At 38.8% G+C, this 72,089-nt stretch overlaps 1 pseudogene; it reads right to left on the bottom strand.

The window, feature by feature from the left end:
• Nucleotides 1-41,639: 41,639 nt before the first annotated feature.
• LOC110006566 (putative pectinesterase 8) lies at nt 41,640-64,768 on the bottom strand (annotated as a pseudogene).
• Between the last annotated feature and the right edge of the window lie 7,321 nt (nt 64,769-72,089).

The following is a 72,089-nucleotide window of genomic DNA, read 5'->3' as shown; positions in this document are numbered from 1 at the left end:
GTCAATGGTATGAATAGTAGCATAAGTGATGGACATTTATGCCCACTGTTATTTTCCAGCAATATAACTGGCATTTGCATGACTACAATGAGCATCAAATCTATCGTTTTCTTCATGAAAAGTCTGTAATTTGGTGTTACTAAGTATATATTTGAAAGTGGAAGGTTTATGTTAAGAATTAGCACAATTAGAGGCAATTTGGGTAGCATATTAAGTAGAAGTGTGACTATGCTGTAAATTCCCAGAAAGGTTTCATGTTCTTGCAATCCACTTTTGGGCTATCAAACGAGGTCCAATTGACCTCAAAAAATAGCCATTGGAAATATATCTGAGTCTCTTGCAATGTTTATGTCCATATCTTGCTCAATTTATTTATGCATATAGAGTTATGCTTCAAAACATGCCAGTAGGTCACTGTGGACAGTTTTAGTAAAATATATAACTGATGTCCCTGATGTCAAGGGTTTTGAAAAACCAAATGAGATACGTTTTCTTCCAAATTACCACCATTTGAAAGATTTATGAGTAAGATTGAAATCACATGTTAACAACATTTCAAAATTCCTTCTTGATTGGAAGATATAGAATTAGTTTTAAAGACATGTCACTGCTTTTACTGTATAACAAATTTCTGATGGAATGCCCCCATTCCTTGAACCTTTGAGGGGCTAAACAAAGTCCAATTGCTTTCAAACCACACCCGTTTGAAAGATAGGTATGTCTAGTGTAAATGTATTTTGTAACTGTCTTAAATTCCAAACGAATTGAAAGTTATGACCTTATTTAAAATTTGATGTCACTGGATGAAATTGCAGGAAATGTGATCTTGATACTAACATTCTGTAATATTGATAATGTTATCAAGTGATACTGATACTGTTATTTTTGGATTCTGATATGGAAATTTTGTGATACTGATAATGTTAACAAGTGATACTGATACTGTTATTTTGGGATATGTATTCTGACATTCGATATTACAGATAATGTTATCAAGTGATAGTGATACTGTTATTTTGGGATACTGATACTGACATTTTATGATATTGATAATGTTATCAAGTGATACTGATACTGTTATTTTGGGATTTTGATACTGACATTCTGTGATGCTAATAATGTTATTAAGTGATACTAATACTGTCATTCTGGGAATATGACACTAGAATTCTATTATATGAATAATGAATATTGCGATATGTGCAATGAACACTACGCAATGGGTCCTCCATTGGTAGTGTACTATTTGATTCTAATATAAGAATACTGCCATATGAGCAATGAACACTACGCAATAGTTCCTCCATTGGTAGTGTATTGGTTGATTCTATTATTTGAATATCTGTGATATGTATAATGAACGCTACATAATGGGTCCGTCATTGGTAGTGAATATTCTGATTCTGTTTTATGAACACGGATATCTGTGATATGACCACTACGCAATGGGTCCTCCATTGGTAGTTGGGTACACTATAACTCGACTCTTATGACAGAAGTGGAGTCGAGAGGTGACTGTAAGTAATAGGGAGGGTCGTGCCCCCCATGTTTTCATGGGTACTACGCATTGATTCCTCCAATGGTAGTGTAATGCCCTCTCGCCTAAGGGCGTAAGGAGAGGGTCGTGTCTTGCAAGGCCACAGCCTATCGAAAATCCTAAAGCACGCTAGGGATGTGTGGGTGAGTGAGAATATTACTAAGTGGGATCTCCACATGTCATTATCCTGCCTCTTGAATGAGGGTAGAAGTTTCATGTTACAGGATTGGCTTAGCCTGATCGATGTGGGTTCTACTTCGGGAGTAAATAATCTGCTGTCTGTCTAAATTAAGTGTTCAGTATGAACATCTGACTGTATCTGTGATAGGCATAAATGTAAATGCCATCTTGAGAACAAGTACTGCACTGCTAATTGAATCTTACACTCTCTATATAGCATTTTTATATGTACTCTTATGCATGACCTTGCTCTGTGAGGTCAGTGTGACTCGTGATGAACCATAGGCCATGTTATTATGCACTTGCATATAGACATGAATGTAAGAGTAGTGATTTACTTGTTGGGCTTAGAGCTCATTCCAATATTTTTTCTATGTAGAGTGATAGTGTCTGGCTACGTGTGGCCAGTAGCAGATTGGTGATAGAAGTCGTTTGGAGTCCAGATTTGTCTGGGTTTTCTTCCCCCATAGTAGGTGTTTTGTGGCAAGGCCACGATGTTTTGATGTAATGAGATGAATGTCAGGCTTATAAGCCTTAATCTTTATTGTAAAGACTTTGGAGTTGAATGAAATATTAAATGGTTTTAGATTATTCAGTCTTTTGTGCTTGTTGGCTGAGTTTTATTTATTTCTCGTGCTTTTTTTTTATTTTGCATTTATATCACATGTTGATGCCACCCCCAACTGAGTGACGTAGGTGACCTCCGGTCATGATTCCGCAGTCTATCACCCTCCGGTATGGGACGACAAGGGTCAAGGGTCGGGGTAGTGATAGGATCTAGGCCTGACCACACGTGACAAAGTGTATCAGTCAATCAATATACTACCCAAACTGGGTAGCTTTTGAGGTCCTCACTCGTATCTGACTCAAAGAGGCTTTTAACTTCTTTACTCTCACTAGTCGTAGTTGAGGATCGTTTTTCTTAATGTCTTATACTCATTACTGGCAGTTCTCAAAAGCACCCCTCAACGGTCCATTCAGGGTAAAAAAAAACCCTCAACGGTTCTTTTGAGATTGATGACTTGACGGCCCTATTCTTGGGCCATTCATTATCTGGACCACTGGATGGCGAATGTGTGAGTGATGAGAAAGCCATTGAGTTCGCCAATGCTGCTCGTTTAGAGGATACAAATATGACCGAGGTGCTAACTTCTTTAACATCAGACATCAAGTCTCGATCAGAGCCCTATCTTACCATTGACACTAATCTCGCCATCATGGCATCCGAGCTAGCTAAGACCATGGTGGTCACCCCATTAGAAGAGGCTAGCTCTGACCAGGGCCTTTTGACATCAGATAGCCCACCGAATGAGAGATCTGATATGATGCTTGATTTTCTATGCGCTGGTCGTCAAGAAACAAAATGGGCCCAAGAAAAGTAATTTGAGGTATTTTTTTGGTAAAAGCATAAATTGAGGTACTTTTTTATAATAAAAAAAGTATTTTTTCATAAGATGAGGTATATTTTGGTAAAAAAATAAATTGCATTTTTCACACTAAAAATAAATTGAGGTATTCTTTAGTATAAAAATCAATTTAGGCAGTTTTTTGTAAGTAAAATAAATTGAAGTAACTTTTTGTTCGAAAAATAAATCCAAGTGTTTCTAATAATTTTACGAGAATCGTTTGTCTGTAACCATTCAAAATCATTATGAAATATCAATCACATCAGAGCGTTTCTGGGGGCGAATGCACTTTGAGTTCGATAAACGCATTTCTTGTGAAGTATGTGCTCGTGTATGCCCTATAGATCTCCCCATTGTTGATTGGAGATTCCAAACAGCTATTACAAGAAAACGATTGCTTAATTATAGTATTGATTTTGGAATCTATGTATTTTGTTGTATCTACGTCAAATATTGCCCCACAAACTGTTTATCAATGGTTATGTGCCTCGATCTCGCCCTCCGGATCTAGAAGATCGGGCAGCACACGTCTCGGGTTTTAGGAGAATTCAAGACTTTGAGATCGCTCTCTCAGGAAGCTCACTCAAGAGCTAGGGCAGGTATACCAATCGATGAGAAAGGAATTTAAGGTGGGTTCGGGGCTGACTCGGGCTGGCTCGCATGGGCGCCCTCGTAGATCATGAAGAAAGCCCCCCAGTTGTAGAATTGGTTCGAAATCACGTCCCTTGGCTTGTATTTTCCTGTTTCTGGAATCACACACACATGGTTAATTTTACAAGACAAGTGAGCCGAAACAGACCCCACCTTGTCTTTGAGAGAATGTACACGACTGTGCACATCCAAAAGAAGAAAGGGTATGAGCATAAGTGAAAGAAGAAGAAAGAGGTAGATAAGGGGAATTTTGACTTGGTGGCGAGACTAACACAACAGCTAAATCAGCAAGTGATTGACCCCGTGTGGTAGCAAGATGGGCACGGTAACTAAATTGACACAACAGAAATGCTACTAGATGTAAGAACAATCATCGGCCAACCTGGCACAATGGTTAAACTATTGTGGCAGTAAGGTGGACTGGCCCAACAGCAATACTGCTAGACAACGAGACCATCATGGCAATATTTGTCTCGGCCTCTCTTAGTCAAATGAGAGAGAAGAAAGAAGAGAGAGAAAGAGAGACATTCACAGTACTACATATATCTTGCATGTGAGAAGAAGACAAGATGAGCAATGAGAGAGAAAATAAAAAGAAGGGGAGGAAAGAGAGAAGGAAAAAAATGAAGAAGAAAGAGAGAGAAGTGAGCAAAGGAACATGGACGGTGATATGAGAGAAGAAAGGAAAGAACATGGACGGCGATGAAAGAGAAGGTAGGAAATAACATAGACGGCATTGAGCTTCTACCGTCCATGACAGAGGAGAGAGGATAGAGAAAACATAGACGACGATGAGCTCCCATTGTTCATGACAGAAGGGTAAAAAGAGAGAGAAAACATGGGCAGCGATGACCTCCCACTGTCCATGATAGAGGCATAAAAAGAGAGAGAAAACAAGGGCAGCGATGAGCTTCCACTGTCCATGATAGGGGAATGAAAGAAGAGAGAGAAGACATGGATGGCGATAAGCTTCCATCGTCCATGACAGAGGAATAAGAAGAGGGAGAAGACATGGACGGCGATGAGCTTCCGCCATCCATGATAGAAGAATGTGAGAAGAGAGAAGACATGGATGGTGATGGGCTTCTACCATCCATGACACACAATAGAGACGAAGAGAGAGAAAGCATGGATGACAATGTGCTTCTATCATTCATGACAGATGATTAAGAAGAGAGAGAAAACATGGATGGCAATGTGCTTCCACCGTCCATGACAGAGAGGAAGACAAGAGAGAGAGCACATGGACAACGATGAGTATCTGCCGCCGTCCATGATAGGGGACTGAGAGGGGAGAGGAAATGTGGGCGACGATGAGCATCCACCGCGCATAACAAAGGATTAAGAAAAGAGAGAAAACATGGATGGCATGAGCATCCACCGCTCGTGACAGAAAGGAAGACAAGGACACTTTGACAAGGACCCGGGCAGCCACTCAGGTTAAGGACCGGCTCACTGTTCATGTCCCTGAAGCAAGAAGACATCATGCTATGCAATAGACTCCACCATGCATGAATAGAGAGGAAGGAGAGAGGACAGAGAGAGTACGAAAGAAAAGAAAGAGAAAGGAAAGATAAAGAAAAAAAGGGAAAGTGGATAAAGAAGATCAAAGAAGAAATAGGAAAGAAAGATATAGACGAGAAGAGAGAGAAAGATAAAGATGAGAGGAGGAGAGAGAAAGAGAGAGATGAGAGGATGAGAGAGAAGGAGAGAGATGAGAGAAGAGAGAAAGAGAGAGATTTGAGGAGGAGAGAGGAGAGAGATGAGAGGAGTAGAAAGAAAGATAGATGAGAGGAGGAGAGAGAAAGTTACCTTCATCAAAGGGTACCGAACCTTTTCTTCTCTCTCCTCTCTCTCTCTCCAATACGTGCTCACAATTACAATGTAAAAGCTCTCAAACTTTATTGATTAGTATTGAAAAATCAAGGGTTTCATGACAATTGTGTTTAACATGTATGTATAAAATTGGGCCCAAACATGAGCGTATGCCCAAAAACTATCTAAATTGATGATAATTACAATTTAATTGCATTAAAAGAAATTCTAAAATTGGGTGAAAAATGGTTGTTTTGCCTCTGCCCAACAATAGATAGAATTTCAAAATAATCCCTGCTGCTGCCGTAGAACTTGCATGAACTTTCGTGGATGATTCGGGGTTACATTATTGTCCATTTGACTGAAAGATGATTGTTTTCTTGTTGGGCTTGGCATGACGATCGATTTGATACTAATTTCGAGGCACGGATCATGTTTTTAGGCCATGATCATCTGACTTGAAATTTGAATGAATCTTGAAAACTTTGGATCAATAGTGTGCTCGTTGCTTGATGTTTATTCATGGTTTCTTCACTGGATCACACAAATCATGCCGTCACAAAAGCGTGGCAGCAAATGCTGCTTGATTTTGTGCCCGAATGAAGATTTCACAACTTTGGAGTTTTGGCCAGAATCTGGAATTTCAGTACAGGAATTTTTCGTCACTTTATTGGTTTCATGTGCATAATCCGACCATTCATCATGTATGGAGTTCGAACCAGAGAGAGCCCTAGACCTTACACACACGACGGAACTAGTCTCATGTCAGTCTGATGCAGGAGCGTTGTGATTTGGCCCCTCGATCTAGGCATCTCCCTATTGATATTTCTGTAATATTCTTCATGAATCGGCAACTTCTTTCTAGCTTTTCTCCCTGGTCAATCATCGTTACGGGGCATGCCACATATTGAAATGCTCGTCTTGACGAGACGAACGCGCTTACAAAATTTAATCACTCTCCGACTCAGGAGGAATGAGATATGGGCCTCCAAAGTCACTATCCAAAACTGAGAAAAAGGTCACCATTATGGTGATTTGGTGTAGAGAGGACACACGAAAATAGTGTGTGGCCTACCCTTTTTTGGTATGTTACCCATAACTTTGTTCTGGAGTGCCCGATTAAGCAAAAACTTGACCCATAGGGGTTTTCAATTATATCAAATCCAATAGTAGCAGTCCCACAGCAATTTGACGCACCAAAAAATAGTTTTAGTTACGGGGTCTATTTCAGGATGTTAGCGATTGATTGTTTTTTAAATTACTTATTTGTTTGCACTACCTTAGACATGTCAAATTGCAATGAAACTTGGCAGGTGGCCTTTTTTAGTGCTTAGGAATATTGTAACCCATTCTGGGGCAATTTTTAGACTATCAAGAATTCCATTGTATATTAAGCTTTATTGATTGGCTTCCTCTGTATTCCGTATCAGGGACCAAGAAGCTAAAAAATGTCTTCAAAGAGATTGCCTTGCTGAGTGTTGTGCTTCATCAGAAGCGAGATTAACAACATTCGAAAAGTTTCCTTCACCTTTATTACTTTTTTCTTCCTAGCCACAGGACCACGTGAATGCCAAGGAGATCCACATAGTGTTGTAACCAGGATGCTCAGACGTGTGAATGTAATGTACTGGTCCATCCATGGAGACTTTAGGGCGAGAAGAGACTGTTTTAAGGGATCCTATCAAAGTCTTCACCCTCGCGTGAACTATTTGTGATTTTGACAGTTGAGGATTTTGTACGGACCTCGTTGGTCAGAATTAGGCCCATCTGATTACCAAGTGCCATGTTCAAGGGAATTTTTCCCATTTAGTCTGGGTTTTGTATCTTCAGGTGTCGATCCATGTTTTGAGGATTTTATTTTGTTTGTTCTGAATGGTCTGCTAAAGGGCCTTCTGTCGGCGTCATCTGCAATGTGCATCAGATATTCCTTGGCAGGTAAGGTACCTCAGTTTATCGATGTGACTGGCTTTGGGTATAACCCCTGCCCACTGCTTTGCAGTTTCAACAATCAAGAAACCTCTCTTCTTCTTTTGAGGTGAACCCTGAGGATTCAATCCAAAATGTTGCATCATAGGTCCAAAGTCATGGCTGACTTATCCTTCTTTAGGAACCTTTAGCATTTTGAAGTGTCTTAGTGACCTCCTGGGAACAATGCTCTTCTTCATGAGATTTGCCTTGCCTTCTTGGAGATTTTTCTGTTCTTCGAGTCCTTTTTGCAAATGGACTCAAGCTGTCAGAATCTATTCCTTGAAGCTCGTATTTTTTAGGTCCTGGTATTATGACACCACGGATTTTTCTCTTTGAGTGTGGGCTAAAGCTGCCTATTGAGGTGAACGCTACATCAACCTGTTTATAAGTCCAAGCATCCATTATAGATTTTCAGTTGAATTTGGAAAGCATTGTCGTAGAGACGATTTTACCAACTTCCTTTTATTTGGGTCTCCTTTACCCATGACCTTCTGGCCATGTCCATCCTTATTTTCCATTTTTTACTCACGATGCCTTTTGGTATTTTCATCGTGCTCGAGTTTTTATTCATAGAACTCTCTTACTCAAGGTTTCGTGACCATGCCCGTCCGTCATTTTTACTCATGGCATTCCCTTATCCAGGTATACACCAAGCCCGTTAATTTTTTTTTTTTTCATTTTTTCTTTTTTTGTGAAAGCGTGTTTAAGGTCCTCCGGGACGTGTGTGAAGCCTTTTAACATCATGCAGCCAAGATGTGCACTACAATTTAGGGTCATATAGCTGGACTATGGTGAAGATGGATGGCAGTCTGCGGAGGCCATGGAGTGAGTATGGTGGTGGTTTTAGCTCACTTTGGGGAGATGACACGATGCGACCTATGAAAGATGGATGATATATGATTGGAAGGTGAAAGAGTGGTGACCCACTAGCTTACGACAAGTATGGATGGCGGGATGGCTAGCCGTTTTGTGAGAATGAGTGAGACTCATTTGGAAATGATGAATGGTAATGAACGGATATGGATTTACTGGGGAATTATGAAGATGGTGTGCGCACATGTAAGGGTCGGTTTGGGAAGACGTGTGTTAAGATACATGTAATGGGCGTGTGCGCGTGTGTGGGGGCAAGTTTAAGGTCATGCCTCCTGGACCTATGAACGTCATGCGGCGAGGATGTGCACTATGGTTTAAGGTCTTATAGCTTGAACCATGGTTATGCAGTTTAGAGTCATGCAACTAGGACTATGCAGTTTTAAGGCCGTGCAACTAGACCTCCGCTACAGTTTTAAGGTCATAAAGTTTGGACCATGGTGCTATGCCTTTTATCATCATGCAGCTAGGATGTGAATTATGGTTTAAGGTCCTAGAGCTTGGACCGGGGCTGTGCAGTTTAAAGTCATGTAACTAGGACCACACAGTTTAAGGTCATGCAATTAGACCTCTGCTATAGTTTAAGGTCATATATTTTGGGCCATGCAATTTAGGGTCGTGCACCTAGACCAAGGCTGTGCAGTTTAAAGTCATGCAACTAGACCTCCGCTATAGTTTAAGGTCATATAGTTTGGACCATGCAATTTAAGGTCGTGCACCTAGACCAAGGTTGTGCAGTTTAAGGTCATTCAGCATAGACCGTGGCTGTGCAGTTTAGGTTCATGCAGAATGGACCATGGTTGTGCAGTTTAGGGTCATGCAACACGAACCATTGTGTGGGTTGCCTAGTAGGTGAGGCTCCATGGAGAATAGGTTTGTGGATAGTAATTTCACTCCCTAGGGATAAAATGATTAAGGTCAGCATGGGTTTTAAATGAAAAGAAGACTTCACTAAGGATTAGGGGACAAGTATGACTCTCTAAGGTGAAAGATGGTACTCTGTGGGGAATAAGCTTATAGAAGGATGGCAAGTCGTGGCCTGGGTGCAACTCCACTTGGTAACATGAGTCACGGTCTGGGTGCAACTCCACTAGGGATAATGATAGGACACACATAACAGTGACCAGATTCTAGCACATGCAGCGCTAGCACATACATAGCGCTAGCAAGAGGAGAGTAACACAAGCGACAATAGGCTTCAAAAGTAGAAGTATTGACACGTACGATGTTCAGCATGTTGGGAGGCAACACACCCGACGTTAGCATGCGTAGTGGCAACACACTATTTGAACGCATTTTTCTGCATCTTGGTCCCTAGTAGGAAGCAGGTCAATAAAGCCTATAAAAGAGTGGAAATTCCTGAAAGTCTCATAATGGCCCCAGAAATGGTCAAGATCTTCGTCAGCACTTCAAAAGACTACCTGCCAAGTTTCATCACGATCTGACATGTCTAAGGCAGTGAACACAAAGAAACAATTTCAGCAAAGAAGGTCTCTAACACCTTGAAACGGACCCCACAACTGGAAATACATTTTTGATATCTCAAATCACTGTGGGATCACTGCCATTGATTCTGGCACAGTCAAAAACCCCAATAGGTCAGGTTTTCTGCTTAATCGGACACTCTTAAACAAAGATATGAACAAAACATTGAAACAAGAGGGGTTGTGCACTATTCCTGTGTGGCCTCACTGCACCAAAACACCATTAAAGGTGGTTGTTTTTACAGTCATGGACAGTCACTTTCGAGGCCCATAACTCACTCGTTCTAAGTCGGATCGCTCCCAAATTTGGTGAGCATATTTGTCTCATCAAGAAGAACAATTCGATATGTGGCACGTTCCGAGACAATGTTCGAGCAAGGAGAAAAGTAAGAGAGAAGTTGCCAATCCGTTAAGAAGTTGTAGAAAATTCAGCAGCGACAAGCCTCACTCAATGGACCAAATCACGATGCTCGTACAATGAATCAATGTGATTTCTATTGTGTGCGTAAAGTCTAGGACTATCATTGGTCTAAACCCCATACATGATCGACGGTCATATTTCATGCACGAAGCCAAAGAAGTAACTGAAATTCTGGCTGTCGGATTCTAGAATTCGACCAAAACTTAATGTTACGAAATCTTCATTTGGGCTCCAAATCGTATCTCATTTGTTGCCACGAAATTGTGGCGGCATGCTTAGTGCGCTACGATAAAGAAAATCACACAAAAACATCAAGGAATGAGTGCATCATCGATCCATAGTTTTCAAGATTCAAGTAAATTTCAAGTCTCGTGATCGTGGTTCAAAACACGATCCATGGCTTGAAATTAGTATCAAATCGATCGCCATGTTGAGCCCTACAAGAAAATATTCATCTTTCGATCAAATAGGCATCAGAACACCTCGGGTCAGCCTTGGAAGATCATACAAGATCTCGAGCAACAACAAGGACTATTCTATAATTCTACACATTGTTAGGCAGGGGTAAAACAGTCCTTTTGCACCTTTTTTTAGAATTTCTTTTAATTCAATTAAAACTTAATTTTCAGCAATTAGGTCTAATTTTGATCAATCCACCCATGTTTTGGAACAATTCTAAATAAACAGGCACTGCCTCATTGTAAAAAGGAGGGGGGGAGAAAAACAAAACAGTCGATTCATTCTTTGAAGATTCCATAAAATTTCCATTCTTGCTTGAGCCTGTGAGTACGTCTTGGAGAGAGAGAGAGGACTGAGAAGGAAAGGGTCAGTACCCTTCAGGCAGGCAACTTTCTCTCTCCTCCCCTCTCTCTTCTCTCTTCTCTCTCTTCTCCCTCTTCTCTCTCTTCTCTCTTTCTCTCTTCTCTCTCTTCCTCTCTTCTCCCTTTCTCTCTCTCTTCTATCGCTCTTTTCTCTCTCTTTCACTCTCTCTCTTCTCTCTCTCTCTTTCTCTTCTCTCTTTCTCTCTCTTATCTCTCTCTTTTCTCTTTCTTCTCTATCTTCTCTCTCTTCTCTTTATTTTTCTCCTCTCTATTTCTCTCTTCTCTCTCTTTCTCTCTCTTATCTCTCTTTGTCTTTATCTCTTTCTCTCTCGTATTCCCATCTCTATCTCTCTCTCTCATCTTCTCTTCTCGTCTCTATCTTTATTTGTCCCCTTCTAATTCAACTGGCAAGACTTAACATCAATTGGTCTTCTCTATCTTCTTTTGTCAACTGGCGAGACCTAGCGTCGGTTGGTCTTCTCTATCTTCTTCTATCAACTGGTGAGACCTAGCGCTTGTTGGTCTTTTCTATCTTCTTCTGTCAACTAGTGAGATCTAGCACCGGTTGGTCTTCTCTTTCTTCTTCTGTCAACTGGCGAACACTGGTTGGTCTTCTCTATCTCCTTCTATCCACTGGCGAGACCTAGAGTCTGTTGGTCTTCTCTATCTTCTTTTGTCCACTGACGAGACCTAGCACCAGTTGGTCTTCTCTCTTCTTCTATCAGTCGGTGAGGCTTAGCACCAATTGGTCTTCTCTCTCTTCTTCTATCAGTCGGTGAGGCCTGGTGTCGATTGGTCTTCTCTGTCTTCTTCTATTAGTCGGTAAGACCTAGCCCCGGTTGGTCTTCTCCCTCTTCTTTTATCAGTTGACAAAACCTGGTGCCGATTGGTCTTCTCTCTCTTCTTCTGTCAGTCGACGAGACTTAGCTCCGACTGGTTTTTCCTCTCTTCTTTTGTTAGTTGGTGAGACTTAGCACCAACTGGTTCTCTTCCTCTCTTCTCATCTAACACATTCAGCGAAGCTTAACATCGACTGCTGCCTCTCTTCCATCTCCTGAAACAATCGGCAATGTCTAGCGCCTACTACATCTCCTCTTCCTTCTTCTCCCCCCTCTCTTTCTTCTTCTCTTTAACCATTCCTCTGTTACTCTTTCATTTGACCAAGAGGGTTGAGGTTAGCATCTGATGGTAGTCCTGTCATCTAGCCGTAATGTTGTTGCGTTAGGTTCGCTTGGCCCGCTTTACTGCCATGAATATCCAACCATTATGCTTAGCTAATCGATATTGACAATAACGTCTAATAGTGATCCCATGAGGTGGCCTCAGTTACCGAGCCCGTTTCGCTACCATGTTATGTCAATTATCCACCACCCTAGTCACTGCTTTGATCTTCTCACTTGGTCGAATTCTTCTCTCCCCTCGTCTTTCTTTCTTCTTTTTTAATACGTATGCTTGCGGATGTTCATCAAAGAGGAAAAGTGTGAGGCCTGACCCACTTGTCCCGTAACCTTTGCCATATATGTGTGTGATTACAAGAAAGCAGAAAATAAGAAGAATACAAACCAAGGGAGGCGATTCCGAACTAGTTTCATTACTGGGGAGCTTTTCTCGTGATCTAAGAGGGCATCCACGCGCGTTAGCACGAGTAAGTCTCGAATCCACCTTTAAATTCCTCTCTCACCAGTAGGTAACACCTGCCCCCATTTTCGAACAAGGTTCTCGACGATCTCAGAAACGTCCTGGGTCTTTGTCACACCCCAAGAATTTACAATACAGATATTCCTGAGATGTGACAGTCAAAACATATATACATCTCTTGATAGGACAAATTTACAGTGGCGAATTCTTACAAGTTAACAAAAGAAAGTTAAGCTAGCACAATAATAATATCTTCCAGAGTTGATCCCCGACGAGCACTCAAAATGAAACTGCAGTTATCCTGAAAAATGTTTACTATAGTTTGATGAGTTTGGCTACTCAGTAAGTGATCATCATAATCCTGAAAATAATCATGGTTGAAAGGTATCAATATTTTCAAAAAGGAGATCTATCAACAGAAATGCATCAACAGTTTCTCTTTCAATAAATGCATAATTAAATATAATTCGAATAATTGAAATACATATAACACTTTAACGGCAGTGCATAATTCAAAGGATTTCACAAAATACCCTACTGGCATCTCAAGTAGGTCACCTATATACCCCATCAGCGTCCTGATGGGTCCACTTAATCTCTATCGGCATCCCAGATAGGTCCACTTAATCCCTGCAGGTCCACTTATACCTCACCGGCGTACCGGATGAGTCCACTTAATCCCTACTGGCGTCCCAGATAGGTCTACTTATACCTCACCGGTGAACCGGATGAGTCCAGTTGCATACTTAAAATATTTCTAAAACAGCAATATCATGTACTCAACATATCACTGAAATCACTAATATGAAATTTACAGAAACCATTAATAATAGTTGCTTTTAATAACATTTCAAAAATAACCAATCAAATATTTTGGGCTCAAATTTAGAAAGGTAGCAGTTCATAAAGACATTCTAGCATAATTGCCAATGTATAGAAAAACTCTTATAGAAATTCAAGAATACGGAGTTATCACAATTTATAGGATGTCAATTCGCAAATAAACATTTCACAGACAATGCTATAATCAATTGCAAAAATATCCAATTTCAGATAATAAGGCAGTCATTTACACATGAATTTTACAATGTCTAAATATAAAAAAAGCACTAGAAAAAAATCTCATTATTTTAGTAAAAGCAGAATTATCACATTTATTTTTAATAATTTTACAGTATCTAAAATTTTCTAACAATAAACAAGAAAAATAAATAAATTTATTTCTAACAATTTACAACATTTTAAATTTCTAACATAGATAAAATATCACAATTTTATTCAAAAGATTATTTTTCAAAATAGTGAGGTCGCGTGCGCATAAAATTTATTGCGCCTAAAATTCATGATAATGAGCAGAAATAATTATTTCATTTCATTTTTTAAAAGAACGGATTATTTTTCAAGATAATGAAGTGACTTACACACAAAACTTATAAAATAAAGATCCTAGACGAAAATATCACTATTTATTAAAAACAGACTATATTTCAGGAAGATGATGTCCCTTACACACAAATATTTGAGAGGGAGCTTCCGATAAAAATTCGGCTAGAGAGAGGAGTTCACTGTGTTTCGATCAGAGAGAAAAATCTCATAAGTTTTCTAAGGTAGGAGTCCTCACCTCTCTGAATTTAAATTCTACTAATATATTATTTTATTCTTTTATTACGTTACAAGTGTGAGCGTTAGCTTACGCTTTAAACGCCTAAAGCCCACATCCTTTAGTGGACGTGGCAAGAGCAAGGAAGCAAGAAAGCTTTTAAACCAAAAGCTTTTAAAAGTAACGATGGTCCCTAAGGACCATCATATTCAAACGAATTGTCATGTATTAAAAGTTTCTTCTTTTTTTTTTCTTTTTTTTTTGAAAGTTTAAGATTGTTGCAGTCTTCCCTCGAAACCCGAGATGCGTGCCACCCAATCATCCAGATCCGAAGGGCAAGAAGGAAGCTAACAAGCTTGATGACTCCACTAGGGACTTACTACCCCTTAGTCTAATCGTTCTTGTTTGGCTAGTTTCTTCTATATCTGCTTTCATTCTCTTTTCACATTCTCTTATGGCTGCTTTTTTTTTAAACCCATTTATCCGAGTTAGGGATTTTCTTATCCCCATATTCGAGAGTGTCCCTAGGGAACAAGGTCCTTCGACTTTGTTCTGGACCATCCTCTTAAGCAAACACCTCTTGTCTGGCTCCCAGGTCTTAACTTGGACAGGTGTGAGGAGGGACTTGAAGGTCCGTCACTCCCCATCTCTTCACTCTGATGGAAACTCCACCAAGGTGCCTTGTAGGGGCGGCACTTATGTTGCCCCACACAGCAGGCACCCAGCCACCGGCAAGTCACTTACCAGTGTTCTAAAGGTATGTCAGAAGGCCTCTCGGTCCCTTTCTGTGAATGGCAAGCAAGCTGCCATTTCTTCTACGGGTCGCCATAAGTCCACCACTCGTATGCCTACACCGTTGGTATCTATCCCTAAAGGCTCAACACATCGAGGCGAAATCCCCACGGTCTTCACCCCTCACACACACCACAAGGCTCGTGTGTCACCCACTCGAGTCACACCTCGGGGCAACCCTTTTGTTGCCTCGAGACCATGTTCAAGATCGAACCTTTCAAGGTCAAATCCTACGCATGTCACTCTTGTGTATCTCACTGCTCGAGGCAACGCCATTATTGTGCCAACCCGAGTGCACATGAGATGACCTTCTCGTCCTCCTCCTATGCACACACAAGCGCACCCTGTAAGGAACCAGCCTGCACCTATTCTCTTACAGAAATCTGCTCGTAGTTCTCAGTCTCTTAAGGCAAGATCACCTGCACGAGCTCTGGTGGACCCCCAGGTCCCCCGTGATTCTTCATCAAGGGGCGCACATGCGTCACCATCTCAGACGTCCCCTCATCCTCAACTCAAGCCTCCTCATGAGTCGACCCTGCTCCTCCTTCATCGAGCAAGTACCTTCAACCTTGGTACTCGAAGGTTTTCCCCAAGAGTACCATCCAAAACCAGCTCCAACACTTTGGTCATGTCTCTGGAGCTCATAAGAGAGCTCGGGGCATAGACCTCACAGAAGATCGAGTCCTTCATCCTCCCCGGCCCAAGATGACTCCAGTTCCTGGCCCTCATCCATTGCCACACCTGATGGAAATAGCTCTCTCCTATGCAGGAAGAGTTGACCAGCTACAACCTAGATCACAGTTTTGGTGCGAGGTCCATCAAAACCTTAAGGCTAAATGCGATTGAGGTCTGCGAATTTTGACTAGGGAGGTGACCAAGGCAGTCAAAACAGCTAATTTTAATGACCCTCTTCACCTGAATCCCTTCTACCCCCTTCAGACAATGAATCCTAAAGAAGAGCTTAATGAGCCTTGTGTTGTGGTTACTGTCGCAGAAGAAGACCTAGCCACTCAATAGCCATGGTCCCAAGACCGTCGTGAACCGGCTCCTCAGCCATGATCCCAAGAGCGTCGTGAACCGGCTCCTCAGCCATGGTTCTAAGACCGTCGAGAACCAGTCCAAACATGATCTGCATACAAAAGTCGAGTTTAGTCAGGGCATGCTGACCCCTTACTGACTGACCTACCAACGTCAAGCTCACAAACCCTCTATTGCCTCTAACGTTGACCCCCATAATGAAATAGTCAGCGTAATGATCGTAAGCAAGCCCAGCGATGCGCAAGAGGTTGCATGAACAAGTTTGAGGATATGGTGCATGCAATGATGGAAGGATCGATCGTATTGATGCTGCACGCCAGTCAGCTAACCAAGAGGCCAATTCCCATTAGTTTGATGGTGTACCTCCACTTTCCAAGGACAATGGTTCACCTCCAGCAACTGTTTCCTCCACAACGGTTCACCTCCTGTAGCCGTACGGCCCACCTCCTACAATTGTTCGTGTTCAGCTGGAATTGCTCCCACACGGCAGAAAACTCACAAGAAAACATTCTCGCCTACGTCTTTTGGTCTGGACCTCACCAAGAAACCTCTGCGACACCACTAATAGTGTCGAAAAGTGGAGATAACCGCGGTAAACCTCTTGAAAGTGCCCGAAAACTTCTACAACACCACGAGTGGTGTCAGAATACTACCACAACCGCCGGGACACCCCTTAAAAATTCCCTACCATAAAGTAAAACAACAGCTGAAATTCCTTCCCTTTTATAGAAAACTTCCCGAAGGACTCTCCTTTCCCTGCTACTCTCGCTGCAACTTCCCCAAATTCTGGGCAAAGTCCGCACGCCGAAGGTCTTCTCTACAAAACCCTTGCCAGGATCTTGCTGTCGGACGAAGAACCTTCCCTGCAGAGACTGTTGCTGAAGTCCCACTGCTCGCTAGAAACTTCAATCGAGGTCTCTCTCCTCACATTTAAAGAAAACTTACATTTAAGTTTTTTTTACCCTTGGTGAAAAATAAGGGAAAATGAGGTTTTAACCCCTTATATAGACTACACTGCCCTCAAAAGCCCTTTCACAAACTCAGAATTCTAGTTGCATCCAAGGGAAGCCAAGCAAAAATGAGCCGGGTTGAGCTTCGACACAAGGCACAAGGTAAATATCATCGATCCATACCCAGCGCCGGTTGACGTAGTGCCGGGTGAATTTTCAAGCAACTCTAGTGCTGGTCGACTTTGCGCCAGGTGTATTTCTAAATAAAACCTTAATGCTGATTGACTTAGCACCGGGTATGTCTCTAAAATGACCCTAGTGCAGATTAACTCAGCCTCGGCTGGCTTCAGATAATACCACGGGTCATTCACAATGACAGCTGAATAGCGCCGGTTGTGTTTTGAGCACTCAGTTCCGGTTGAATATTCGCAATAAACCATCAGCGCTACACATGGCGCCGACCGTATTTCAAGCAGTGTATGCCTTACCACTATCTCTAGTGGAGTTGTACCCAAGCCAGGATGTGTCATCTCTAATGGACTTGCACTTAGGCTGTTGAACCTAAACTGTGACTTCCCCAATGGAGCCAGGAGCTGTCCCTCATCCCCCATTACGAGTCACACTCATACTACAGCCCATCATCCCCAGTGAAGTCAGGTTCATTCTTACTTCCCCAATCCTCAGTGGGTCAGCTTCACACTAAGCTACCTTAACCCCATGGAGTCAGATTACCTATTATAGAGTCTCATCTTTCACCTAGAGAGTACCCTTACCTCCTTAAAAACCACAACGAGGTCCACTTTTGCTGATCATTCTTCATCAGGCCACCATTTTCATCTGAGCCCTCAGTTTTTTATTGGTCTTAGCCATTTTATTCCTAGGGAGTTCGATTACCATCCAAAGACATGTTCCCTGTGAAGCTCCACCTACATGGTGACCTACACAATGGTCAAGATGCACGACCCTAAACTGCATAGCCGTGGTCTAGATGCACGACCCTAAACTAAACAGCCAGGGTCTCATTGTACGACCCTAAACTTCTCAGCGTTGGTTTATATGCATGACCCAAAATTGCTCAGCCTCGGTCCGTACTGTGTGACCCTAAATTGCTTAGCTTTGGTCCATACTGCATGACCCTAAACTGTTCAGCCTCCGTCCATATTGTACGACCCTAAATTGCTCAGTCTCGGTCCATACTGTGTGACCCTAAACTGCTCAGCCTTGGTCAATACTGCATGACCCCAAACTGCTCAGCCTCAGCCCATATTGCATGATCCTAAACTCTTGGCCTCGGTCCATATTATATAACCCTAAACTACTCAGCCTCAATCCATACTGCATGACCTTAAACTTCTCACCCTCGGTCCATACTGCATGACCCAAAACTACTCAGCACCTTGGTCTGAACTATATGACCTTAAACCGTAGCGGAGGTCTAGTTGCATGACCATAAATTGCATGGTCCTAGTTGTATGACATTATACTGCATAACCATGGTCCAGCTGTATGACATTAAACCATAGTACATGTCCTAATCGCATCACAATAAAAGGCTCTGCACAATGGTCCAAACTATATGACCTTAAACTATAGCAGAGGTCTAGTTGCACGACCTTAAACTGCATGGTGCTAGTTGTACGATTTTAAACTACATAACCACGGTCTAGATGCATGACCTTGAACTATAGTGCACGTCTTGGCCGCATGATGATAAACTGCTTTGCCCAGGTCACGGAGGCATGACCGTAAACTTGCCCCCACGTACACGCACAAGCCTTTACGTGCACTTTCACGTGCATCTTCCCTAACCTACTAGTTAGTGTGTGCACACCTCCTTCATTACCTCCCCAGTAAGTTCATTCATTTCATCACTATACATCGTTCCTAAGTGAGTCTCACCCATGCTCACAAAAAGATGAACCAATCTACCATCCATACTCATTGTAAGTTAGTGGGTCACCATCATCCACCCTCATTTCATACATCTTCCATCTCTCATAGGTAACCTCAAGCCATCTGCCCAAGTGAGTCAAACCACCACCATACTCACTCCATGGCCTTCATAGACTGCCATCCATCACCATTACGGTCCAGTTGTATGACCTTAAACCGTACTGCACGTTCAAGCCACATGACGTTAAATTGTTTCGCACCGATTCTCACAAAAAACATAAAAAAAGAAAAAAAAAAAAGAATAATGGGCTTGGTGTATACCTGAACAAGGGAACGCTGTGAGTAAAAATGACATATGAAACCATGAGTAAAAGAGTTCCGTGAATAAAAACTGGGCACGGTAAAAACCCGAAAGGGTGAGTAAAAATGGACGAAAAGGGTGGACATGGTCGAAAGGTCATGAGTAAAAGAGCCCCAAATAAAAAGAAGTTATTGAAAACCATCTCCACGGTGCCGCTTCCTAAGTTCAAGTGAAAATCTGCAAAGGATGCTTAGACCAATAAACAGGTTGATGCAGCACTTGTCTCAATAGATAGCTTCAACCCTCACTCAAAGGAAGAAAATCCTTGGTGGCATAAAATCAGGAATCCAAAAATATAAGCTTCAAGGAAAAGATTTCGACAGTCTGAGTCCAATTGCAAAAAGGACTTGAAAGACAGAAGACTCGCCAAGACGGAAAGACAAGTCTCATGAGGAAGAACATTATTCTCACGAGGTCACAAAACACACTCTACAAACAAACACTACAAAGGCAAGAAACTGACAAAGTAAGGAGAGAACCTGTTAGAGACTTCTGCTCACCTAGTCGACAGGCCTAGACCTTCGGGACCGGCTAATAAAACATCCCCGACTGAACCCCATAGACGAGACCCAAAGTGGTACTCTGAACGTTAAAAGAAAACTTGGTGTAGGAGCAACCAGCACCTACTAAAGCAAACCAATGAACCCATACCAAATGGGAACAATGCCCTCCACCATTGCACTCAATTGTCAGATGGGCCCGCTTTTGACTGACGAGGTCCGTACATAATCCTGAGATTCAGAATCACAAATAGTCTGCATGAGGTTGAGGACTTCGACAAGATCCCTCAAAAAAGTAACTTCTCCCCTTAAAGTCTCCATGGACAGACCCACGAACAATGCATCCCTACGTTTGAGCAACCTAGTTACACCATTACATGAATCTCCTCGACGTTCATGTGGTCTTGTGGCTATGAAGGAAAAATGTAAAATCTAAAGGAAACATTCCGAATGATTGTCCTTTTCACTTCTCTTCAAGCACAACATTTGGCGGGGCAAGCTATTTGAACGTATTTTTCAGCATCTTGGTCCCTAATAAGAAGCAAGACAATAAAGCCTATAAAATAGTTGAAATTCCCAAAAGTCTCAGAATGGCCTTAGAATTGGTCAAGATCATAGTCACATGCCAAGTTTCATAGCAATCAAACATGTCGTAATGAACACAAAGAAAAAATTTCAGAAAAATTGGTCTCTAACACCCTGAAACGGACCCTACAACTGGAACTACAATTTCAGTGTCTCAAATCACTGTGGGACCACCGTCATTGGATCCAGCATGGTCAAAACTATGGGCAATTTTTGGCTTAATTGGATGCTTCAGAACAAATATATGAGCAAAATATTGAAATAGGAACAGTTCGCATAGTATTCCAGTGTGGCCTCACTGCACCAAAACACCACTAAAGGTAGCTATTTTTACAGTCACTAGCAGTCACGTTTGAGGCCCATAACTCACTCGTTCCAAGTTAGAATGCTCCCAAGTTTGGTGAGCATATTCGTCTCATCAAGACGAACAATTCGATATATGGTATGCCCCAAGAAGATGTTCGAACAGGGAGAAAAGCTAGAGAGAAGTTGCCAATTCATGAAGAAGTTGCAGAAAATTCAACGGCAACATGCCTCGCTCGATGGACCAAACCACGATGCTCGTGAACCGGATCAATGTGCAACCAATTCCATTGTGTGCGTAAGGTCTAGGATTATCAGTGTTCCGAGCCCCGTACATGATGGATGGTCAGATTTCATGCACGATGTCGACGAAGTAACTAAAATTCCAGCCTTCGGATTCTTGATTTCGGTAAAAACTCAAAAGTTGTGAAATCTTCGTTCGGGCTTGAAATCGCATCCTATTTGTTGCCACACAATCGTGATGACATGCTTAATGCACTACGATAAAAAAATTACAAAAAAAATCAAAGAACGAGTGCATCATCAATCCAAAGTTTTCAAGATTCAAGCAAATTTCAAGTCTCGTGATCATGGTTTGAAACACAATCCATGGCTTGAAATTGGTATCAAATCAATCGTCATGCTGAGCCCTACAAGAAAATATTCATCTTTCGATAAAATGGGCATCAAAACACCCTCAGGTCAGCAATGGAAGATCATACAAGATCTCAGGCAACAACATGGACTGTTTTGAAATTCCACACATTGTTAGACAGGGGCAAAACAATCATTTTACACCCTTTTTCATAATTTCTTTTAATTCAATTAAAACTTAATTTTAAGTAATTAGGTCTAATTTTGATCAATCCACCCATGTTTGGGCACAATTCTATATAAACTAGCACTGCCTCATTATAAAACGGGGGGGGAGAAAAACACAATAGTCAATTCGTTCTTCAAGGATTCAATAAAATTTTCATTCTTTCTTGAGCCTATAAGTACATCTTGGAGAGAGAGAGGAAAGGGAAGGAAAGGGTCGGTACCCTTCAGGTAGGTAACTTTCTCACTCCTCCCCTCTCTTCTCTCTCTTCTCTCTCTCTTCTCTCTCTTCTCTCCCTTTTCTCTCTCTCTTCTCTCTCCTTCTCTCTCTTTCTCTCTCTTCTCTCTCTTTCTCTCTCTTCTCTCTCTTTCTCTCTCTTCTCTCTCTTTTTTCTATCTCTTTCCTCTCACTCTTCTCCCTCTCTCTTTTCTCTCTCTTTCTCTCTTCTCTCTCTTTCTCTCTCATCTCTCTTTTTCTCTCTTCATCTTTATCTCTTTATTTCTCCTCTTCCCATCTCTATCTCTTTCTCTCTCATCTTCTCTTCTCGTCTCTATCTCCGTGTGTCCCCTTCTAACGCAACTGGCAAGACCTAGCGCTGATTGGTCTTCTCTATCTTCTTCTGTCAACTGGTGAGACCTAGCATCGGTTAGTCTTCTCTATCTTCTTTTGTCAATTGGCGAGACATAGCACAAGTTGGTCTTCTTTATCTTCTTCTGTCAACTGGGGAGACCTGACGCCGGCTGGTCTTCTCTATCTCCTTATGTCAACTGGCTAGACCTAATGTCGGTTGGTCTTCTCTATCTTCTTTTGTCAACTGGCGAGACCTAGCACCAGTTTGTCTTCTCTCTTCTTGTGTCAGTTGGTGAGGCCTAGCATCTGTTGGTCTTCTCTCTCTTCTTCTATCAGTCGACGAGGCCTAACTCCAGTTGGTCTTCTCTATCTTCTTCTATCAGTCGACGAGACCTAGCGTAAATTGATCTTCTCTCTCTTCTTCTATCAGTCGACAAGACCTGGCACTAGTTGGTCTTTTCTGTCTTCTTCTATCAGTCGATGACATCTGGCACCAATTTTCTCTCCCTTATTCTATTAGTTGGTGACACTTAGTGCTAGTTGTTTCTCTTCCTCTATTCTCATCTGACACAAGCCTAGAACCGACTGCTTCCTCTCTATCCCATCTCCTGAAACAGTCGGCAATGTTGAGCGTCGACTGCATCTCCTCTTCCTTCTTCTCCCTCCTCTCTTCCTTCTTCTCTTTGCTTCTGTCTATTCCCTTCTTCTCTTTAACCATTTCTATGCTACTCTTTCGTTTGATCAAGAGGGGTTAAGGTTAGCATCTCAAGCCAATTCTGTCGTCTAGCCATAATGTTGCTGGGCCAGGTTCGCTTGGCTCGTTTTGCTGCTACGACAGACTGACCATTGGGCTTAGCTAATGGATATTGGCAATAATATCTAGTAGCGATCCTGTGGGTCGGTCTCAGTTACTAAGCCCGTTTTGCTACCACGTTATGCAAATTATCCCCAGCTTAGTCACTGCTCTGATCTTCTTGCTTGGTCGAATTCTTCTCTCCCTCACTCTTTCTTTATTTTTTTTTAATACACATGCTTGTGTATGTTCATCAAATACGAAAAGGGTGAGGCCTGACCCACCTATCCCATAACCTTTGTCATATATGTGTGTGATTATAGGAAGGTAGAAAATAAGAAGAATACGAGCCAAGGGAGGCGATTTCGAGCTAGTTTCATTATTGGGGGGACTTTCTTCATGATCTAAGAGGGCACCCACGTGGGTCAACTCAAGTAAGTCTCGAACCCACCATTAAATTCCTCTCTCACCGGTTGATAACACCTGCCCCTTTTTTTGAATGAGGTTTCCAAGAGAGCGATCTCAAAAACATCCTGGTTCTTCCCTTGAAACCCGAGACGCGTGTCGCCCGATCATCGAGATTCGAAGGACGAGATCGAGGCATCTAACTACACACATGGCGATAAACTTGAGAACGCAATCGGCGCAGTTTCTGAGGACACAGTTAGTGCTAGGTCATTTAAAGCACAGTCAGTGCTGTGTCAATGAGAACACTAGCGGCGGTGGGTCATTGAGGACACAGCTGGCGTTGGGACGTTGAGAATACAATCGGCGTTGAGTCATTGAGAACACAGCCGACACAGGGTCGTTGAGGACACAGGTGGCAATGGGCCGTTGAGAACACAGTCGATGCTGGATCATATAGAACACACCTGGCGTTGGGTATGGGTTAATGCTCAGGCCTCCGACCTATGCTCGACCCGATCCTGGTTTATGTTTGCTTGAGTTTTCATGGTTCCGAGCCCAACTCGATCTGGCCCATCGTCGTTTGGCCTTCTAGGACGTGACTGGCCTTCCTGATCTGTGGGGAGCATTTCAAGGAAGCTTTGCCTATATAAGGGGTAAACCCCATTTTCACTATTTTTCAACGAAGGTCAAAATGGTAAGTTTCATAGTGAGAGAGAAAGAAGAAACTTCAACACAAATTTTCGACGAGCATGCAGGGTCTTTAGTGAAGTTTGCAGGAATTTGTCGGGAAGAAGGAGAGGACTCTTGGTAGAAGAGAGAATATCGATAGAGGTACACAAGGAGCACAGGGATTTTTTGTGCCGGGGTTTGAAGTAGGGAAGCAATTTTTTCGCTAGCCAAGGTTTTGGCAGTGGTTCAAGAATTACTGAAAAGAGAAAAAGAGTCCAAGTCACTATTGTCGATGATCTTCAGCTGGTTTTCCAGTAGTTTTCAATAGTGGGAAGGAGAAAAAGAGTGTCACAGTCTGTTTCCAGCAGTGGTAGTGGAAGTTTTCAGTGGGAAACCGAGAGGTTACAAGGTAGTGACCAATCGCTTGAAGGTGAACCGTCGCTAAGAGACAAAGGTTTGTCAGACAACTCGTGCGAGGATGTCACAGTCGTCAGTTGTCAGGCGGCGCACTGGACCTCGAGGTGACACATGAGCCATCTGTGGCATGTGTGGGAGATTTGAACACGAGCGGTGATAGTCCTTCGAAAACATAGCTGGTGCTACACATTGGTGAAGATAGTCAATGCTAGGCATTGGCGGACACATCTGATGTTAGGCATTTAGAACACAGCCGGCACTAGGCATTGGCGAACACAACCGGCACTAGGCATTAGTGAACACAGCCGGTGCTAGCCATTGGTGAACATAGTCAGCGTTAGGCATTAGCAAACACAGCTAGTGTTAAGCATCTGAGAACGCAGCCAGCGGTGGGTTTTGGCAAACACAGCCGACACTAACCTGCGCATTAGTAATTTGCACACAAGAGTGAGTCCTTGAGCTTTATAAGACCAAACACAGCCGACACTAACCTGCGCATTAGTAATTTGCACACAAGAGTGAGTCCTTGAGCTTTATAAGATGGTCGAGCCTTCTCACAGGATCCCTAATGTGAAGAACCTTCTGAGGGGACGAGAGGTCAGCACCGGTGAATTATTGGTGAGAGTCTAGTAAGGGGCAAGCCCATTTGGCTCATTGATGCATTGTGCAGGTTAGAGTGTCCTTTCAGCATCACCTTTGTTACTAACCCCATTCGTTTTGAAGTTCGGGAGGATGATGACGAAAATGTTCATATCAAAGAAGGAGTGGTCCTTCTTCATTGCATGCATAGAAATGTGGCCTCCAATGCCAATTTACCCACTTTGGGGAAGATAATGGTGAAGACCAAAGGGATGATGTGGTCCTCTCCTAGTCTCCATGTGCAGGGGGAGCATCAATATTTACCTTCCTAGACCATTCAGGTGCTAGGGTCACACAGAAACATTCTTGAGCGCGCTTCTTTCCTAGTAGCAGTTCAATGCTCAGCTAGCTATTATGATTGGTGTTCTAATATTGTTAAAGTATTGTTGGAGACAAGGAGCCATGTTAGCAACACATGGCTCCTTGGGCACGGGGAGGCAGGAATCTCCTTGTTGGATCTTCATTTCATTGGCAGCCTTCTGCTCATTCGGGCAATGTATGGCGAGTTTTTGCCTCAGAATTCGGTCATTTTTTGTAGTGCTCGGCTAGGGGTAGAGGAATCGCCTGCCAATCTTCAGAGAATTTTTTAGATAGACCAGTTGCTTCATTCCAAGTCTAGCAACAGTCAGGTAACCTTCACCGAATGGGTGAAATTCTTTTGCAGGGATTACCCTAAAGATGGTCGAGCTACTTCAAGAAAGAAGGGGAAGGCAGTTGTAAAGGGGATGCTTCCCATCTATGAATCAGAGACTAGTGATGATTCTATCTTCTTGGCCACTTAGATGGCCTTATTCTTATGAAAAATCGTTTCTTGGAGGGGCAGATGACATCTGACCAGCACTCTCTATGTAGCTTGCGATATGGCGAGGGGACGCCAGTACGCGCTAGCTCGACCTGTCCTATGCAACATCTACCACGGACTGCGAGCCATCTGTAGGGGGAAATCCTACAAAGGGAAAGAGAGGGGCAATGACATTGTCGAGGAGATGTCTTTATTATAGATTTTAAGACTCCCTTCCCCATCCATTATGTGTATGGATGGCTAGGGGCCTATTTCCCTTCCACCTATGTCAGGAGTCATAGCTCAGGAGAGAACATGTGCCCCTTCTCGATAAGAATTGTTGGTCAAAAGGTTATCTTTCATAGCCCAAGGGAGGCTAGAAGATTGTTTGGGAATGACTCCTCAAATATGCGACGGTTCCCATTTCCAGTAGGGAGCTTTACCGACCATGCTTTTATTGATGAACTGGGAAAGGAGTTGAACGACACTCTAACGACTATCAGGGGGCTCATGTTCATGTTGAGCGTTAGAGGGGGCTTTCCCTTATTGGACCCCGAACTGTGCCAAATTGGAAGGGTATTTCCCTCATCGCTTCGCCCGTCAGCATGGGCTTGATCAGAGCTGCCCTTTCTCTGTGTTTTTCGAAAAGCGCCACGGCAGAGTAAACACCGAGAAAAAGGAAAAGCTTGTGACTCTTCGAGAATGCTAGTTACCAGAACATGTACGAACCATCGTACACATGTTTGGAGGCGACAAAGATTAGTAAGTATGTGCTACCCCACTTTGATTAAAGGGTCCGGGTAACCGAGGCCTATGCACGCTGTTGGAGGCTTACCAGCTCAGGGTACTGAGAAGCTGATCACCTCTGGAAAGGGGAAAACAACAATTGGTGTCAAGAGGTTAAGCAGAGGAGGATCGTCAATGCTCCCACTCTTGGCGAGGTTTTCGACTTGGGGTATCCATGGAATTGGCAGACTCTTGGGATCCCTTGAGGGATAGCGGCTGATGACACTTCATCGCAATTTCTTGCCATGAAGAAAAAGACTGGGAGCATCATTGATAAACTCAACTCTGTCTTTGAATGGAAGGAGGACCGAAAGGTCTCAGGTCATGAGGGGAGTCCAGTCCAGGACTTGAACGCATTGATTCAGAGTGGTCCTCACAGTAGACTTACTGCGGGCCCTTCTCAAGGAAGGAGTTTTGAAGCAACTACTCCTCCTCCAGCAGGAGGAAAGCAAAGGAAAAGCTCTACCCCTACTGGTACTCGTGCGGCTCAGGCTGGTAGACCTGCTCGAAGACATAGGTGCCAAACTTCTTGTGATTTTGTAATTCGAAGATAGCTCTTCCTCCTCTAATTCATTAGCTGCTCCCTCAATGTCACCTTCTGCACTTTCTCGATCATCTTCTGCTTCTCCTGAACTATTTTCTTCTTCTTTAGAGACCGAAGTGGATGCATTTGGCCCCTGCGACCCGATTATTATCACTTTTGATCGAGAGGTGACTCCAGTACTTGGGGTGGTGTCTCCAGGTCCAAGGGATGTTCCAAAATCAGATCTGATTCCAATGGAGGTCAATGAGGCTAAAGGCCCTGCAATCATTGCCCAAGGGGAGGAACCTAACACTAACATGGCCTTTGGCCCTCAAGAACTTACTGCTCCGATTGAGATAGGGGCTGCGATAATGGATGATGAGGGGCTTACGCTTTTTGTTGTAGATGTTTTGATTGTAGAGGATGCAGGCCAGGTGGAAGAGGCCATGGCTGAGCCTGTAGCGGTAGTCTTAGAAGATAAAGGCCAAAGGGAAGAGGTAGCTCCTGAACTTGCCAATGTTGACGTGACAGTTCAGGAGGGTGAGAAACAAGGGGGAAATACTAGCCTTGAACTTGTTGAGGCCATGGCTGAGGGTGAGAGACAATGGGAAGAGGATTCTTTGGAGCATTCTGAGACAGAAGTGGTGGCCCCAATAAGCGAGGTTCAAGGTGACGAGGCTGGTATTGAGGAATCTAGGTAGGTTGAGGTAGGGGATGCCTCTAGATCTAAGATGCACGAAGCTCTGGACTTCACAATTGCTTCAGAAGAGCCAGTGACTCAAATAGCTATCACCTCTATGAGCCCGGTCCTTGAAACCGAAGCCTCTTCAGCTATGGTACACCCAATAGTAACATCCAGGCCCATTTTCAGCGGGGTTTCTGCTATAATTTCATACGTGATTCGTGCTGGCCTTCATAGTTTAAGGGAGCTTCCTATCAATGAGCTGGGCTAGGCCTTGGCCAAACTCAGGGAATTTGCTGCTGTGACCATTGTTTTTTGGAGTGCGCTAAATGTCCTTTCTCATTTTGATGCTACTTTAAATGAGTTGGAGAGCTGGTGGTCGGGAAGACTGCATCATGAGGCAGAAACCATTAGAGTGGTTTCCTTAGAGGCATCAATCTCACGTCGTCATGATGGAATAGATTCCTGTGCTGAGAAGAAGGCCACTATGGTTGCTCATCAGCTCGACCTCAAGATGGAGGGGAGAACTTGCTTCAACAGGATGATTGGACTAAGCGAGGAGATGAGAAAATTAAGAAAGGAATTTGATGATCTTCGTAAGGAGATGATTCAGAGAAGGGCTTTGGATATTTCTTTGGCTGAGGATCTATCAGAACACACTTGCAACATCGAATAAGAAACGGCCTCCATGGAGCAGGAAACGCAAATGGTGGGCGAGCTGAAGGCGCGTATCCAACATGCCGAGGCTTCTTTTGCCAAATCTAGAGCAGAGATCAATAAGATCATTTATCATTTTTAAGAGTGTCCTTTCTTTGTCAGCACTTGTAAAAATTTTGAATTTATGAATGAAATGCTTCTTTTTCTTTTATGGTTGATTTTACTGCATGATTTCATGCTTCTTGTACTTTGCTGCACCTCATATGCTCTTTTTGCGCTTTAACGCCTCATGAAATGTTTATTGTCTCAAGCAGCTAATACCCTAGGCCTTATTTAGTGTTTTGACGAGTTCTTGTGGCATCAATGACTTCGAATGGGGGAGTAATTGCTTTTTCTCCCCTTAACGTTTGATTTGCCAAGGGCTCATAATTTATTTTCCTCATCATTTGATGAGCCTGCTCACTATAAATAGTCCAATCAGAAGGGGCTTTAGCCTCCATTTGAGGTGCATTCACTTCAAGCCCGTTATAGCTCTTGGTCTTAGGTAGGAACTCCTTCAGCTGTTTTGGATCGATACGTATAACCTCCAATTGGCTCTGGAGACTGCGAACTTCGCTTCTTAACTTTATTAGGAGATCATGTCCCTAAGGGTAAGAAGGTTGTCGTTTCTCAAACTGCTCTACTCCCATCAAACTAGGGAAGTGCATGACTTGTGGTTGACTACTGGCCTGAATTGGTTCTACGGTGGGATGAGGAGCATCCTCTATGCTTATAGCAACCGAGTTTTGAAAAATCTTCCGCGGTGGATGGTGTGTCGCTTTTGCTTTCAAGAGTGCAATAGGGACATGCAGAACGTTTTGAAGGTCCGACATATAGGTGACCTTTGGAGCCAGGAATTTTATCCCCATGACTGACTCAATCTCAAGAGTGATCTCTGGTTCATCTTCTGGCAAAGGTGGCTCTAGACTAGAAGAAGAGGGGGAAGCTTCATCCTTAGGCGAAGATGGAGCTTCTTCAGGGGTAGTGAATAGCATGCTAGGATGAAGGGGAGTTAGAGGGAGAATTTTTCCTTGTCTTTCCTCTTCTTTGAACATGTAAACCAGTGTTAGCTCGATGTCCTCAACATCTTCATGTGACGAAGGTTCTGTCTTTCTTACAGACTTGTAGTCACCATCATTTGGCTTTTGGGATGACACCTCTGTGAAGTGATATTTAACATCAGCATAGTGAGCTTCATCTACAGGAAATGGTCTTCTGTCAGCATAGACTGTATGTTGTCTCCCATCTCGACTATACTTGAAGCACTGCTGCAATGTGAAAGGAGCCACCCCCTGATCATGGAGCCATGGGTGGCCGAGAAGGATGTTGTAGGAGGTATCTGTGTCGCTTACATGAAATTGAGAGTAGTCGTTTAATTCACCAATCTTGAGACGAAGGAAGATAGTGTCAGCCGGCTTCTCTCTTGACTGGTTGAATCCCTGAACTGTGCTATGTGTAGGAGCAAGATCTTTAGAACCTAATCCGAATCAAGTGAGGATTGTCTTGGGGATAAGGTTGATCGATGACCCTCCATCCAACATAATTCGGTTGACGGGGTATGCATGTAATTCACCAGTGACAAAGATAGGGACGTTGTGAAATTTTTCTCCCAATTGCAAATCATCCTCTGAAAAGGTGATCTCCATAGATTTCCTCAAGATCGATGGGTCCACCTCAATGCGTTCCACTTCAGTCTCATACACCTCTGGCTCGGAAAGAGCCTAGTACGATAGTCCCTTGAAAGCATGAGAGCATCGTAGATGCTAAGAAGGGCCGGAAGTTTCCTTAAGTGCCCCATCACATCATATTTCACCTTTTCCTTGTCAGCCTTTTGCATTCATGACCCTGCCATTGGTTTGAGTTGAGGAACAAGTTTAGGTGGAGGAGGTGGCTGGGTGTATAGCACCAATGGCATCCCAATGAATTGGAGGATATGTGAATTCTCTCAGGTACTTGGGCTAGGAAGGAGCCCAGGGAGGTGGATGATGGGTGTATTGTTTGAAGCACTCGGGTAAGGGAGAATTGGCAGACCAAGAAAGTTCAAAATGCCTGGCTTTTGAGGTAGAGGTTGGAGCATTTTCCCCGATCTCAAGCTCATTTGCCCCGTGCTAGGTGATGCTTCAGATATCTGCACCATGTGACAGACTTTTTGAGAATAGAAGCTCTACCCTCTTGATTATCTCTGCCTCTACTCAAAGTCAGGCTCAGGGGGCCACTGAGGTTTCTTTAGTTTGGACTTCTTGTGCTTCTCAGTGGAGCAAGATGGTTCTGCCTTGGCTCGAGCCGCTAGGGCATCAGCAACTATTAAGAATCTAGCTGCCTGGGCCATCATCTTTTTCAACCGCCTCCATTGTGTCCTGCTTATAATGGTTCCTTCAAGTTCTCTTTCTAGAGAGTCGAAGTCTGGAGATTTCAAGGTTGTACTTACAGGAGACATAGAAGAGGAAGGATGAGAAGCAGACGAAGAAGAAGGAGAAGTGTCAGTAAGTGAGGGACTTTTAAGGTCTTTCCCCTCATCACAATGATCTGGGTAGCTTTTTACGTCATCACCAGAGTTGGACGTGTGCAGTGAATCTTTTAGGTCTTTCCCCTGCTTAGACTGTTAGGGAGTGCTTTTAACGTCGTTAGCCTCATTGGACGTTGTATGAGGAGAAGATGGCTTGGGGACTTCCTCTTGATGTGATGAGAAAGGAAGGATGATCACGTTAGGGATGAAATCTAGTAAAGTTGGCAATGGGGGAAGAGGCATGAGAAATTCTTGCTCGACTGGAGGTTGAGCAGTCATGTTTCTCCAGCGAGCAGCCCTTAGTGCCTGTCTTCTCTTAGTTTTCATTGGAAGTGCTTGATTCGTGTCGCTAGGCTTGTGAACAGCCCTAGCTTGGCATATTTCTTCTTGCGTTAAGGACTTGAGTGTTCTTCACCCGTGGTAGACTCTCCATGGTTGGGAAGTTAAGGGTTCAGCAAGATCTAAATCATCATTACCGGGGTTTAGTGTTGGGAGGCCCTCTCACACCTGTGGAGCAATGACTTAGGGATCACTTTCTGACACATTACAAGGTTTTTGGCATCCTTATATTTTCTTTGCGATTATATCATGGAAACTGAAGCATTCGCACAGGTCGTGGCCTCATTTCTGGTGGTACGGGCATCAATGGTCCTCAGTCCCCTAAGTAAGGCGTCAGAGCTAGCTTGTCGGTTTTGGTGCGATAAGACCTTCTTGAAGCATCATAATGAACAAGGTACGAAGAAGATTAGGCGCTTTGTCTTCCTCTTGGACTGCCACTGCGTGGGACGTTTGTACCACGCCGAATGCCTTCTTTAACACTTCAAGCTTTATCTAACCCTTCTGGATCAGAGCTTCAATAATTTCTTTTAACGTGTAGCAGTCCTCTGTGGGGTGGTTGATCCTTCGATGTTAAGCACAGTAATTTGCCTGGGTGTCGAGTCAAGCTTGATTAGAGAACTTGGTCTCTGAGGGCTTGATCATATTATGTTCTAGCAATAATTAGAGTAGTGCAGGGACCCATTCCTTCTCGAAGGGGTAGACTTTATTCTTATGCCTAGTCCAATAATCATCCCGATTAAAGTTCGCAGGTGGGGGTACTCAGTTGTACAATTGTGTTTTACCCTTTAGAGAGGTCTAAAGTTTGGGAGGGAGCCTTCTTGGATCGCTTATGGTGACGGCCGCACTGAGCACTCCTTTTGTTGGTTGCCCCGAGTATTAGTCCAAGAGCTACCATTGCCCCGGTTATTCCTGAGCTTGCATATTGTTGTGGTGACCCACTGTGGTGGCATGATAGGCTTTCTATGTGGACTGATTTAGAGATCAGCTTTGACATGGAAGTAGGATTGGAGGCCTCAACATGTAGAGCAATCTCTGGTCGCATGTTCTACATACAGGTTTGAACCACTTCCTTCTCAAGCATAAGATTAGGATGGCAAGCAGCCAAATCTCTTCATCTTGCTATCAATTGATCAATGGGCTCATCGAGATCTTGGGTCAAGGTGAGAAGCTGGATGGTTTGAACCTCTCTCTCAACCTCATAGAAACGTTGGTTGAACAGTTTCTCCATTTCCTCCCATATGTATTGAGTTTGGGGGAAGTCGAGCATACGACTAATAAGTCGGCCAATCAAGTATTTCAACAAACTGATGGAGATATGCTTGGAAGTGGGCGATATGCTGGTTCGGGGATGTGGTTCCATTGAACAGGGGAAACTTCCCTTTCTTGTAATCTGAGGGAAACGACACCTGGTCAATGTATGAAGGGTACGGCTTTTGATAAGGCGTTGCACCCTGTATTCTTGAGATTTGTCTGTTCTTCAAGCTATGCGTTACCATAGAATCAATGTCTGCCTGTGAGATGGGGTGAGGGAAAGAATTGTCCTGTGAGGCAGAGGGAAGGGGCTGCCTTGGAGGTGCATCATCTGAGTGATGGGAATTGACATCATGGTTAGCCGATTTTTGTGTGGCATCTATGCGATCAATCTTCTCCATCATTACGCACATCATGTCTTCCAACTTATTCATGTGCTCTTCATGAGAGTCGTCAGCCTCGTTTACAACCATTACACTGACTGTTTCTTTAGGGAAATCAGCCGTAGCTGCAGTTGAGGGTTTTCGAGCTTGACGGGTAGCACGCGGTAGATCGGTCAGCAAGGGATCAGCATGCCCTGAATGGACTCGAGTATTGTATGTCGATCGCATGAGGACCGGTTCTTGACGGTCTTGGGACTATGGCTGCTAAGTGGTTGGGTTATCTACTACAACACTAACCCTAGTGCAGGGTTCATAGACTTCTTCTTCAGGCTTTGTCATCTGAAGAGGGTAAAAGGGGTTCAGGTGAAGAGGATCATCAGATTTGGTTTCCCCGACCATCTTGGTTGCTTCGCTAGTTAGAATTTGCAGACACCTATCGCATTTCTCTTTGAGGTTTTGATGGACCTCATGTCAGAACTGCGATGGAGATTGCGCTGGTCAGCCTTTCTTGCAAGAAAGAGTTGTTTCTATTTAGTGAAGCGATGGGTGTGGGCTAAGAACTGGGGTCATCTTGAGCTAGGGAGGATATAGGACTTGATCTCCCATCAAATCTACGCCTCGAGCTCTCTTATGAGCTCTAGAGACATGACTGAGATGACAGGGTTAGTTCAAGATGGTACTCTTAGGGAAGGTTTTCGAGTACCAAGGCTGGGGGTGCTTACCCAAAAGAGGAGGGGCAAGCAGGATAAGGGTTGACTCATAAGGGTGCCAGAGTCAAGAGCGAAGGGTTGTCTGTGACGGGGACTCGTGTACGCCCCTTGAAGAAGGATAACGGGTGACTTGGTGGTCAGCTAGAGTTCAAGCAAGGGGTCTGGCCTTAGGAGGTCGAGAACTATGAGCAGGTGTCTGTAAAAGAGTAGGTGGAAGCTTTCCCCTTAGAGGGTGCGTTAGTGTGTGCTGAGTAGGAGGACAAGGAGGTCATCTTTTGTGTACTCGGATTGGTGCAACGACAGTGTTTCCCCGAGTGGTGGGATGCATACACACAACGTGTGCAGTACCTGGCCTTAAGAGGCCTGATCTTGGACTTTGACTCGAGGTAACATAAGGGTTGCCTGAGGTGTGGCTCTAGTGGATGACCCACGAGCCTTATGGTGTGTATGAGAGGTGGAGGCCCCAGGGTCTCTGCCTCGATGTGTCGAGCCTCAAAGCATAAAGACGCATGGTGGTGCAAGAATGTGGGGGGTAGCCTTGCGGCGACCCACTGAAGCAATGACCACTTGCTTTCCTTTTGCAAAAGGGGACTGGGCAACCTTTCGGCATACCTCAGCAATACAACCGAGAAGTGACTTGTCGATGACAGGGTGCATGTTGTGAGTGATGGCGTTTGAGCCACCAATGCAGGGTGTCATGGCGAAAGTTCTATCAGAGCTTGGATATAGGAGGTTAGGGACCTTTAAGTCCCTCCTCACACCAATCCAGGTTAAGACCTGAGAGCTAGACACTGGGTCTTTACTCAAACGGAAGGTTGGAAAAGAAGTTCGAGGAACTTGTTCCTGGGGAACACTCGCAAATGCGGGGATCAGAAAATCCCCGATTCGGATAAACGAGTTAAGAAACCCAACAGCCATGTGGTGTGTGAGATAAACAAAGGAAAAACTAGCCAAATAAGAACGACCCTACGAAGGGCTAGTAACCTCAGTAGATTCGCCAAGATGGTTAGATGCCTCCATCTCGCCCTCTGAATCTGGATGATTGGTCGGCATATGTTTAGGGCTTCAGGGGAACCCAGGAAATTGAGATCGCTCTCTCGAAAACCTCGCTCAGGAGCGAAAGCAGGAATACCAACGGATGAGAGAGGAATTTAAGGTGGGTTCGGGACTTACTTGGGCTGGCTCATGTTGACGCCCTCTTAAATCACGAAGAAAGCCCACTAGTCAGAACAGGTTCGGAATCGCCTCCTTGGCCTATATTTTCTTTTTTCTGCAATACACACACATGGTTAATTTTACAAGACAAGTAGGCCGAAAGAGACCCCATCTTGTCTTTGAGCGAATGTATACAGGTGTGCACATCCAAAAAAAGAAAGGGTATGAGGATAAGTGAAAGAAAAAAAAAGAGGTAGATCAGAGGAATTTTGACTACGTGACGAGACTAACACAGTAGCCAGATCAGCAAGTGATTGACTTGAAGTGGTAGCAAGACTGGCACGGTAAGTAGACCAGCACAACAGAAATACTACTAGGCCCCAGAACAATCATCGGCCAGCCTGACACAATGGCTAACTTATGGTGGCAGTAAGGCGGGCACGATAACTAAGACCGACCAACAGCAATACTGCTAGACGATGAGACTATCATGGCAATGTTTGTCTCAGCCTCTCTTGGTCAAATAGGAGAGAGAGAAGAAAGAAGAGAAAGAAAGAGATACATGCACAGTGCTATCGATGTCATGCATGTGAGAAGAAGACAAGATGAGCAATGAGAGAGAAAAGAAAAAGAGGGGGAGGATAGAGAGAAGGAAAAGAATGAGGGAGAAAGAGAGAAGTGAGCAAGGAAACATGGACGGTGTTGAGAGAGAAGATAAGAAAGAACATGGATGGTGATGAGCTTCCACTATCCATGACAGAGGAGAGAGAGGATAGGGAAAACATGGATGGTGATGATCTCTCGCCGTTCATGATAGAAGGGTAAGAATAGAGAGAAAATATGGGCGGCGATGAGCTCCTGTCGTCCATGACAGAGGCTTAAGAAGAGAGATAAAACATAGATAGCGATGAGCTTCCGCAGTCCATAACAAAAGAATGAAAGAAGAGAGAGAGAAGACATGGACGGTGATAACCTTTCGCCGTCCATGACAGAGGAATAAGAAGAAGGAGAAGAGATGGACGACAATGAACTTCCACCTTCCATGACTGAAAAATGAGAGAAGAGAGAGAAGATATGGATGGTGATGAGCTTCTACCGTCCATGACACACAATCAAGAAGAAGATGGTAATGTGCTTCCATCGTCCATGATAGATGATTAAGAAGAGAGAGAAAACATGAACGACGATGTGCTTCTGTCGTCCATGATAGAGAGGAAGACAAGAGAGAGAGAATATGGACGACAATGAGCATCTGTCATCCATAACAGGGGAGTGAGAGGGGAGAGGAAACATGGGTGGCAATGAGCCTCCGTCACCCATGACAGAGGATTAAGACAAGAGAGAAAACATAGACAGTGATGAGCATCTGTCGCCCATGACAAAAGGGAAGACAAGGAAACTTTGACAGGGACCCGGCCCGCCACTCAGGTTAAGGCCGGCTCACTGTTCATGTCCCTGAAGAAAGAAGACATCATGCTAGGCGATAGACTCCGTAATGCATGAACAGAGAGGAAGGAGAGAGAATAAGAAATAAAAGAAAGAGGAAGGGAAGATAAAGAAAAAAAAGGAAAGTGGATAAAAACGATCAGAGAAGAAATAGGAACGAAAGATATAGAAGAGAAGAGAGAGAAATAGAAAGATGAGAGGAGGAGAGAGAAAGAGACAGATGAGAGGAGGAGAGAGAATGAGAGAATGAGAGGAGAGAGAAAGAGAGAGATGAGAGGAGGAGAGAGATGAGAGGAGGAGAAAGAAAGAGAGAGATGAGGGAGGAAAAAGAAAGTTACCTTCACCAAGGGTACCAAACCTTTTCTTCTCTCTCCTCTCTCTCTCCAAGACATGCCCATAATTTGAACGTGAAAACTCTCAAACTTTATTGATGAGTATTGAAAAATCAAGGCTTCCATGACAATTGTGTTTAACATGTACTTATAGAATTGGGCCCAAACATGGGTATATGTCAAAAAACTACCTAAATTGATGATAATTATAATTTAATTGAATTGAAAGAAATTCTAAAATTGAGTGTGAAATGACTATTTTGTCCCTGCCCAACAATATATGGAACTCCAAAACAGTCCCTGCAGCTGCCCTAGAACTTGCATGATCTTTCAAGGATGATCCCGGGGTACTTTGATTCCTATTCGACTGAAAGATGATTGTTTTCTTGTTGGGCTTGGCATGGCGATCGATTTCACACCAATTTCGAGTCACGGATCGTGTTTTTAAGCCACGATCATGCGACGTGAAATTTGGATGAATCTTGAAAACTACAGATCGATAGTGTGCTCATTCTTTGATATTTATTCATGATTTCTTCACTGGATCACACTAAGCATGCCGTCACGATCGCATGGCAACAAACGCAGCTCGATTTTATGCCCAGACGAAGATTTCACAACTTTAAAGGTTTGGCCGGAATCTAGAACTTCGGTGCCAGACTTTTTAGTCACTTTATTAGCTTCGTCCGACCGTTCATCATATACAGAGTTCGGATCAAATATAGCCCTAGACATTACGCACACAATGGAACTAGTCTCATGTCAATCCGATCGGCGAGCGTCATGATTTGGTTGCTCGAGCGAGGCATGTTGCTGCTGATTTTTCTGCAACGTATTTTATGGATCGACAACTTCTCTCTAGCTTTTCTCCTTGCTTGGACATCGTCAAGGGCCGTGCCATATATCAAAATGCTCCTCTTAACGAGACGAACACGTTCACAAACCATGAGTATGCTCTGGCATAGGACGAATGAGATAGGGGCCTCTAAATTCATTGTCCGAAACTGTGACAACAATCACCATTATGGTGATTTGGTACTGGGAGGACACACAAGAATAGTGTACGGCCTATCCCTTTTTGGTATTTTACACATAGGGTTTTTCAACTGTACTGGATCCAATGGCAGTGATCCCACAACAATTTGATGCACCAAAAATATAGTTCTAGTTACGGGGTCCGTTTCAAGATGCTAGAGACTAATTTTTTCGAAATTGTTTCTTTGTCTGCATTGCCTTAGACATGTCGGATTGCGACGAAACTTGGCAGGTGGCCTTTTGAAGTGCTTAGGAATATTTTAACCCATTCTAGGGCAATTCTGAGACTGTCAAGAATTCCACTATATATTAGGCTTTATTGATCGGCTTCCTCTTTATTCCGCATCAGGGACCAAGGTGCTGAAAAATGTCTTCAAACAATCAATAACTAAATAATATGAGCTTTCCACCTACGATAGGCATGAATTGAATTATAATCAAATTGCTTTGGGTCGGTTACCAATATTTTTAGTTGGAGATTATACAATTCAAACAATTATAAATTCGAATCAAACAAAAGTACTTATGAATAAACCCCTTGATACAAGAACAATTGCAAATTATAATTTTAGGTTTAACACTGACGGGAATAATATTCTACGACTAACAATTCATTGATTTTCAAACTGATCCATTTACTATATATTATTTGATTTGCTAATCCTTTATACTGCAATGATTAAAGAGTCAAATGTTTTGGAAACTCCTCGTTGGGAGATGAATTCATATGATTTTGAATCAGATCGTTGGATCTTTCTTTCTCCCTCGTAGTAACAAACTCTCCGGATTTGCAGTAATAACTTGGTATAACTATTAGACTACCATTAACTAAAATATGCTTATGGGTAACTAATTTGTGGTCTAATCCGACAACATGTTGCTTCCAACATAGGGATTGCTAAAAGTAAAATTCGGGAATAAGAACCAATTGTATGGGAAATACTTTAAAAAGTTACAGAAGGACATCCTGTATTATTGAATAGAGCACCTACTTTGCATAGATTAGCCATATAGGAATTCCAATTAATTCTAGTGGAGGGATGTGCTATTTGTTTACATCCCTTAGTTCGTAAGGGATTCAATGCAGACTTCGATGGGGATCATAACTGTTCATATACTGTTGTCTTTGGAAGCTCAAGCAGAAGCCCGTTTACTTATGCATACTCATATGAATCTCTTGTCTCCGACTATTGGAGTTCCTATTTCTGTACCAACTCAAGATATGCTTATTGGCCTCTATGCATTAACGATTGGGAATCGCTGATGTCTTTGTACAAATAGGTACAATTTATGTAACTACAAAAACTATCAAAATGAAATAGTTGACGATAATAACTATAATTATACAGAACAGAAAGAACCTTAATTTTTGTCGTTTATGAAATGAGGTACTTTTGGCTAATTAAAATAAAATGAGATACTTTTCTGGTAATATAAAAGACATGATATAATATATAGCTGACTCGCCTATTGAAAAAGAAGGAAACAAAAGCTTTGATCTAAGCCCCTTTACTAGTAAGGGCCAACTGGACTTGCTTAGTAATAAAAGAGCCTTTAAAAATCTTAAATAGCTGCTTCAAATAAGGAAAAATCTTGAACAACTGCCTTAAAGAGAGATATAACTTAAAACAACGCAACAAAGCACTTTTCGCTTTAAACTGGCCCGGAGTCTCGGTACCGCACTTTCCAGACAGGAACTCTTTCTTTTCGACACTTGAACTGTTACTGTGTTCCAACTCATTTCGACTTCCTGTGCCTTCAGCTTCTATGCCCGTAGAAAATTCAAAGCTCGTTGACTGGGTGGAAGCATCATAATAAGTTGACTTGATTGATTGAGTTCAAGCCCAGCGCTTCGCTTCTGGTTCATTTTTGGTAATTAAAAAAAAATGGGATATTTTTCGTATGAAAATTAAATTGAGGTACTTTATGGTATAATGCATGCATCAGCTGCTAGCTTAGGGGTGGAAACTGAATTTAATTGTGTGTTGATCACTACTGTGGTGTATATTGCTGGGCTTTACTTCTCCTCAAGATTTCTCGAGATGCTGGGAGCTTGTCTACTTGAGCAGCACATTATTTCTGGATGATAGATTGGTGAAGCGTTTTGAAAGAACAATCAATGGTAGAGGCATCAGTACCATGCTAGAGGCAGTTACCTTCCGCTGATGAGAATCATGGAATTTGAGATAAGGCCAAAAACTTATAAGTCGCATATGGAGAGACATGGTATAGTGCCCCTTGATGATCTTGGTGTTGGAGTAGTGGATAGATGGAATTCAGCGTAAGTTGCATCAAGAGACTCAACATTTCAGAATGCAGTGCCAAATCAGGTCCAGCAAGTATTTGCAACATGATGAAGTCCTCAGCCGTGCTGGCCAGATTGAGTAGTGGCAAGGATTTCTAGCACATAGCCAAAGTGTGGGACAATAAAAAGAAGATTTCTTGGAACCACTTTAAAGTGTTTTCAAGTGAAGCTGACACTCTACCAATTAGTTTCTAAAATAGATATTAGATAAATGTAAAATATTTGAATTTATAATATTAAATTTTGTTATGTTTAATAGATTGATTCCTGACCTTTGAAATATATTTGGGGTACCACAATGTCACTTTCTTTTTTGGTACTTGGATCCTTCTGTAGGGTACATTCTTTCTAGCTGACAACTTATAGAGGAATGTTTTTCCTTTTACGTTTGTCCCCTAAAATTTATTTATGTTGTCTTGATTTCCTTTCATTAATCAGTCTTGTACTAGGAATTAAGTTTTTTATCCATTTTATTTTTGAGTAAGTGGCATAATTTTGGTGCAGATTTGTCATATTCTACCTCTTGACCACCCTACTTAATGTATTTTCACAATTTGGCCACCTCGTAGAAGGAATGGGTTATGACATTGCATGCCTCATATATCATCTATGCTTGATCTAGGGTTGTTTGCAATCCTTGTAAGATTATAATTCCTTATGATTGCTTATCCTAGTGTCAACAGTTAAGTTTGTAAAGATTGAGGCCACCAAGTAGTCAAAGGGATATGCTTTCATACAATACTCATGCCAAGAAGATGCCATGCTATGGAGCACATGGACAGGAAGGTCTGAAAACTTTTGTAACTTTGAATATGAATTTGTTGTTGAACATTTCGTGTCTTGGAAGCTTAAATCCACTTTTATCTTAGTATTTGAATGGCAGGCTCATCTATGTGGAGATTGCAAAGCCTAGCTACTCCGGATCTGATGCTTTCCCTAGGACCTCCAGCCCCCCTCTGAAGCAAAGCTAATGGTCACAGGCATGAGAAGTGAAAGACTGTCTTATGACATGCGCTGTGCTGCAAATTTGCTCTATATTCATCTGAATCATGAGTATCATTTTCTACTTCGAAATGGTTTTTGCAGTAAGTGCTTCAACAGTGAACTTTCTGGTTCACCTCAAACCTTTGTTGTTCCGTGAATTTTATTTGTGGCTTCAAGAATCTGTAAAATTGTCTAGGCCTTACCATCAGGGTTGAAGGCATATAGTCCTTGTGTAAAACATTTTGCTACATGGTTAAACCGATAGAACCTTCCGAAAATATTTCTCTCTTTGTTATTGAAATATTCAGGCACATCTCTTTTACTTGTTTGTAACTTTGGGGGTGCTATTGCCATCCACTTTTTTGTCTTTTGAACCTAATCTTAGTTGCACACATTGGAAATATATTTATGGCAGCCACCTTTTAATGTTCCTCTATGTCTGAGAAAATATATCTTAGCCAAGAGATGTCACACATACACACACATAGATAGATAGAAAGAGAGAAAGAGAGAGATATTGAAATAATACAACCAGAAGAAATATGTGAAAGAACATGAGGGGGAGGGTAGGGTAGTCTAGACAACAAGTGTCATATTTAATTTGTGAAGGGCTACAACCATTGCTGACCATCAATGTAAGAAATGTTGAGGAAAGGAGCAGCCTGACTATCATTGAGGATATGCACGTACAAAACCCTCAATGTTGTATTGGCTCCACTTCCACTGCACTGGTAGTCTCCATAAAATATGCTCCTAGTTTTCCACCAAGTAATAACAAAATAAGTTGCAGCTAAGAAGAGAGAGTTAGAGATATAATGAATCATAGTTATCAAGACTAAACCAAATCATAGTTATCAAGACTGGACCGAATTGGCTGTCAACCGATTTAACCGATTTTACAATTTATGTGTTAAGACCTCGGCCGGTTTGGTCCAAAGTAAAAATTGAGTTTGGCTAAAAAAACCAATCAAACCAATGTGAGATAGCTTATATTTTTGAACGATTATATTAATTTGTCTTTTGTTTTGTTTCCTAAAATCTAGTTCTACTAGTGGTTGGACTGATTTTCACTAGACCAAACCCCTCACCGTTTGGTGGCCAGTCTGATCTTGATAACATTAATGCAAATGTCTATAAGATTCACTCATACTTTTGATCCAAATGTCTAAGATGCCCAATAACACATGTCACAATCTTCAAAATTATCTCTCTCTCTCTTTGTCTCTCCCTCTCTCACACACATATACACACGCGTGCACATGCACATACACACATAGAGTAGAGTGCTGCCCATATGAATATTTGTAGAGCTATAACTTTTCAAAATTCTCTCTCTCACACACACACCCAACACATATGCATACATACACACACAGTAGAGTGCTGCACGTATGAATATTTGTGGAGCTATAACTTTTTAAATTAGTTCTTATAGTGATCTAGAATGTACTCATGTGAATAACTTAAAATATTTCTTCTACATCTACTACCACAAATGAGGAATTCTGTGACCATTGTGCTCATGGGATCCTTGAGTTTTTTCAGTCAATCAACACGATCTTTTCGGACCCAATCTTTGCATATTATATCTTAGTACGTTGATCAATATTTTTGTCATTACAATGGGCTCCTTTGGCTTATTCTCTTACATAAAGAGCAATAATTTGGATAGTTCTTGCATTAACATTCTTCTTGTAGCACTCGTTCCCCTTGTCTACCCGAATTTAGTGCGGAGTTCTGCAAATTCTAAGAGGAAAATATGAAAAGGAAATTCTCACTGAAAAATGTATCCTGAAGAAAGGAGTCCTCTCCAGATTTGCACTACAGTAAATACTAGGTAGTGTGAAAAAAGTTTACAAGTCCACCTAATTCACTTCATTGAACCAGTAAATGGACCATGACCCTTTAATTGATATGTTGAAGGTATCTATCTACTTCATCACTACACTGCCGAAGGGACTGTGACATGTTAACTTATGTATTCAATGACTTGAATCTATGTTTTTTGGCAAGGGGTTGTAAAATCGTGTGCATCTAGAACCATCGGCACTGAGTAGTAGCTACAAGTAAACGTCGTATGTAGTCCTATCTACGCACGTCATGTATTTTTGGCTCCATCTCAAACTCCTGACCATACTGCAGGTTTGTATGATATGGCCAAATACTCCATACTCATATCTTAAGCTCCTTTTTTCTGCTCTCTCTACGCAGTTGATAATCATTTGGTTACAATAACAAGTTTCACATAGGTTTCTTGTGAAAATTTCCCTCAGACACAATGCTTGCTCTTAAAGTGTTACAATTGGAGGATTACATCTTTCACAACCTTATGAAATATTGTCTCAAAGATTGCTATAGTCAACTGGTGCTAGGATTTGGTGGACACCCTTTTTGTCATACGTTTTCTCTAGGATTCTTCTTCTGTATCAATTTATTCCTAAAATAAAATAATTGTATTTGTTGGTGGACCTTTCAAATTAATTTTGAGCAGTAGAGTTGTCTCTGTCATTCCTCATCTGTTCACCATGAGGCTCTAAGTGTGTAAACCTCTCTCTGTCAAATTGTTTTGCAGTCTAGAATGGGAACCTCCTTAACATCCAGTGGATCTGCCTGATGCTATAGGTAACAAGAGCGCTTAGAAAACGTAGCTATTCATGGTGTTTCTTTAATAGTTGATTATTAGAAGATCAGGTTACAGTTCGATTAGTTATGTTTTTAGCTTTTTTGTCATGGTAATTTATTTTTGTGGTCAATTATTCCAACAGTTGGCAAGAAACATTTGGATGTCAGCTTCATTTGAATGCATGTTTCACTGTTCAAAAACTTGTACTAGAGCATTCAATGATTGCTGTAAGAGATATTCATCTTCATGAAGTCGTATAACAATTAACAAGCATATGAAATTTTTAATGGAAATAGGAAACTATAGAAAATTAGCCTCAGTTCTAGTGTTGATTTCAGATGGAAGAATGGCAACTTACTGGTCTCGAGATGGGTCATTCCAATCATTCCAACCATCTGAAGATATGATTTCAGACATGGAGGTATAAGCAAATATGACAGTGGAGAAAGGGCATCATGCACACCGCAACCATGTGCATCCTCTCCCACCAATGCTGCAGTTCACGAAGGAGAAGCCTGTGCTCTCATCCCCTATTGATCGAGCTTGTGCCGAGATAGCCTCTGTTATGAGTTTTGCTCCACTTTTCACTACGTATGCCACTGAATTCAGTTGGCAGTTCTGAAATTACGATAAAGTATTTGAATCAAAGAAACCATAAAATAGCATTTTGAAATTATCTCTGTAGCACTTTCAGCCTCTATGATTAGTAGATGGGAATGAGGAAACATGGGACAAGCCACTATGTGCTTTGGCCAGTTCGTGTTCCCTCTCTTTCTCCCCTATAAGAAGAAGTTTGAAATCTGGACCTGTTAGCTCACTACTTCATATTGAGTTTTATCTATTCCTAAACCATGTTGGAACGAAGTAGGAGTAAGGATTCTTATGGTTCATATTTACATCAATCCAATCAAACAAGACCATAACAAAGTAAAGAAAATCTCTGGACCGATCTCATCTTTGTTCAAGTAAAGTTTCGCATGTCCAATTCAGCATGGTGATTGATTAGATGTTCCTGACTAATATGATTAACATGAATTGTGCATCTAATTGAAATTGGATGTATTGAGAAGTACCCCATCATCACCAAATTACCCTCACCCCTTTTGATTTTCATACCAAGATCCATTTACCTGATTCTACTATCACTAGCACATTTGTAGTACAATTAAGGGCCGTAACCCGGCGCTGGTCCCGCATAAGCAAGGTCAACAAATAAAGTAGTTTTCTGATAAATGAGTGGGGCTTTAGTGTATGACACTACATTCCATTCATCAATCTAAGCGGATTGACCATAAGAAGTGAATCAGTCACTGTATTAAGTGCCAAGGATATTTTGCACTACTAGTTCAGCTATAAAATGCAATTTAGCTGTTGTCCATTTGAAGTTTTGTACTTAGTGCAACTTCATGTTTTATGTTAATCTGAAGAAATATCACAAGCATTGCATACCTTGTTTATGTGTTCCAAGTCTCATACATGACATACAGAACGATGTACTGTGTGTGATTGTGAGCTAGTAGGATTCAAATAGAATTTATTTATATATATTCCTTCATAATCCATGGAAATGAGAGATTGAGGAAGATGTTTCGTATAGAATTAGTGTTGGGTGGATGAAGTAGATATACAGTTATAGAGTGTTATTTAATGAAAAAGATGTGTAACAATCCTAAAATTTCAAAAAAAAAAAAAAAACAAAAAAAAAAAAAAAAAGAAGAAGGAGAAAATATGCTTTTAAATAGGTGATGTTCTGTTTGAATATGATGGTCCTTGAGGACCATCACTGTTTTCAAAAACTTTTGCTTTGGATTAACTTTTGCTTTGCCTTTACTTTTTTCCTTTGCCCGCTTTTGCCTCCTGCTGCTTGCAGCTGGCAGCGTCCTTTAGCGGACGTGGTTTTCGTACGATAAAAGTCTGCTTTTAACGCGACACCTCAGGTATGAGGTAGAGCGTAAGAAAATAATATAATAATACGTTATAAGAATTTAAATAGGGGATGTGAGCACTCCCACCCTAAAACAAAATTTTGAGATCTCTCTCTCTGGTCGAAACACAGTGAACTTCTCTCTCGAACCGAAATTTTTTTATCGGAAGCTCCCTCTCAAATAATTGTGGGTAAGTGACATCGTCTTCCTGAAAAATAGTCTATTTCTAATAAATAGTGATATTTTCGTCTAAGATTTTTATTTTATCAGTTTTATGTGTAAGTGACCTCATCGTCTCGAAAAATAATCCATTCTTTTTAAAAATAAAATGAAATAGTTATTTCTGCTTATTATCATGAATTTTAGACGCGATAAATTTTATGCGCACGTGACCTCATTATCTTGAAAAATAATCTTTTTAATAAAAATTGTGATATTTTATCTATGTTAGAAATTTTGAATGCTGTAAATTAGAAAAATAAAATTATTTATTTTTCTTGTCTATTGTTAGAAAAAAATTGTGATAATTCTGCTTTTAGTAAAATTGTGATATTTCTTTCTACTGTTTTGAATATTTAGACATTGAGAAATTCATGTGCAAATGACTGCCGTATTATTTAAAAATTGACATTTTTGCAATTGATTATAGTATTGTTGTAAAGTGTTTATTTGTGAATTGATATTCCATAAATTGTGATAATTCCGTATTCTTGAATTTTTATAAGAGTTTTTCTATACATATTAAATTGGCAATTATGCTAGAATGCCTTTACAAACTGCTACCTTTCTAAATTTGAGCCCAAAATATTTGATCGGTTATTTTTGAAATGTTATAGAGAGTGACTGTTATTAATGGTTTAAGTGAAATTCATATTAATGGTTTCAGTGATATGTTGAGTACATGATATTACTGCTTTCGAATGTTTAAAGAGATTTACAAATAATTTAAGTATGCAAGTGGACTCTCCGGTTCGCCGGTGAGGTATAAGTGGACCTAACCGGGACGCGGGTAGGGATTAAGTGGACTCATCCTGTACGCCGGTGAGGTATAAGTGGACCTGCAGGGATTAAGTGGACCTATCTGGGACGCCGATAGGGATTAAGTGGACCTATCAGGACGCTGATAGGGTATATAGGTGACCTACTTGGGACGCCAGTAGCGTATTTTGTGAAATCCTTTGAATTATGCATTGACGCGTTAAAGTGTTATGTGCATTTCAATTATTCGGATTATACTCAATTATGTATTTTTTTTAAAGTGAACCTGTTAATGTATTTCTGTTAATAGATCTCATTTTGGAAAATATTGATATCTTTCAACCATGATTATTTTTAGGATTATGATGATCACTTACTGAGTAGCCAAACTCATCAAACTATGGTAAACATTTTTCAGGATAACTGCGGTTTCATTTGTGTCCTCGTCAAGATCAACTTTGGGAAGATATTGTAGTTTTGCTTAAACTTTTTTTTGTTACTTTGTAAGACCTCGCCACTGTAAATTTGTCCTATCAATAGATGTATATATGTTTTGTCTGTCACATCTCGGGGTGTGATAATTATGGTATCAGAGCAATAGGTTTAAGATCCTTAGGAAATTTAAAAATCTTTTTCAATAATCAGGTACACAAATTTAGAGGACTAAATTTCTTTAAGGAGGGAAGAATGTAACAATCCTAAAATTTCAAAAAAAAAAAATAAACAAAAAAAAAAAAAAAAAAGAAGAAGGAGAAAATATGCTTTTAAATAGGTGATGTTCTGTTTGAATATGATGGTCCTTGAGGACCATCACTGTTTTCAAAAACTTTTGCTTTGGATTAACTTTTGCTTTGCCTTTACTTTTTTCCTTTGCCCGCTTTTGCCTCCTGCTGCTTGCAGCTGGCAGCGTCCTTTAGCGGACGTGGTTTTCGTACGATAAAAGTCTGCTTTTAACGCGACACCTCAGGTATGAGGTAGAGCGTAAGAAAATAATATAATAATACGTTATAAGAATTTAAATAGGGGATGTGAGCACTCCCACCCTAAAACAAAATTTTGAGATCTCTCTCTCTGTTCGAAACACAGTGAACTTCTCTCTCGAACCGAAATTTTTTTATCGGAAGCTCCCTCTCAAATAATTGTGGGTAAGTGACATCGTCTTCCTGAAAAATAGCCTATTTCTAATAAATAGTGATATTTTCGTCTAGGATTTTTATTTTATCAGTTTTATGTGTAAGTGACCTCATCGTCTCGAAAAATAATCCATTCTTTTTAAAAATAAAATGAAATAGTTATTTCTGCTTATTATCATGAATTTTAGACGCGATAAATTTTATGCGCACGTGACCTCATTATCTTGAAAAATAATCTTTTTAATAAAAATTGTGATATTTTATCTATGTTAGAAATTTTGAATGCTGTAAATTAGAAAAATAAAATTATTTATTTTTCTTGTCTATTGTTAGAAAAAAATTGTGATAATTCTGCTTTTAGTAAAATTGTGATATTTCTTTCTACTGTTTTGAATATTTAGACATTGAAAAATTCATGTGCAAATGACTGCCGTATTATTTAAAAATTGACATTTTTGCAATTGATTATAGTATTGTTGTAAAGTGTTTATTTGTGAATTGATATTCCATAAATTGTGATAATTCCGTATTCTTGAATTTTTATAAGAGTTTTTCTATACATATTAAATTGGCAATTATGCTAGAATGCCTTTACAAACTGCTACCTTTCTAAATTTGAGCCCAAAATATTTGATCGGTTATTTTTGAAATGTTATAGAGAGTGACTGTTATTAATGGTTTAAGTGAAATTCATATTAATGGTTTCAGTGATATGTTGAGTACATGATATTACTGCTTTCGAATGTTTAAAGAGATTTACAAATAATTTAAGTATGCAAGTGGACTCTCCGGTTCGCCGGTGAGGTATAAGTGGACCTATCCGGGACGCGGGTAGGGATTAAGTGGACTCATCCGGTACGCCGGTGAGGTATAAGTGGACCTGCAGGGATTAAGTAGACCTATCTGGGACTCCGATAGGGATTAAGTGGACCTATCAGGACGCTGATGGGGTATATAGGTGACCTACTTGGGACGCCAGTAGCGTATTTTGTGAAATCCTTTGAATTATGCATTGACGCGTTAAAGTGTTATGTGCATTTCAATTATTCGGATTATACTTAATTATGCATTTTTTTTAAAGTGAACCTGTTAATGTATTTCTGTTAATAGATCTCATTTTGGAAAATATTGATATCTTTCAACCATGATTATTTTTAGGATTATGATGATCACTTACTGAGTAGCCAAACTCATCAAACTATGGTAAACATTTTTCAGGATAACTGCGGTTTCATTTGTGTCCTCGTCAAGATCAACTTTGGGAAGATATTGTAGTTTTGCTTAAACTTTTTTTTGTTACTTTGTAAGACCTCGCCACTGTAAATTTGTCCTATCAATAGATGTATATATGTTTTGTCTGTCACATCTCGGGGTGTGACAAGATGGTTAAGAGATATTTATCTAATTTCAAAAGCATATCCACCTAGGTGAGATAATTGGACTCCAGGGAGAGTTCTAGAGAGGGAATTCAAGGGAAGACTCAATAGACTATCAATATCACATCGTCACGTTATTTTTATTGATGATTTGGATATTTTATTTTGGAAACATATATAGTGAGTTAGTTGACTCATGCACTTGCCCAAGTTTTCAAGACATTTAGGACATAGAGATGCCATCTTGTGACATAGAGATGCCATATATATTATATTTCTAACCCCCTAGATCATCTCTACCAAAAAACCAAACAAAAGTTCAAAAGACATCTTTTTATCTATTTCTTTCTAAACCTCCTTTTGTCTTTTAGTATGTTTCACCCCAAACCTCTTTTTTTTTTTAATATTAAAAACAGATCTTTTGAAAAATATCATTTTTTTAATAATAAAACAAAGCAGAGAGAGATTTGGGGATAAGCATGGAAAGAGAGAGAGATAGAGAGAGAGAGAAGGGGTTTAGAAATAGAAAAATAATGCCATTTGGACGTTTTTTTTAGCTAGGCTAGGGGGTTAAAATATGCTTTGAAATCTTGGGTCTGTTGAGAAATGAAACCTAAAAAGAGGGTGTACAGAGATATTTTCTCATGATATAATGTAACTGTTTTATAATTTATAATTAAACACACCGTAGAAAATCATAATGAGCACTTATCTTATCTTAATTTTTAATCACATACTTAATTCACGATGATGAACAATCTAAAAAAACTAAAATTTGAAAACATGCAATAAAAATGGCTTTTTTTTAAGTTAATGCACATAGGCCATCTATTTGACGGGGAAAAATTGTTTCGTGCACACTGAACCGCATTTCTACATACAGTCCAGAGGTATAAAGCATCCATATTAAAGATGGATGTACATACGGGGTCCATCTAAAAACAATTTTAACTAACGGTCCAAATGTTTTCTTAATATAACTATTATTTCTAGTTATCAAAATTTATTTATTTTTTCATATTTATGATCTCCATATTAAAAAATATATATTCTCTAAAAATTAGGATCAAATTATATTTAAAAGTAAATTTATCACCAAGCCCGCATTTCTACATATGCGGGCTTGGCCACAAATAAACCGTGTCATTTGACCGGAGGATTATATCTAGACCTTAGATGGATTCTTTTTTTAAATTCCAATTTTTTAGGTAGCCTCACAGGCAATGGATGAACAATTCTTTTAAAAAATAAAATAATTTTGAGTTCTTAAAGGCCTAGATCTCAAGGTCCACGAAATGGATGGTCTGGATTCATTGTTGGTGTACGACCCATTTTCACCTTTTGTAGAGGCAAGTTTCAATTTTTTTTTCTTTTTTGGCATTGATTGCTGGGATAAAAAAAATAAAAGCGCAAAATTTGGGATCATAGAATGCCTTGATGCTGATTTTCTAAAGGAACGATTTCATTATTAGTTGGATTCATGGTTGGTGAGCTACTCATTTTCACCTTTTGTAGAGGTAAGTTCCAATTAATTATTATTTTTATTTTTTTTTGGAAATTGATTGCTGGGATAAAAAAAATACAAGTGCAAAATTTGGGATCATACAAATGCCTCTAGGATGAATTTCCAAATAAATGATTTTATTACTATAATACAATAGTGACACAAACACATGTGTATCATACTAATGGTGAACATAAACTTTCATACTCTAAATTTTTTATAACAACTGCCCTTATTATAATTACAACAATGACTTGCTTGAAAAATTTGTGAAGGAATATTTGTAATAAAAAAGTTAAAGAATTTTTTAAAATTTGAAAATGAGATTTGGAAAGGATTATAAAAGAATATCAAAATGCCCTTTCTAAAATAAATGACATATTTGTGGTCAACAATGATTTTCGAATACATATACATGCACACACATTTATTATTCTTGAATGTAATATGCGAAAGGTGAATTTAGAATTTAGTATTTCAAGAGTTTCTACCATAAAATGCCCTTACATGTTCAACAATGATTTTTAATTAAACATTTATTTTGGAAAGCATATTTTGGACTTTTTAGAATATTTCAAAACTCAATTTTCAAATTAAAAAAGATTTCTTTGACTTTTTGAATGATGATTGAACTTTAAAATTTTTAAAATTTTCAAGTCATTGCTCTTGTAACTTTTATATTTCAAAGAGTGTACTCCATAGCTACAAATTGAGTAATGACATTTTTGTCATTAAAAAGGGTATTGTTTATCTTTTCACTAAAAAGTTAATAAGTGTTCTCTAAATTTTGATTAAAAGACAAAGGTATTTCTATTAATAAAATACCTAGATTTTTACTCCATAGTTACTCATCTTTTAAAGAAAATATTGACGTTATCCTTTTCAGTTAGGAAAATATCTTCATTCACTTTATACCCATGAAATAAATATAGGGATTGCTAATGTAGTTTTGACGGTTCACACCCCTTTCTAAATGTAACCTATAGGATTTAATAGGATGTAAACCATAGAGATACCGAAGTATATAGTTCTTCAACAGTTAATACCCAATGAAATCCTATAGGTTTCAATGAGCAAGGACACTATAAAAATAAAGGCGCAGTTTGTATAGAGCCATGACTCTAAACAATCAAAGTAAAGCGCACCTTCAAATACTGTCGATAAATGTGGTTTCAATATTGGAAATCTTAGTGATATCCTTAAAACATATTTTCATCTTTAATTTTAAAATTTAAAGCTTAAAAAATAGTATAGATCAAGCAAATCTATAAAAACTTGAAAATTGACGGTCTAAAAATGTGTTACAAAATGCACTATTTCCAATACTTGAAATCCATTTTTTTCTCATGTCCATGCATTTTGATGTCAAGATGATCAATTTGATGTATTTGGCATCAAAACATCCCTTGTTAGTGAAAGTTTTGAGGTGAGCTTTAGTTTAATTGTTTAGAGCCTCGGCTCTATATAATATTTTTTTAAAAAATAATAATATTTTTACTAAATAAAATAAAATACATATTTGTCATATTGAGAAGGGTATTTTTTAAACCTTCATTAAAAGTACCTCGGTATATTAATAAGTACTTATGTTTTTTTGGTGAAAAGATTAACAACATTTTTTTCAATGACAAAAATGTCATTACCCAAGTTTATAATCATAATAAGTAATTGGAAAATAAGATAAATCTGACAATTCACCCCATTTTTTAAATTTAACTTGTAAGATTTCCTAGGATAATCATTAAAAAAATTATATATATATATATATATATATATATATATATATATATATATATATATATATATATATATATATATATATATATATATATATATCTAACGCCCCAATCACTTTAGTGATCTAATTAGCTAAGTCGGCAACCAGGGTTTGATATGAAAGCAATAATGCAATGTAAGTAATATAATAATAATAAATAAAGTCATGAAGCTTTCTTACCTCATAGAGAGATCTTTCATTGCCAAAGATAAAATCTATGGAACATTTGGATGAAGCAATCTTTGAAATAATACCTACTACTACGGTCGTCGTGAAGGGTGTCTTGGCCACTGAAGAACCACAACCCCAAAAAGCAGCTTGGTCACCTGCTATTCTTAAAGCCACAGCTTGCCCACCAACATTCCTAGGGTTTGCAATAGGAGCCACATTCTAGTTTATGCCGAAAAAGAAAAAAATATTGATTTTTATTACACAATAAACAAACAAGATGTAGTATAAATTATGTGACATTTCTGTTTTTGGGTAAGTCAGAAGGGGACAAAGCCCCTTACCCATTTTTCATTAATGAAAAATTAAAGAAGTAACAGTTCATTATTTTACAACCTTATAATAAGGCAGTTGTGCTAGATCAATAAGAAAAAACAGAAAAATAAAGTTCGGTGGTCGATAATGCTAAATAGTAGCTCCAGAACTAAGCGTACAATATAATCATCCCATCAGAAGTTCAAAAAGATGAAATCATGTCATATCATGAAACAACTTGAGTAGTGAGTCAAAAGGCATATATATAGGATAATCTGATATGTATGTATGCTAGTATAATCCGATATGTATATATGATAATTCGATAATCCTTGTGATCTAGATTTCAGTACTTTACTAGTAGACTTCGAGTTGTATTCTCTTAAATATTTGTACAACTTAAACCGACTTAATTAGTGTTACAACCAACTTAATTAGTTTTTATTCACTCAAAAAATAAAAGACTTAAATAGTTTTGGAGAGTTTGAGTATAGGCAGCGAAGATTTGTGCATTTAGTGTGTTTTATTAGGCTAAATCAGAGTTACCAGTCTCTTTATCGGTTGAGGATTAGATCTTTTTAAAGTGCTTAAATTCCCAAATTTCACACCAAAACTCATTGTCAGTGATAAAATTGTTGGTTTTTTTTACTATAATTAAACAAAGGAGCCCATGTTTTAGCTGGATTGTGCTTAACCACTATAATTCTATTTCAAAGGCTTTTAACATGCATTAGTACTTCCACCACTCCCACGTGCTCATTGTTTAATAAGTAATCAACAATGAGATTGAGTTATATCAGTACTCCATTTTCAAATTAGGTGAGCCATATGAATTTTGAATATCAAAGACAACTTTGCAATGATGAATTTTTTACCGCAGTTATCTGAAGAACAATTATTTATCACTAACTAATCATTTTCCTTGGAACTTATTTGTTTGTGATGAAAATCAAGTCCCAACATAGTGAAAATTAGTTTGGCCCAGTATTCCTTAGGAAGTTTTTACAAAATGAAACTCTTATAAATATTTAATAATTATTTCACTCGGTTCAATCATATCTTCGATCTATACTCCTTCATACTAGATTACATCACAGAGCTACTCTATAACGGCGTATTAAATACCTCAAAGAGCCTCTTCATTCAATTAAACTACAATCAAATTTCTATTTTTTTTTTTAACTTGTATGCAAAAGATCTTGTTCGATGGCGACCACCCAGTACAACACCTGTGAAGTGGTGGGAGTTTCAAATAGAAGGATTGAAAAGGACAAGGGGTAGGACCAAAAAGACGTGGTTGGAAGTTGTTCGAAAAAATTTGAGGACTTATGACTTCACTGAGGATATAGCCTTTAATAGAAAAAAGTGGTAGAACAAGATTCGTGTTGCTGACCCAATTAATTGGATAAAGGCTAGGATGATGATGACTCAAAAGATCTTGTTCACTAGTTTGTACACATAAAAGATTGAGCGTGATACTCACCATTCAAGAAAACTATTATGACCAAAGTTGGCACCTTATGATGTTTTCTCGATCGGTTACTTCCTCCGCTTGTCAGTACAACCACGTTTTAGAAGGTGAGCTCTAACCATGGTTAAGACAAGAATATGCATTTGTGTAGTGAAAGAAGTCATTCAAAGCTTCGGAATATCAAAGAACATTGTACCAAATGATGAACATCAAAATCATTGATAAATTTGAATTATAGACGAATTTGTTCACTTTGGCTTGTATTACCTCAAACACCTTACTTTTGGTCGCTATTAAGCTAACTAACACACTATTTGACGTGGATTGTTTCTGTATTCATGGCAAGATAAGTTTTTGAGTTTTATTTTCTTTTTCCTTTTTTTTTTTTCTTTTTTTTTTTTTTTTCATGTTTGCATGAACTATGCTCTGGTTATGAAATGGGTGGAGATTTTTTACCACTTACTATGTATCCTCAATGTTGTACTTCAATTGAGATTGTGTCAGGCATATTAACAGTATAATCATATAATTAAATCCTTAAAGGAACCTAAAGTCTACACGTTCAAGGTATTAAACTAGAAAGGGAAATTTATCTAAATAACCATGAGAGAGGAAATATTGCATTCTTACCATATCTCTTATTCAATCTCAAGATATTCATAAAAGCTGGAGTATGCTGTAATGGGAGAACTAGGAATGGAGAGCTATCCCCCTTTTCTGCCCGATTATTTGGTCTTAAAAATGCTAGTTTTAAGAATGAGTTATTGCCTTCTTTGACCCCCAGTGCTCAACCAAATAGCGGATATCTAATGCGTTCCATTTATTAAACATGGTATATGGTTGGCCACACACACACATGTTCATAAGTTAGAATAGTTGAAAATTCGTAAAATGTTGAATAGTTCACACATGTTAGTAGTTTGATAAATTTCCCACTAGAAAATGGGATTCCTTCTTTGTACTAAATTCGTAATCAATATCTCGTTCGATAGGAGAAGTCTGATGATGTGAATTTCAAGGGATGGCAGTGGAAATCACATCTTTAATGATAATGCTTAGGATTGTATACATGCTTACACAACAATGTCTAGGTTTTGCTACCTCTATTGCTGAGCTGATGGTAATAGTTGCTTTAATTGATGCACTGATAGATCCTAAAACTAATGCCTTGACATCTCAAGATCAGGCTCAACACAACCTTGGCCTTGTTCAGCCTCTAATGAATTTTTTTTTTGGTATGTTTTTTTTTTGTTTTTTACGTAGATCAGTATAGAGGAGTCCTCTACCTATGGTAGGAATCGAACTCAATAAATTATAATGTGGCAGCCACTATCCAGAGCACCTATTTCTTGAATTTATCCTTTTGTGATGAAGAAGCTTGTATCCAATAGATAGATGATGACTAGTCAAATAAGGGATCACTCTTGGTATTGAGATACTTGTAAAGGAAATATTCCCTAATGGTTGCTTATTTAACTATTACTCCAGACCAGAGTATCCTTAGCGAAGGAGTTATGGGAAGCCCTAGATAGTAAGTACAATCAAAGGATGCCAAGAGGAAGTCGTTCTTGATAAATCAATACAAGGATTTCAAGTTAGGGATAATAACTTAGTTCTTGTAAAAGTGCCTGAATTGCATTGCAAATGGGATTATCTTGTAGGGCATGAAACTGGAAGAGGCCTTTCAAGTGGCAATAGACATCATGATACAATTCCCATATTGAAAGAACTAAAAAAATATCCTAAAGCAAAAGGACATAACCTTGGAATAGCTCATGACTGACCCTTGGATCAATGAGGAACTCAACTCTGAGGCACAAAGGAGGAGAGGTTGGACCTAGTAGTGAGGGCTCATTTTCTTAAAGGACGAAGGAAAAAAATAGAAGTTCAAGGTAGAAGGAATTAGGATCAGTGAGAGGAAGATTAAGAAGATTAACAAGGATGCCCTAGGCAGGCAACTAGAAAAATGGTTTTGCACTTATATAGTAGATGATACATTTTATGAACAAGTGCATGCTTTGCCAGAAGCAACTTACACATGCAAATATATTGGAAGAGAGATATGTGGTTGCTGTCCCTAGAGCTGTTTGGGATAAGTAAGTGGAATATAGGGCTACTAAAAATGTTTTGAATGATAGGAGCATGTTTAAGATTGACGAGACAGTCTGGCCGGACCTATATTACATGGAAACTCCTTACTCACGGAAGTAGTAGGGAAGCAGCCCGCTAAACTTAGGTACACCTCTGACATGGTCGTCACTCTCTTAGAAGTCTATCATGCCCCCAAGGTAAGGAAAAAAACTCATTTTAAGCTACCTCATCAATAAACATATTAAGCATGTTTTCGAGTCCAACATGTTAGCTTGTTAAATAAGGGTGTGTTTGTTGGTAGGGAATGTGCATATAAGGGGATGTGCAAATTCATAATAAATAAAAGTCATACCTCCTCTTAGACTTACTTGAATGACTAGATTAGTTTTGTTAATTTTCCTGCATTAAGAAAATAGGTGCCTCAAATTTACTTCCTAAACGAGAAACAATTTTCCTCAGTAGAAAGAAATTCTAGGCACTAGAATTAATTCATACTGATGTAAATAATCTTAGAGATGTGTAAACACATGGTTGCAATTAGTACTTTATTAGTTCCATGGATTATTTTTCAATATGCACTTATGTTTCTTTAATGAGAACAAATGATGGAGCTTTTGGGAAATTTTATTGACAATTAATTGAATTTAAAAATTAAAACATCAAAATGACTAGGTGGTGAATATTATTACTCTTGATAATTTCACAACGTTCTATGAAGAGATTGATATTATCACCATGGTCAATGTGATGCTCATAGTTTCCAATCTTCCAGCAAATATTTGGGTAGAGGCTTTATTGCCAGCATGATTTGTTTGAGAAAGAGTGCCATATTCAAATTCTAATGAGAATGTTACCTAGTGTTTCTCAAGGTTTAGGGATGCCTTGGTAGAATTCTGGACCTTAAAAAGCACAAGCTTGAACCTAAGACTTCAAAATGTGTTTAGGTAGAGTATCATACAAAATGCAAGGCCTATAGATCTATGGACGCAGAACCCAATGTAATTATAGTATCTACGAATGCTAAAATTTAGGAAATTAGTTTCGATGGTGGAGATGAGAATGAAAATAGAAGGCAGCATGGTCATAAAGAACATGATATTCGCTTAGAACCGAGGAGAAAAGAATCATAAACCTACTTTCGTCATGACTTTCAAACCTATAATCATGAAGAAGAATCCCTTAGATTTCAAGAAATCATGTCATCGTGTATTGCCCCCTTTTAGAGAGATGTAGTTGACTAAGTGAGAGATTTCTATTTTGAATTCTGGAACTTAGAAGCTTGAGGTAAAGCTTCTAGTTCTAAGGATTTAAGCTACTAGTAGATTTTTAAAAGAAATTTGAGGTGGATGGTAGCATTGAAAAATTTAACGATAAATTTTTTGTTGAAAGTTTCAGTTAGAAAGAAGGTATTAACGTCTTTCTTACATATGCATCTAGAGTTTTGATTTTGCATCTTAAGATGTGAAGACAATATTCATGAATAGATTGACATGGGGCAACAAAAAGGATTTATCACAAGAGCATGAACACAAATTGTGTAAGCTTGTGAAGTTCTTGTATGGACTAAAAGAAGCACCAAAATTGTAGTGAGAAGTTTTACAAAGCTACTTTGTCTCGCGATATTCTTATATAGACTAAAAGAAGAACTAAAACCATAACATGAGAACTTTGACAATGTTACTTCGTCTCATGGATCTTCTATTTTTGAATTTGATAACTATAATTTATGCCAAATTTTTTAATGTTGCTATTGTGATTATATGCAGATGATATGGTTGTAATTGGTGGTAACTTTGTATACATAGGATAAACTAATAATGTACTACCTTCTGAATTTAATATGAAAGACATATGGATACTTTATGCATTTTCAAATCAAGAAAGAGAGAAAATTAGATGCATATATCTTAATCCAATTTCACTACATCAAGACAATCATCATAAAAACTGACCTCTTTGAATGTGATCTAGGTCCAACCATATATCATCCTCATAGTTAATTAAAAAAGAGCAAAGGTAGTTCTTTGTCTTAGCTAGACTACGCAAGAGTTATTAGCTGTATTTCATATGCTATGTATTGTACTCAACTTGATATTGATAGGTAACTAAGTAGATTTACTACTAATATTGGTCAAGAGTATTGGAATATCTCAAAGGAATTGCTTGCTATAGGTACACTAAGTTGGTGAGCCTGTTTTCCTAGAGGTGTACAAAAATGCAAACTGGAATTTGGACCTAGTTGAAGCCAAGTCTATCAGTGGATCTTTGGCAGGAGTGTTGTTGCGTGGGACTCCAAGAAATAGACCCACACGTGATATTGGCTACAAGAATTAGAGTTAAATTCTTTGGAAGCTCCTAGCAAAGAACTTAGACAGTGGACACACTATGCATTCTAAAATTAATACTTATAGTAGATCTTAATTTACTAGTAAAGCTACTGTGGACCAAGCAATTAGTAAGGTACTTAATGGAAAGTTGATGTCCATATGCCTATGGTGCAGTCAGCCATGTGCTTAACGATTGAGTAAATATTATTAACGAAAGAGTTTATATACGGTTGCAACCTTAAAATGTAGAATTACAGATGCACCTCAAAAATCCATCGGAGAAGGTTGTTTTAATATTGAAAAACCCTCTAGTTGATCATCTCGACATAGAGATGTATGAATATGACAAAAACAAAAATATTTTGAGTCCTGAAATAGTGCTTCTTGCAATACATTTCCTATGAGAGTAAAGAGAAAGCTCTCACCAAAAATATGTCAGTGTAATTCCACCCTTTGCCCAACACCTAGGCAATGAATCTTCAGCTTTCTAAATTTTCTAGAATACCTTAACAATTTCAAAAGGCACTCATGTGGATAATAAGATAAAGGAAGAATATAGTAGGAACGAATAAAAACAATAAAATAAGGAAAAGAGATAAAAACAATAAAATGAAAATAAATGTAGGGTAAAGACAGATGAATAAAATTTAGAATGTTTGTTGTAGATATTGTGGTGGGAATATCCTTAATATCAGAGCAACTAAAGAATGTATGGATTGATATATTGGGAAACGAATAAGGTAGATTTGTCGATATGAGGGCTAAAGGTAAATCCATGTTTTGAGGGAGCATTTGGGATGTTCTAAGGCAGATTTGAGATTCCTTGGGGTTAGGTTTAAAGTTCCTAAAGTTGAATATGGGGTTTTTTTAGGTTAGATCAAAATTTCTAAGATTCAAGGTTATCTAGGAGTTGGGGTTGGGCCTAGACTAGGTTGTTTTGGTGTTTCTAATCCTAAGGCTAGGTTCTTTCTCAAAGAAGGTATGGGGATACTCTCAAATCCTGGGTTTTAGGGCTAGCAGGTAAGGTTTCCTGGATTTAGAGTTAATATCTTTAAGTCTAGTTTGTATTCTAAGGTTGAGGGATGTTATATGTGGGTATTAAGATTGTTATGTTAGGTTTATGACTGAAGGGGGTATTTACAAGCTAAAAGCTCAGACCTTGGCACTAACAAATGTACATTTAAAATTGAGATATTATAGATAAGATGGCCAAAAATCATGTCCTCAGACCATTCCCGTGTTGGGGCCATATGTGGCTAAAATTTCTATGCTACATGCAGCCTGGACTTAGTCTAGACTAGGCTACATGAGGCTTAGAGTCAATGGCATGCGGCCAATTACTGGCTGCATCAGGCATCCTTGAGGCCTCATGCACAGGCCCTAAGTCTCAGTTCTCAACTAATGTAAAGGGTATTTTGTTCCTTTATAGAGTTCAAAATCTTATGGATGACCTTGCACAATTTTCAAAACTTTTGGTGACAGCATACTACATTGGTTTAGCCATAACTTTCCAAGATCTAATTGAGGTGAGACTTTGGTCGTTGGAAAGCCCTTTCAATTGTCCACAATATGGGATATGTATGATGTGAAGATCAGTTAGTTTTCCTGCAGTGAATTCTATGAAAATCCTAAGCTACCAAAGTGTATGATCAGATGTTTAACTATTGTGATGTCTATTGGAAGATTCTCATGGGTGATTGGGAATTCTGCCTATGATCATGAGATAATTTAACCAAGTCAGGAATACTCGACCAAATCTCAGATGTCTACGGTTGGCATATGCATTAACTGAAGGCCTTTCAAAGCATGAAATTTGGAATACAAGAGGAATGAAATTGATTCCAACTTAGGATGCGTAACAAGGTGACGAAACCCCATTTGGTAGGTAAGGAGAACTCAAGTCTTTGATTTAAGGGGTATTAACAAGTTAATTATGTGACAATTGCTATTAAATATATTCAGGAAAATATACTTTGTTGCCTCATTGCTTGTTGTGTGGTGTAGAGATGTGCAACTTAGGGGATTAATGTTCAGCTTTGGGGATAAAGTAAGCTCTTAATGAATCAATCCACCTTAATGAGGTAAACCCGGGTTACGATATTGAGCTGTAGAAACACTCCCCATGGATTCATTCATATTTGTATGGAAGTTTATACATTTCCTATGAGAATGGGCCTTCTCTAGAGCACACCTAAAAAGGGTGTACAATGCACAAGGAGGAGACATACACAAGGGCTTGTAATGGGGCGCAGAGCTACAAGGTGTTATGTAGGGGGTTCTCCTAGTAAATGAATAATTCATTGTTTCTATATTTGTTGCCTATATTGGCATTTAGCATAGCACTACAAGATACAAGTCTTTATGATATTTTTGTTGATGTGTTTGCTCTCATGATTTACCGACTCATAGTTAAGTTGCTTTCAAGTAACCTACGGACTATTAGATTTAAACTAGCTTAAATGGTGTTTCAAGCCAACTTAATCAATTTTATAGAATTTAAGTATGAACTATAAGGATCTATGGATTTTTTGTGCCTAATTTCTATACAAGCTTCATTGAGCTTAATGAGTTTGGGCCTTTCTTAGCGTTCTTAAATTCAAACTGTCAATACTAACCCTAATGGTTTTTTATTGAAATTAAACAAGGATCCCACTTTTCGGTCGATATTCTCAACCACTTCCAACCACTATTACTTTAATTTCACAAAAATTTGACATGTGCCAGTAGTCCAACCCACTCCCAACTGCTTTAGTTTTCAAAAGTAGATGAACAATGAGTTTGGGATTTACAAATGCCCCATTTTCAGATGGGAAAATCAAGAGAGGTTATGAAGATCAAAGAGCGAAAAATCTTCATTGTGAGTTTTAACATTGGCTATCAGAAAAACAGTGATTTCTCAGTATTTACTCAATTTTTTTCACTAAAAATTATTTATTTTTCTAAATTGAGTCTAGGCCTATTACAGTCCAAAGGGAATTCGAATTTGGCTTTGATATTCTCTAGACTGTTTCTTGGAGAGTGTAACTCTAGGAAATATTTAACAAGTGTTTTACTTAGCTCATTTTTTTCCTTGAGGTATTCTAGTCTGGATTCGATTGCATTACTATGTCGAGAGAGTTTGATACCTTGAAAACAATGGGAATGTTTCGTACTTCGGGGCCTTCATTGAGACACCGTCATTTCAATAGTCTTGTACTCGAAAACTTTGTTATCACTATTTGTGCAGAGAAAAGTTTTGCTACTCTGGCATTCACTATTCTAGAAAGCCCTTTTTAAGCAAAGTTGGCATTATGTGAGCAAGGAAAAACATTCAGAATAAATAAATAAAAATAAAGTTTTGAGAGATTATACCCTTTCTCAGTGTCTTTTAGGGAATCTACCTTAGACATTTTCGTACGACTCAACTCACTATCGTTCTTTCAAATAAGGAGGAACTTATTCGCTTTAAATAAAACTTATAAATAAAAAATAAAAATAAAAGTAAAAACTCAATAAATCTCAAAATCTCTCTCTCTCTCTCTCTCTCGAAATCTTTCTTCCTCTCTTGTAAATTCCCCTCTCTCAATTTCACATTATCCGCCCCCTAAGAAGTCTCTCTCTACATATACAAAATTCCATAAATATGAGAGATGCCTTTTAGCTCCCCATATCTCTATTGTAACCAACCATATCTATCTTCCTATCTTCAAACAAAGTAAACATTTCAATTCTATCTTTGTAATCTCTACAACTATAAAAGTAGAAAACAACCTTAAAGCAATCTAAAAACCCAAATAACTCTAAATTTAAAAATCTAAAAATATTAAAATTGATGAATAAAATTTTTAAAAAATAGAAATTTAAAATAAAAAATTAAAACATAAAAATTTAAAAATAAAAATTAAAACACCCATTACATCATTCTCTCGAGATTGGAAGAAGATCAACCTCAAGCTTATTGAACTCAAATCTTTAGAAGCATTCTCAAAAGTTGGTGATGCAATCCCAACATTCTTTTAAGTACTTTTTTTTCTTCAAATAAACAATTGACCCAACAAAATTTGTAGTGGAATTGTGAAATACTTAACTCTTGAATACTAAACTAAATCTTGATTTTTCTTTCAAGTTCACAGGGTTGGATTTCACATACTGCATCACATATGCCTTCTTCTTCATAATTGATTTTTAAAATTTCTTACGCTTTTGGGTTATTGACATCATCTTTTGCATTGAGATTTACCTCTTCATGTTCTTGCTCCTCTTGTTATAGTCTACTAAGTCGATCTTGCAAATATTGTTGTATTACTCTGCGAAGTTCTTCCATGTGTCTCTCGAATTCTTGATCCAATCACTCAAATATTTGATCAAATCGATCGAAGCTCTCCATATGGTGTACGATATTTAATCTCAAGGCTCTGATACCAATTGATGGAAGAAAAAAAATAAAAAAAAATAAACAAAAATAACGGTTTGAGAGATTATAGGGTCTCTCAAGGTTTGCACAAGAGTCTACCACATAGATCTTTATCTAAGACCCAAATTCTTTATTCAATTCACCATCCTTCTTTTAAATAAGGCACATCTTTTCCTAAAATATGAATTTAAAAAGAAATAAATAAAAATAAAAAATTCTATAAAACTCTATCTATCTCTCTCTATATCTCTCTCTCTTGTAAATCCCCTCTCTCTCAATGCCATGTGACCCCCTAAAAAGACTCTCTCTATATCAACTAAATCCGGTAAATACGGGAGGTTTCTTTTAACTCCCCATATCTCTCTTGTAACCACTCATATCTATCTTCCTATCTTAAAAGTAAAGTAAAATTTTCAATTCTACCTTTCAAAACCTAAGTAACCCTAAATTAAAAAGCTTAAAATAATAAAATTCTAAAAATTAAAAATTTAAACATAAAATTAAAAACCTTACTTCATTACTGTGTGATTTCCTAGTTTTTGTTCTTGTGCTATAATATTAAGTAGTTGGATGACATAAGTTTGGATCATCCTAGTCTATTTTTTTATTACATAGGAACACATTCGCTAGTAGGTTCTACGAACCGAACAACATTTTTATACACAATTAGTATCCAAGTTTGTGTTCTTGTGCTATAATATCAAGTACCATTAAATGATTTCAAAATCTTTCACTAGAATGTTATCAGAGGATTGCAATAGCGCTCCACGAATATAAGCTTTAGAGCTTAAGAAGAGTGGCTTCCCATATGACTTTGAGTACACATGTCATATGATAGTCTCATGTCAGGGTACAGACACATGTCCCATGAGTCATAACCATCCTATAGAGGGTCGTTACTCTGAAGATATTCGGGTTCTGTATTCTCTTTTTGGTTCTCCTAGCCCTACCCAATCACACCAATACAGGCCTTGATTTGTCAATTCTTCTTCTTGACTGGTACAACATTGGCCAGCCTCATTGGGTACTTGACTTCTCTAATAAAACTAGTTGTCTTAAGCTTGTTTACATCTGCTTCAATATGGATTTCCAAGTTAGCTCGAAACTTCCTTGATTTCTGCTTGACGGGCTTAAAGGATGGATCAATTCCCAACCTATGAACTGCATCCTGGGGGTCAAGAACTGGCATCTTTTGCTATTGACAGTAGTAGTAAAAACATAGCACTATCTAACAGAAGAGAGAGAGAGAGAGAGCGAGAGAGAGAGAGAGAGAGAGAGAGAGAGAGAGACCCACCACCACCAAGAAGAAGATGAGACTTCTGGCAAACCAAAACATTGGTAATAAATCTGTTTTGCATTAAAAAGTCGAAGAAAAAATTGGGCAAAAAAATGGATCTCCCAAAATTAGTTAAGACAAACACGATTATTTTGGATTTGGCTAAAAACAATGGAGTGAAAATCACATATATAAAGGTAACACAATATAAGATTACGAATCATAGTTATTGTATGGATACAGTAAAACCATTTAACTATAACTTTTATGTCCTGAGACATGGCTTCTAACCAAGGACTTGCTCATACCTTTCCTCTCATGATAAGCGTTGGAGAAGAAGCTATCGTCCATCTTGAAGAGGCAGCCATAAAAGCGGATTGGCGTTAACCTTTCTTGGAATATTCAGTCTACGGGCAACTCTCTGATACTAGGAAAGATAGGCCAGCCTTTAAAAGGCGAGCCAAGAGATTCACCCACGTCAATGACCAACTGTACATAAGGTCATACGATGGAATGTTGTTTCTTAACCATCATTTCAAGGTACTTGCGAGGTTCTAGATTTATCCTCATCAAGTATGCTGTAAAGCATGCCATTTTCAGCTTGGTGACAGGGGGCTTGCGTTGTACCCTTTTTAGCAACTATGATTTTGATGGAACGATCCATTTGTGTGTGCAACCTTGCACCTACTCCACTTACCAAGATTCGTGTATAACCAACATTTAGAAGGTGATTTTTGGCCTTGGTTAAGACAATACTCAGTATTTGAGTAGGTAAAGATGGCTATGCTCTAGAAGATCGAAGAACAACATTAAAAGGATTGGCCACAAACTTAAGAAATTTGAGTCTTGATTATGTGCTTTGGCTGGGGTTACATGTGTTGAGATGGTTACGCAAATCGCCCCCATTTGAAATTTCATCTTTTCTTGAGTAATTTCGTCATTGAAAAAAGGTCTTTTATGAAGCCCATAAAGGTGCATTTTTAGAGAGAGAGAGAGAGATATATATATAAGATAAGCTAAAGTGTAGGGAAGCTTAAAGATTAAAATTGATGTTTTGCGCAAACCCTAACACCATTGTGGTCTCGTATTGGGTTGGATTTTCATCGACATTTCGTCGCAGCGATGGTCTTGGTCGGCGGTGATGAAAAGAAGAGTCGATTGATAGTGGTATTGTAGTAGAAGATATCTATTGGGGTTTCTTTTCCATTGTATGAGGTAATCTGTACGAAACCCCAAACTTGTAAATTTCTTCCATTGATAGTGAAAGCATCCTTGCTTTTTATTCATGGATGTAACCCATTTTAGGTAAACCACGTAAATATTTGTGTACCTTATACTTTTACTTTTTTTGTGATTTGTTGATAGCCCATTGTACTTGTTTTTTCTTGTTTCCATACTTTTAACAAATGTACAACACATATTATTATTCTTAGCTATTTTGTTTGGGTGTTGAATATATTGTTATAAGGTGCTCACAACATCAAGTAGGGATTTGGGTTATCCGAGTTTGTCAACAAGTAATATCAAAGCTCAACAAAGTGGTGTAGTACTTTTGGAAAAATGGCAACTTGTAAGTTTAATGTGGAGAAGTTGAATGAGAAAGATAATTTTGAAATTTGAAAATTAAAAGTTAAAAATTTATTAATACATCAAGGGAAAAACAAGATATTATTGGAAAATATAAGAAACCGACAAATATGATCGATGATGGTTGGGAGGAACTTGAATGAAGTGTTGATTAATATTGTTGGTGAAAAGACGGCAAAAGATTTTAGTGGAAAATTGGAAATTTTGAATCAATCAAAATATCTCATAAACTGAATTTTCTTAAAAAGAAAATTGTAGTCCTTGAGAATGAAAGATGGTGCAAAAGTGTCGCAAGTTGAAAGTATTAGTATGAGAATAGAGGATGAAGATAAGGTGGTTACCTTACTTTGTACATTGTAGGAATTCTACGATAACCTTGTTATTGCATTGAGTTGTACTACAGATGATTTTCTTGATTTGGACTCCGTGTGTAGTGCTCCCCTTTTCGATGAACTTTGAAAGAAGGCATATTTGGGAAGTTCAATAGAATAAAAAAACGGAAGCTCTTATGGCAAGAGGTCGATCGAATGGATGGTTTGATTAATCAAGGAATCATTCAAGAAGCAGTTCAACATCTCGATAAAAATCAAGAGGGCCTAATAACAAAAACATGTGCTCATATTATGGGAAAAATGATCATATAAGGAATAATTGTTTTAAAAGAAAGGTGGTGAATTCTTCCATTTGATCATGTTTTATGAGAATATACCATTTGATCATGGTGAAGAACAAAAATCAAGATGAAGAACCATTGGCCATCATGATGAAGTTGTGCCTTTGGCACATCAGTGCTCTACTAGAGAAATTGTTTACCAAATAGCACAAAGATTATGTGGATTCAAATACTTTACATGCTGTGATAGTCGAAAATGAAGAGCCAACATCATTTCGTGAATCCTTTGAAAGTAATGGTATCGAGAATTGGAATATAGAAGAAGAAATATCTGTCCTTCAAAGAAACAAGACTTGGGATTTAGTAAAACTACCTAAAGTTAAAAAGGTTATTAGTTGAAAAATGAGCATTTAAGATAAAGTAGGGGCCCGATGACATATTTAAAAATTATAGGGAAAGATTGGTGACAAGGAGGTTTTCCACAAAAGCAAGAAATTGACTTCAATAAATTTTTACACTGGTATTCAAGTTGTTCTCAATCGTTTGGTGCTTACGTTAGTTTCTATACATGATTTAGAGCTTAAGGAAATAGATGTGAAGACAATACTTTTGCATGGGGAACTCGAAGAGGAAGTGCATATGCAACCACTGGAAGGTTGCATAGAACATGGCAATGAAGGACTTGTGTGCAAATTGAAGAAGTCTTTGTACGAGCTCAATCAAGAATCAATACAATTGTTTAGAACATTTGATATGCTCATGATGAGCCTTGGGTACACTAGAAGTATGTATGACCATTGCATCTATTTAAAATTCTTTGATGATGGTACATACTTGATTTTAGTCTTATATGTGGATGACATGCTTTTGGTGTGTAAGGATAAGGCTAGAATTGATGAGCGCAACACTTATTTGAGCAAAAGATTTAAGATGAAAGATCTAGAGCCAGTAAGGCAAATCCTTGGGATTAAAATTGAATACCTTAAACAAAATAGAATTTTGTCACTATCTCAAACGGGTTTCATCGAAAGGGTTCTTGAAAAATTTGTCATGAAAAATGCAAAGCCAATGAAGACACTCTGATCGTCTCACTTTAAATTGTCTTCAAGGCAAAGTCCGAAGACAAAAAAAGAAAGAAGAAAGCATGGCTACGGTGCCCTTTACAAATGACATTGGAAGTTTAATGTTTGCCATGGTATATACTAGACCAGATATTGTGTGTGTTGTTGATGTTTTAAGTTAGTTTATGGTGAACCCTGAAAAGGTTCATTAGGAGGCAATAAAATGGGTGCTTTGGTAATTAAGAGGTACTAGTAGTTATTCAATCACATTCGTTAAGGGCTCAATTTCAATACAATGTTTTGTGGATGCAAATTTTTTTTGTGATCTTAATAGAGTTGACTACCACATTTGTTTTTCGGTTTGCAAAATGGCTTGTTAAGTTGAATGTCAAGGCTCTAAGACACAATAGTGTTATCAAGTATTGAATTTGAATATATGGTGGCAATAGAGGCAACAAAAGAAGTCATGTGGGTTTAAGGATTAATGGGTGGGATGGGTATTGTGTACAAAGCCATTGAACTATTTTGTGACAATATGGGTGCTATTCACTTAACCAAGAACTCAGTTCACTGCAAGAAGTCAAGGTACATATAAGTTTAATATCACTATATCCAGCAAGTTATTGACGATGGGAGAATAAGATTGGTCAAGATCAAGATCGAAGACAACCTTGAGGATATGCTTACGAAGCCCATTCAAGTAGAAGAGCCTAACTTCTATAGGTTTAAAGAAAGAAAAGAAGTGAGGGTTTGGTAAGGCACGGGTGTGACTTTGCATCAAGGTCAAAATTGTTGGGATAGTGATGCAAATCACCCCCATTTGAAATTTCCTCTTTTCTAAATGAGTAATTTTATCTCTAAAAAAAAAGCATTTTATGCAGCCCATAAAGTGCATTTTCTGATAGAGAAAAGATTAGAAAGAAGTAGAGAAATTTGAGAGATTAAAATTGGGGTTTTTGCATAAACCCTAACACCATTGTGACCTTGTATTGGGCCGATTTTTTATCGGCATTTCTTCACGGCGACGGTCTTGGTGATAGTAACGAAGAGATGCGTCGATTGATGGTAATATTGTGGTAGGAAATATCTATTTGAGATTTTTCTTGTCATTGTATGAGGTTTTCTCTACATAACCCCAAACTTGTAATTTTCTTCCATTGATAGTAAATACATCGTAGCCCATTTTGGGTGAACCATATAAATGTGAGTGTGGCTTTTACTTTTACTTGCGCTGTGTGTGCTTTTTACTTGTACTTGTGTTGCAGTTTGGTGATATCCCATTTTATTTAATTTTACTTATTGCACACATTATTAGTTTTAAGCATTTTGTTTGGGTATTGAATTCATTGTTGTGGAGTGCTCACGACATTAAATAGGGATTTGGGTTATTTCGATTTGCCAACAACCTGAAATACCTTCTTCATACGACAATTAGGCCAATTCACAAATGCTTTGGCAACAGTGTGACAAGGTTTTCATTCTTCGTCAGTGTGAATACAATTTTCGGAGAGTTGCCTTGAGTTTAGGTTGGATAAGAATTGCGTTAAGAATTCATCTTGTACACACAATTTTTGGCATCTGTCTGTAAAGATTGCATAGGGTATAGGACCTCTATAATCTTATAAATAAGGCTTTAGAGGATCCCAAAGCCATCAATTTTCACCATGGACAGCCTTGTAAGGAATCAAGTTTGAACATAGTTTTAGCAATACCCGGTTTTATGAGACCCCCAACTCACACTATTTTGCGGGCTCCCTCTGACACCCATTTTTTATATAGATGTTGGATTTAAATTTGTAGAGATAAATGATCTATGAATATAAAAAAAAAAAAAGTAAAATAAAATAAAATTATATATATATATATATATATATATATATATATATATATATAATTTTTTTTTAATATTTTAAAATATTGTCAGTAGGCTTGTGAGTATGCTAACTCACAAAACACTTTTCCTTTAGCAATACGAGTAACAACAATACATTTGCAAATAAAAAGGTCAGTCATAATTCATATTTCATCCAAAATTATGTAGCAAAACAAAAATGACAAATTCATTAAAAATGGAGCCCCGGGTTGAGTTGTAAAGAATATTATTTCAAATCTAACTCAAAAGGAACAAATTAATGACTTGAGTATATATGTATGTGTTGCTCAAAGGGCTGGTAAAAAATTAATTTTCAGATAATATAAATAAAATTATCATTTTGTAATGTATCAAATCAATAAGCTAACTAATCTTTGTACTTCGTCGGTGCTCTAAGGGAAGATATTTATGAATTGGGAGGACAAAATTTAAATCAAAATTTGGGAGGCTTTTTTTTTTTTTTCAAAACTTTGCTTTTAAAAATAAAATACGAGAATATTTCATTTTCATCAAAGCAAAATAAGTTTTTTTCCAAGTTGTTTTGGAAATTACTCCTTTTAAAATGTGTTTGAAAATTTTTGATCTTTTTTTAAATCAAATGCAGTATGATAACTAAGGTTAACACTCAAAAATGAAAAAGAAAAAAAGAAAAGACATATGTGGAAAGAGCCGTTGATAAAGTTTTTGATCGATGTGCTGAAAATTGTAGCATTATGTGCTAAGTTCGATTCCATCTACTTAAAATTGCAACCTTACTTGTAAAAATAAGGTTGTCACTAATATATATCATCTATTTAAATTGGATAATTTGACACTATCTTAAAAGATATGTAACTTTTGGACAATGTCTTAAAATATATATCAAATTTACACTATTCAACTAAAATGAACGGTATAAACCAAACATGCGATCTTACATCTATATGTAAGATTGCAATTTTATATAAACCACACCTTTTAAAATACATAAAAAAATACATTCGTTTAATAAAACTTAAAGGGATAAATGTTTGGCAAATATGGATACATATTGAAAGCCTAAAACACAGATCTACAAATCCATTTCATCCCTAATCTTAAATTTCGACCTCGAGGGGTGATTCATATCTACTTAAGAATGCAAGATAGACTATTTTTTGGGCTTCAAGTGCGGGAGCTATCCAGATCATGGAGTGAACGAGAATGGACTTGCAAAATCTCAAGTCCTTAATCCATCTATGAAACATTGACACATGTCTCTAGGGGTTTGGTCACATGTCGACAGTTAGTAGTTGTTGACACATATGCCGATGCTTTGGACATGGGATTGACATTTCTAGAAAAGTGCAAGACACGCTGGTAGATTGTCCAATAGTGTGCCCCCGATTGTGGACATGTTTCAATTTTGGAGGTTGGTGTTTCTTTATTTAGAACATCCATTCTTTAATGAATAATGTTTTATTTTGAAAAAAAATATTTTAAAATTAAAAAATAGTTTAGAATAAAACAAAATTATTTTTATTACCTTACCTAGAATTTAGATAAGTCAATTTTTCTTTAAACAAAAGTATGCTTTTATTCATTTACTAGTAAACCTTCTAGAGTTTTTTTTTTCTCTGAGTCCAGATTTCTACCTCTCCAAGCCATGGACTTTTGGATCTTCATCTCACCTATTCTCCAAAGTTTCCCGTTTCTCTTATCATATTGCAGTATAAGATATTTTCAGTTGACTAAATTGTTTTGGCCATTGATAAGATCTACCTTAGTTTTTTAATGGAGTACTTTAGATCATTCTGCTTGCACGGTCTTAGCATTTGAGTCTTAAAAGTTTTCTATGCCCAAACTTTTTTTAAAGTTTGTAGTACTTTTGACTACAAAGTGCGGTGCTTGCCATTGTCTTAATTTTTCAACAGTATACTATAGGAAACATTTTATGCATAAAAGTTTTGTTCATGAAGTACTATATTTTGGACTATTAATGAAATGAATGTTTTTTATGCTTTACTACTTGTTTTGATATGTGAATTGTTATATATGTAATTACATAAGTAAACAACAAATAAATTTCAATACATGTATTTATAGATGTTAGTAAATATTGATGGAGCGTGGATGAGACCAAACTCGAGATCAGAGAGGAGGGATACCGTGAGGCTGGTGATCGCAGAGACCGGATTTTCGATCCTTTCACTTTTAGAGAGAAAGAGAGGAGAAATGTGCACATTTTTCTTGTTGTGTCTTCTTCTCTCTGGCTTCCTGTTTTGTTAGGGAGAAGAAGGGCTAATGGTTATATTTCTCCAACGGGTCTCTGAGAAAAGGGCGTCCCTGATCTCAGGGATATTCATCCAACGAATGTTGGGCCATATGAACATTGGAGATAATTTTGGATAATGAGATTTCTCCAAACCCACAATTATAGGCTAAATCACGTGAGGTCTCATGACCATACATGTCAACATCTCCCACTTGGCTATGACGGTCGAGCATAATAATAAGTCACATGCATACACCCACTTTTGAGTATGACCTTTAAAAGAATATCTCGTCGTGAGGTTTTTCTCGTTCTTTCGCGGATA

Source organism: Amborella trichopoda, chromosome 2, assembly GCF_054954075.1.
Source record: "Amborella trichopoda isolate Santa Cruz 75 chromosome 2, AtrichopodaSantaCruz75HAP2 v2.0, whole genome shotgun sequence".
Taxonomy (NCBI): Eukaryota; Viridiplantae; Streptophyta; class Magnoliopsida; order Amborellales; family Amborellaceae; genus Amborella; species Amborella trichopoda.
Note: the sequence above shows the minus strand (reverse complement) of the source record. Positions and strands in the feature narration are given on the sequence as shown.